This window comes from Corvus cornix, chromosome 4 (genome assembly GCF_000738735.6).
Source record: "Corvus cornix cornix isolate S_Up_H32 chromosome 4, ASM73873v5, whole genome shotgun sequence".
NCBI classification, from domain to species: Eukaryota; Metazoa; Chordata; class Aves; order Passeriformes; family Corvidae; genus Corvus; species Corvus cornix.
The window spans coordinates 26655952-26716899 of record NC_046334.1 but is presented as its reverse complement, the minus strand read 5'-3'; the positions used below and the strand labels follow the sequence as shown (position 1 = coordinate 26716899).

Genomic DNA, 60948 nt, shown 5'->3' with positions numbered 1-60948 from the left:
ATATCAAGCTGGCATGGGGGAAGGGGAGAAAGGGGAGAACGAGACTGACTCAAAAGCAGAAAAACCCGAAAAGGCTGTTCCTAGCACTGCAAGCAGGAGAAGAGTGAAGAGTAGTTCAGGAACACAGTGATTAGTGGGGAAACCTAAGAGCACAGAGAAAAGGGTCTGGGCTCCTCCCATCGCAGGGCTGCAGAGGCAATGGAAGCATTTGTGTTGGCAGGAAGGCAGCAGGAACAGGCAGCTCTTTCCTGTTTCGGGCAGCAGAATTCAATGTGGATGTATGCTCCTCCCTGCCAATGGCCACTTGCAGGAAGCTGGACCCGTGTCCAAATCGCCTCCCCAGCCCCATGGGTGCTTAAATAAGATGATGGCAAGATACACAGCCAACATTTTGTTCCACCTTTATTTTAACAATCAGATAAAAACAGAACCATATTTTTAAAAGAGTCATTACATGGCAATTATAAAGTGCATTTTCCACTTGAATGTTGTGTACAAAAATATCTTTTAAAAACAAACATGCAAAACATCCTACAAGGCACTTCCAGGCATAGAGCAAGGAGAGCAACCCCCTCACTTCTATGTTCACATTGGCAATGGAAAAAGGGAAAAGGGGAAAGGCCACAAGTAGTATTTTTAAACTGCTATTGGTCAAATAGTCAGTTCCCAACCTAGCTTTACTTATGGCACTGCTCTTCTAGCTTAGCTTCCACGTTCCTCCCTAAGCACACCCAATGCACAGCCTGAAAACAAGCCCATAAGGAGATCCCACCATCCACAGCACCCCAGACCCACATGCTTTGTTTCAGCTCACAAACAGCTCTCCATAGGCATAAGAAGGTGCCAGGAGAACATGACTTTTCTACAGTCAGTGTCTTACAGCATTAACACCATACACTAAATAAATAAAAAGTATCAGCATCACTCAAACTTGCCTTAAGTTTAAAACCAAGCCAAGCTAGGCAACAGTCCCTCCCGGAGAGACCAGATGCAGGCTCTAAGGGCTGACGTGGGAAGCTGTTAGAACAGAGAAACCAAGCCTGATGAGCTCTTGGCTAGCAAGTAGATTCACCACCTCGACTAAGTGATCAGGCACAGTGGAGACACGCATTGATTTCGTATTTTGAAAAAGCAGCAGTTGAGGGCCAGCTATTCTTCCTGCAAGCTCTTGTCCCTTTTTGATACCCAACAGTGATCCCAGTATCCCTTCTAGGTTAGAGTAAAACAGCTTGTAAGTATTTACACAGTAGTATCCAGAATTAAAAGCTATGTTAACAAAGTTAAGTAGTCTAGCCTGTTGCTTCTCTCCAGCACATCCACAGGCCACTACAGGCACCCAAAATTATATAAAGCTTATGCACTAGAAAAAGTAGTATTTCCTTGACCTCTATTTCTACAAACTGTTCAGCACTCTCCCTTTGAGCTGAGGGATTAAGTTATTCTGCTCAGTTAACACCCCAGAAACTTTAAGAGGCTGTATGGCACTGCCAAGCTCACCACCTCAAGCACACATCCAGAAGACAAGCCACCTCTTTAATCATAGGGATGGCTCACATCTGTGATTTGTCTCACATGCAGGGGTGCTGTCAGGATAACCCCACATCTCACTCTCCTCATGGCTAGTTCTTTGCATAGGTGGGGCAAGCCACTTTTTATGGTCAGAGATGCAAATCTGGGCATTTGCAGGTCAAACTGGCAGATACTGCTCCAACAGTGAGGGGAGCCCAGCACGCTCATCCAGGACAGCCACAGCACTCTCACATGTGAGCAGTGCCACACCTTTAGCTGCCAAGCAGTCCATGGCACAGAGTAACAAACCATTACCAGATCTTAAAAGCAACATCAGTTCCAAAGCCTGCTCATCCCAAAGTATTGCTGGGATCGCACATACCACCCCTTTCTCAGTCAAGGCACTTCCACCACAGTGGGTACACAACAGCCACCTTTGTATACAGGACACAGCCTAGACAGCCATGGGGTCTGTTGGTGTTTAGCTCCTGTAACAAACAAGCAGAGTCTCCTGCACAGGACCCTGGGCCCCAGCTGGGCAAAACTCTGGTTTACCACCCACAGGAGGAAGAAATGCGTTTTCAGGGTCCAGCACAGCCAACTTCAGATGTCCATCAGGGGAAAAAGCATCATTGATCACTTGTGGTTAAAGAAACAGGAAGGTTTTGAAGAAGGCAGTCAAGGATATCAACCACAGCTGTATTACAAGCACCACACAGCTACAGCTAATCTATTTTTGGTAACACCAATGGTATGAGAGATTTTCAAGATCATCTGATATAACAACTGGTGACTAAGCATATCAGATCCTCTCCCACAGGCACATCTCCTAATACGGCCAGCTGTAAGGCCACACTTCCTGTCATCACACTGCATTTTCACTTCCAAAACACACTTTCTGCCTCCAGTAGGAAGGGCCTCACTACAAGGATATGTGCAAAGAGAGGACTCCATTCCTGGCAATCCAACCACACTATTTCCTGACAGGCACGGGCTGGCTTTGCAAGGAGAGCCCTGCAGCTGTAGTACAGCCCACTAACAATATAATACTAGGACATATTTTGAAAGAGCCTTTTAATAATAGGCAGGCAATACAAAGCAGCCGCTACATAGCTTGGACAGGCAATATAAGCACTGTAGTGTTTCCCTGGACACAGCAACTTTACTGAAGAGGAAGAAGTGCTGAAGACACATGAGCAGTCCCTGGTCCTCTGATCATCTGGAAAGCCAGAATTGCTTCTCTGATTATAAGCCCCCTGCCAGCAGAGCACTGCACATCTGGTTTTGCTAGGAGGCTTATGCTAAGCTACACAGAGCCATACTTCTTCCACCCATTCATTCTTCTGTGTTCAGACCAGCCCCAAGGCCTGCAGACACACCAGCAACAGTTACTCAACCTGGGCTTTGTCCTTGGATCAATAGTAGGGCCCAAGCTTCTCGTAGCCTGAATAACTGGGCCACTCAGGAAAGAGGCCATAGGAGCACCGGGGGCTCCCAAACCGGTCAAATGCACTGCCAAAGTCAGGAGCCTGTGGGGGACGGACAGCTTCCTGGGCAGACTTCAGTTCTGACCGTATGATCCTGTAATTTGTGCCCCTATTGTTGTCCCAGTACACCTTCCCATTGCACTCAAAGGAAATGGCAAACTCGACTCTTTCGTGTGATTGAATTCCCTCGGGCAAGCTGATGTCAAAGGAAAATGTGTCCTGATCTGACCCTCCATACATATCCTTGACATACTGGCATGGGTGATCTACAAAGCTTTTCCAGGTGTCAAACGTCATCCGGATCTTCACAGTCTTTTCAAAAGCAAGGTTCTTAACCTTCACCGTTCCCACAATAGATTTCTCCTTTAGCACACAGTTTTCCAGACAGACACAGTCTGTCTGGAGGCGGTTTCTGAAGTCCAGGTAGTCTACAGAGGGCTGAACAAAATCCAGGACAAAGCTGTCCTTCTCTACTGTTGTCAGACCCACGATGTTGTCTATCAGCTCTGTGATGTTGAAAGGAATATCAAGTGGATCTTCAAACTCTGAGAACACCTTTACCATTGTCAGAGCGAAGCCTCTGCTATCTGCAAACGACACCCTCTTCTTCACTTTGTTGTGTGTGAAGGATTTTGCTGCCTCTCCTGGTCCGTTCAGTGCAGTCTTGCTGCTCAGCTGGATGCAGGGCCGCAGTGGCTTGCTTGGCTTTGGAGCAATTTTGCAGGCACACTTCTCTCTTCGCAAGGGTGGAGAGCACAGGTACAGCTGCATTGCTACATCCACAGCCATTGCTTGCTTGTGAGGGAAATAGTCTAATACTCTGGAAGATGAGAAGAAGGGTCAGTTGGTGCTAGAAAACCATTTTAATATGAATTTTGTCAGAAAATTGATATATCACTTCCCCCCCAGCCATCCCAAATAAGCTTGCTTCTTAATTAAAGGCAGGTACTTGCATGGTGTGATTTACAGACACTGTGAGAAACACACTGCAGCAGAAGTGGCAGGACCAGAACATTTCCAATCCAAAGCAAAGCCCATGGCTCAGTCCTGCCCATGCTCACAAAACCCACAGATTATCAAATTTCAATGCTACGTAAAGCAGTATTCCTGCTGCGCTTGCCTCCCTCCAGGAGACATTCTCCTCAGGGCTTCACAAGCTTGTGTAGGAGTAGGAACTCAGTTTGTCACAAGCTGCTGTACACAACTGACTTCACCTCTCATAAAACCCCAGATGTCAGCCAGTTCAGTTGAACTACACACTTTGCTCACCACTGTCCCCCAGAACTGCTCCATCCAAAGTGCCTGCAAGTAGTATTGTAAGGATAGCAACAGTCTGACACAGCAGGAGGGCACCAGCTTAGCCAGCACTGCTCTGGAGCTTTCTTCCCTCCACTCCGCTTTAAAACAAGTGTCAGCTCAGAAGGCACATCAGCCACTTCTATCTCCAGCAGAGTCTGCACCTCAAGCCTCCACAGTGTTTGTGCTAAGCCCCTGGAAAACATCCATACAGCCACAGGTCTCTGCCGAACACAACTCCCCTACCCGAGCTTCACTGAGGCTTTGGAAGCAAGTCCTTCTCCCAGAAGGCCGTGTGCCACTCCACTACAGCCTCTCCTCCAGCACCCAGCCTGTTCCTTCAGGGATGCAGCACCATCTCTCTCTATACATCCACCGTAGGGCACTTTACCAGATGTAGCTCCCAGAACACTGCATCTATCACTCCCTGCCCTTACACTGACATTCAGATGGATGCTTTTGGCAGACTCTTTTGCCTGGCTCTGGATAAACTACTGGATGCATTTATCACACACATCCCCCTTAAATTAACTGTACTGCAGGTGACTTTAAACACAGTATACCCTTAATAAGAATCCTGCTTGGCTGCAGGCCAGGCTTCAAAGCTGCTCCCACCACAGGGCAGGATGAGCCAGCAGCAGTAGCAGTGACCACTGGCCTTGTGATGCAGCAGAGTTCCGGCTGCCAAAGCCATGCACAGCCAGCTCTAGTACTTGACTGCTGCTCCCATGCCAAGAAAAAGCAAGAGCCACACTCTCCAATTCAGTGCTTTAACTCCCCACCCTGTAACACCAACACAGCAGCTCTGAGCAGGCTTTCATAGCATCCACTCAGCAAGGGTATCTGTTTATTCAGAGCACATGTGCCAAGGCTTGCATCCCAACACACCCACCAGCCAACTCCTTCTGCAGTGCCTCCTTTCAGCTCAAGGGCAGCTGCGCTAGACAGACACATCAGATCCACCTAACACTGTCTGCTAACGCTGTTCTGCTCATCTCTACCTGGTTTTACCAAGTTTTTGTTCATACACACTTTATATAGGTCATTTCCTCCTTTAAATTAATGCAGCCTCCAATGCATCTACTCTTACTTGGGTCAGTTCCATCTGCATTGCATCTTTTCCCAGGGAAATTTATTCAGCTGAATTCCTGTAACTTCTGAGAAGTCAGGTTTCATGGCAAGCCTTAGTTATTCACAGTTTTAGAATGAAGAGACCATAAAATACCCAGCCCAACTGCATTGCTTGGGAGCTTTTTTCCAAGCTAAAAACTATAGCAAGAGCTCTTCATAACCAACTATGAGTATGAGCTCTGTGCTTTTATGAACTGTCTTTCCAGCTCATTTGATATCCCAGAGAACTTCTTCTGCACTTGAGAGCCTGCTGATGCTCAGCTCTCAGCCAGAGGCAGGTTTCCCCTTTCGGGGCTGATGAGGATTGTCTTGAACTTCAGATTCTTTGAAGGTGGGAACAGGGATATAGTTTTGAGAGCTCATGCAGGAAAGAAAACTCCAGAAAGCAAACAGTGCAAGGCAGGGAGCCCTATGCAGGTACAGGTGCCAACTCCTTTCCCTTACCCCTCAAAAAGGGAACAAACTCGACTCTGCCTCCGGACTTCTTCCCATAACTTTACCCTCTCCTGAAAAGGATGTCTGTCGCCACTCACTCCTCCCTCCTGTCATTCTACGAAGGAGAATTAAGCCAGAGCCAAGGAATTACTTACACCTCCCTTACGAACCCCTTCGGCTGCCTCCGCTATGCTTCCCACTCTACCTGGGGACAGGCGACCCCTTGCACAGGACTGGGCGTGCAGCACTTGCCGAGCCAAAGTTCGCAGCCGGCTGAAGCAGCACTCGGACGCTCCGCACCCCCTCCTGCTCGCCGCCCCAGGGAAGGCCGGGCCGCCCCGCGGGCACAGCCCGCTTCCCGCAGGCATCTGCCCGGCGGTGTTAACTCGCGACAGCCCGCCCCCTCCGCAACACCAGACAAGCCGCGCCGCCCAGACCCGGGAGAGGCGGCGGAAGAGAGCCCCGCGGAGGGGCAGCCCCGCCGCCCCGGCTCCCGGCTCAGCCGGGGGCTGCAGGAGCCAAGTCGCAGGACCCCCTTTTCCCCCAGGAACAGCACCGCGGCGGGGAGCGCCAGAACCGCTCCCGCACAAGCGAGGGAGCTGCGACCCCGAGCAGGAGGGAGGCAGGGAAGGCAAAAAGGAAGAGGAGCAGCATTAGCGCCGGGGGCCGCGGCGCACCCGTACCTGGTGCAGTGCATGGGGCCGGTCCTGCAGCACCGCCGCGTGCCCCGCCAGCGCCGGGCCGGCCTCTTAAGGGCGCCCGGCCCCGCCCCAAGGAGCGGCAGCCAATCAGCGCGCTTCGAGCGAGGGCGCCCCGCACGCGAGGGGGCGGGGCGGGCCGGTGGGCGGGGCCGCGGTGTCCAGCGGGTGCTGAGGGGCCGGGGAGGGACGGCGGGTCCGCCCGGCGGGGGAGCTCCGGGGGCTGCGCCGCGGCTCCCGTGTGGGGGCACCTCGCCGAGCAGCCCCGCCGCTCCCCACCCCACGGAAGGGGAAGCTCATTGTGGTAGAAGTGACAAGCTCTGTGTCAGGCTTCAGCTGGCCGCAGCCCCTCACTATCCGTCGGCTCCTGCGCCAGGTTGCTGTCCCTATGTGTCCGGAATCACAGAATCAATTTGTTGGAAAAGACCTCTGAGATCATTGAGTCCAACCTATGACCGAACACCACCATGTCAACTAAACCACAGTACTAGGTGCCACATCCAGTCTTTCCTTAACGCCTCAGGGAGTGTGACCAACTCCCCGGGCAGCCCACTCCAATGTCTAACCACCTTTTCTGTGAAGAAGTTCCTTCTAATGTCCAACCTAAACCTCTCCTGCTGCAGCTTAAGACTGTGTCCTCTTGTCCTGTCAGGGATTACCTGGGAGAAGAGGCTCCTTTCAGGTACTTGCAGACAGTGATTAAGGTCTCCCCTGAGCCTTCTTTTCTCTGGACTAAACACCCCCAGCTCCCTCAGCCGCTCCTCAAGAGAACTTGTGTTCCAGACCCATCACTTGCCTTGTTGCACTTCTCTGGACCTGCTCCTGCACCTCAGTTTCTTTCCTGAATTGAGGGGCCAGAAGTGAGAACAGCAGAGGAGGCTTTCCAGACGCCACAAGTAAGCAGCCAAACCCATGAGAATCTGCTCTTGAGACAGGAAAGCCTTTTTGGGGCACCAATCTTCCTGTCTGAGCTGGCCCAGGGTGTTTGGGTGCTCAGGGCTGGGTGGGGAGGAGGGTAACTCTCACACTCATATCTTTAGCCACAGCCCCAGGCCTGTGCTGGCCCTGGGTGGAAATCTCCAGAGGATACTCAAAAATCTGCTTTCCAGACAATATTTACAATGTGCAGTGGAAAAAAATGCTTTTTTTTTTGTAGAGGTGGCTTCCCTCCCTGAGGAAAAAACACCAACAGGGCCTGTCTGGCAAAGAGATCAGCTCCATGGGAATCCCTATCTGGCACATGGGCAGAACTGGAAAGGTGTTTCCAAGATCCTGAAAACATCTGCCAGGTGAGTCGATGCTCTGTCATAGATCTCCACTGCTTTGCAGGGCCAGCTGGGCCAAGGGGTCTTCCCAGCTGTTCTCCTGCCTCCAGTTCCCATTTCTGCTCCTTGTGTCCATGTCAGCACAGAGCCCAATGTCCTCAATAATGTGGAAAGTGTGCATGGAGCTGGCCTCCCTGCCAGGGGAGTGGCTCTGTGGACAAACGCCACCTCCATGGGCAAGCAGCAGAAGCTGTAAAGCCTGCTGGAAGGTAGGAAGGTGCATTTACCTTCTCCCCATGGTAGTAGTGGGAATACTTTTTGTGCCACATCTAGCTTCTAACTGCACAGCTGCGAGCAATGCTGCTCTCTCTCACCTTCCTTACAGAGCAGAAAAGCAGGATTGAAGTGTCAACATTTGTTTTCCATTAACTTGTGGAAACACAGACAGCTATTGTTAAAGCTGGAGACTTCCTGCTGGAAGCTGACATTTAATAAACTTATTACTCTGCAAGGCAAAAGGATTCTGTTGGGGGGAAAAAAGCTGCACTTTTTTTGTTTTATAAACTCTTTTTTGGTAAAAGCAATGGTAATATTTAAAGTTGGGGAGAGAAAGCTGAAAGATGTACCCATTGCAGGAGTGTTGCAGACTTACAGTAATATTTCATGTGCTGAGGGTATGGTGGGATTTTAGCATGTGTTACTTAATGACAGGGTTTACAGCAGAAATGAGGAGACCCATGTTCAGATTTCCCCAGGAGCAACAGGCAGACATGGGATAAGGTGGTCATGGCCCGGATCCCCTCCAGTGCTGCCCCCCCTTCTCCAGGCAGAGCCACTGCCTCCTGGCTCAGTGGCACTGGTCCAGAGAAGTTCAGGTGGAAGCGGTGGACTTAATGGGATGAGTCCCAAAACTGGTGGAAGCCCTGATCTGACTCAAACTTGTCACTCTGGTCCGCCACAAGTTTCTCCTGCTCCTTGCTGGCAGCTCGGCACCACGGAGGTGCTGAGGGAGATGCTGGTTCCTCTGTGCTGTGCGGGCTGTGCCCAGCCAGCCCCAGCACCAGGCACGGAATGCACACGAGGTGGCTCAGGGTGCATGTCTGCCCCTGTTTGCCATGAGTGGGGCACGGTGTTTCACAACTGTGGCTCGGTGTTTGCCCCTGAAGCAAAGGTAGGTGGAAGCCTGGGCAGGGCATTGCGGCAGACTGTGGACACAGTCTGTTATCTCTGGGAAGCTGAGATAGCGGCTATATTTAGCTCCATGCTAGGCCCTTGTGCAGTGGTCTTTGTGATTTCCCCACAGCTTTCCACCCCTCCTGCCTTGCTGAGAGATGAGAAGAGCTTGTTCCCTGGCATGAGGAAGAGGCTGCACACTGCTTCTCTCTGGGGGAGTGTTGCAGAACTAGTCCCATCCACAAAAGACAGCTCTGGAAGGAGGGTCCCTCTCTCTCATCATGTCTCACCTGGGTTTCCTTCCTCATTCAATGAGTATTTACCCCAGCACATCCTGGTACAGGACATGGTGGCTCCTGCACCTCTTGGATGCAGCCCTGCTGGTTTGCTGCAGGGAGGATGAGCTTCTCTGCCCCTCCTGAGGGGCCCTCCTTCCCCTGCCATGCTCCCTCAAGAGCCATCTCTACCAGCAGGCTTGAGTCGGTCCTCAGGGACCCTTCCTGGTCCTGCCACCTCCTCAGTGCCCTGCTGGAGACATGGGTGGATGGAGCATCTTCTCCTTCTTGTTGGGAACCTGCAGGCTGCTGCGACAGCTCAGCTTCCCAGCAGCTGGCTAGTGGGCAGTCCCAGCAGGAAAGGGGAGAGGGGCCAACAGTGTTGTGCAATGTGTCCACACCACATCAGGCTGCAGGGCCAAGGCTCAAGGGCGAGGGCTGTAAACCAGTGGAGTGGCTGATGTAACAGGGAGCTGTGCAGGGCCTGCTGCCATGGGGCACCCCATCCCATACCTCATGCCCTCTGCCAAATCAGCAGCCACTTCCCACCCCTTTTAGGTTTCATGAGACTCAGCAGCTGATGGGGAGAGACCCAGTGAGCATCCTTGCTGAGCAAAAGCAGAGCAGGGCTTGGCTGCAGAGGCCAGCTGGCCAGTGGCCACTGGTCAATGTCTGTGCTTGCTGGCCAGCCAGCACTGACAGCTGCTTGGCCAGCTATGGCCAGTGTGACAGAAAGCTGTAGGAAACATGGACTCCCTCACCATCAACTTGGTAACTGCAGTCAGCTTGGTACCTCTCACCATCATCTGTAACTGTGTGCTGAAGCCTGATGTGTTGCTTGGGAGCTCCTTGTGCTCCCAGGCCCCAGTCCAGCTTCTCTAGTGTCACAGCAAACAGCTTCACCTAAGGAAAGACTTGAGAAGACCTGTTGGGTGATGGGATTCCCCTTTTTTTTCCATAGGTCTCAAACTCCTGTGTCTGTCCCAGGCAATTAAGCAAAGATCATTCGACGTGCCCCAGTATCAAAGGAAATCCCACTCTTGGCTAAGGCTCTTGACTGTGCCTTGGGGAGCTGTGCTCCAGGGCAGAGGCCCCTCTGCTTCTCCTGTCCAGAAATGAGAAGCTGCTTCAATATACTGGCTGCAGGCCTGAGGTGGGGTATTTATCTTGGCATGGCTCCCTTTGGATCTCGTGTGCACCCATGGTCAAACACCCTGTGGAATGTGTACTCTGCCCACTGAAGACCATGGCACCTTCCCTTCCAGCCCAACATGCACAGCGAAGATGGTGTTGGGCCAGATACAAAGCCTGGCCTGGTACTGTGTGCTGTAGAGAAAGACTGGGTATTACAAAACCATGCTTCTTAATATCAAAAATGCCCAACAAGAGAGACCTTGAAAATCCTTGCAAAAAAAAGAGGGAAATTATGGGGGAATGAATGAAGGTAAATTAGCTACAACAAATGCTTTAAGGAAAGCTGCTACTTAGAGAGAAAAAGGGGAATGGGCTTTCAGCAAAGGAAGAGCTCAAAGGTCAGCACAAGGAGACAAATGACAGTAGAGAAACCAAATGACAGACAGACAGGACCAACAAAGAGAGAAGTCCTTGGCCTGGAGTACAACGTGCTTGTTGAAAATGTTTTAGCAGTGCTAAAGTGAGGCTGGGTACCAAGCTGGAAAAATCTCTTCTCCAGAGACCGGGACCCAAGAGTGGGTGAGTCCCTGCAGGAAGAGAATGGTACGTCCTGCTTTTTCAACATATATAATGTTCTTTTCAGAGAGCTGCTCAAGGTCCTTGAGCAGGACTGCCTTCCTGCAGTCTACAGAATTCATTCCCATCAGTGAGGTTATGGAAAAATCGTAGCAGTAGAAAGGAGGTTGGTTGTCTGTCCCAAGATTGCATAAAGCAGTACAACAACTGTGTACCCATCCTTACTTCTTTTTTCTTGAGAGCATCCCTTCCTCTACTGAACATGCCCTGTGGGAATGTCTGGCTTGACCTCCCAGAAACTGTTCTTTGTTGTGTGTCCTGGGTTGCAGTGTATTCTATTACCATCCTCAGGAGCTGTTGAAATCAGGTGGGGCAGTGTTTCCTTGCCTCCTCCCCCCAGACTATCTTTCTGTTAATTGCCCATCATTGTCCTGCCACCTGACTCAGAGATAACTCCCTCCGGACTATCTTCTGTTAATGAGCTTAATCAACACTTGGCCTCATGACTCATCACCCCATTGTGAGATGCTCCACCCAGAGGGAGGAACCAAGCATCCCATCGTGGATATAATCTGGGACTCTGACCACCAGAGTCATCCCCCTTCCCACTGGATTTCCAGAGGACAGGAGCTACACAGCCACCATTGGACTTTCTGAGGAAGAGCAGACTGTTTTACTACAGGATCACTGCTTCAGAGGACTGCAGCCACCATTCTACCAGACTGCTACCACCACCCTGTCTAACAGGGTGTCAGGTTGTACCTTGACTCTGTCAGTTTGACAGTGTTTTCTTTTACTTTTTTCCCTTTTCTTTAAATTCTATTAAATTGTTATTCTGACTTGGTGCCTCCCACTGGTTTATTTTCAAACTAGTACATTGTGCTTCAGCAGTTGCAGAAAAACATGGTGGTTTTCTATCCCTTCTGATGTTTGTTTGAACCGAGGAGTACCTGGTTGTGCAGATACTATGTGTAAAAAAAAAAAAAAAATCTGTAAACAGGAAGGAAGAAAGGAGCATAAAGACACAGTTTGGATTAAAACCTCAGATCCTCCAAATTCCCCATGTGCTCCTGCAGGAGAGAGACAGCAAGGGCTGGGCTGGAGTGGCAAGAGTAAGAAAAGGAATTTGGGCTGTTTCAGTGGATGCACTAGTGTGATCGCAAATCCAGAGGGATGCTCAGCTCCTCTCAAGCAGGCTGAATCAGCCCAGCTGCATTGACAGCTTGCCTGTTTTATACCATACAGGTATCCAACTGGCTGAACTCGAACCTGCCCTAGATGCATAAATCATAGTGAAGCAATGTATGTTTTAACTTTGGTGCCCTACAAAGTCTGCAAACTTTATCTGGTGGGGCAGATGTCTTGGGAACTTGTGTGTATCCAGGCTGGGGACTCTGAGGGCTTATCTTTGCACAAGAGACTCTGCTTTGCCTGAAAGCCACTTGTAGGCTGATGAAGGCTGGGACAGAAAAAGCCAGACGGAGGAGTGCATGTAGTTCTTGAAGATAAATATGATCCTAAGCTCCTTTCAGGGGTTCATACCCTTTAGCTGAGCCTCTCTGAGTATCCAGGCTCTCTGCTGCAGCAGAGAATGGTCCATCCCTCCATGAAGCATTTTGTCTCATCTACAGATTAGTGTCAGTGAAAGATGAGATCTGTTGCTTTCTGGACCTGCTTATGTTTGTGCATTCGCTATAGAGAGAATCTGAAAATCAGCAGGAGCAAGATGCCTGACTTTTAAACAGTATCCTGAGCAAGTGCCAAAGGCAATGTCAGTGGTAAAGGCAAAAGCTCAGGGTGCTGAGGAAGGAGGTCAGCTGAAGCCACTCCAGTCATCAGCCTTTGCATTTTTTGAAAATGTTTTTCAAGTGTAACCTGGCCTTTTTATTTGGAAGTTTTAATTTAATCCCAGGTGGGCAGAAGTTATATTCAAGGATTTTTACCCAATTAACCAGAATCTTGAAGTTTCCTTCTTGCAGAAACTAACTGCTAGCAAAACTTACCCCTCTCTGGGGATCATGTACTTCTGAAGTTGCACAATAAATGCTACTAAGTAGGTCACTTGAGAGCCCAGCTTTGGAACATACAAATGCTTCCAGTGTCTGCAGGTACCTTGTCATTGCCTCATCTTCTGAGCGCTTAGGATCCTGCAGAGACATCTCTCTCCCTGCCTGATCTTACAAGATCCAGCTAATCTCATCTCCACCTCACAGGATTATGCACAGCGTCTTTGCACCGCATCAAGGACTTCTAAACTTGGATTGGATGAAGCACATTTAGGAAATGTGCCTGCAGACAAGAGGCACACCCAGGGCAGGAATAACTCTTAACGGGATCTGGAAAGCGGGCTAGCTATTCATAGGAAGGTTGCCTCTGTCTCTGGCTGGGGAGGAGGGAGTCAGGCCATCAAATGATACGGTAAGCAGTGTTCCAGTGCTGACAGCTGGGAATAGCTCATGTCCCGAGCCCACAGAGCCTGCGAGCATTTTTGTCTGTCTCTTTTAGCTCTCCTCCTCCTCTAGTCTTTGCTCATCTCATATTACTGATCTAATCAGCTTCCCTTCATCAGCAGCTACTGGGACCCTGCTGTGGCTGAAAACCAGAGTAAAGAAAATGCAACGTCCTCCCAAAACTAAGACAAACTGCTTGGTGTCTCTCAAGCTTCCCTAAATGCTACTGATTCCTGAGCAGAAGTTAAAGTGCTGTAAGGCAAGTCAAGATGGTGCAGACACAGCAGGTGGTGAAAGAGAAGGTCTTTGGCTTTGTAAATAAGAGACCAGCTTATAGTGATTTGAATCGAGTGGCACTAGCAAAACTGTAAAAAACAGCAATAGTCAGGGGCTGCAGGAAAATCACAAAGTTGAAATAAATATTATTATGGTTTTGAAAGTCACCACAAGTAGGCTGGGAATTCAATTTGCTGATTTATCTATTCCTTAAAAAGGAGAGACAAATCTAGAAGAGGTGAAATAGTATGTAGCAGGTGAACACCTTGGGGTTTGGTCTTTTTTCACCTTCAGGACTGCAGTGGTAACTCAGGTGCTTTTCCTGAAAGCCAAATGCCACAATAGGCCATCTTTCCTAATTTTTCAAAAATACTTTGACCCCCACTGCATTAGTCCAATTTTGCGCAGTACCACTCCATCAAAACTCATAGTGCAGTGGTGAAAAACTGCAGACAGTAGTACCAAATACTCTGCACTAATTATTTCCATTCATCTAAGGGTTACTTCAGAATACAAAGTCTTCAGGCTCCCAGGGAAGCAACAACCTGGAAAAGACCAAACACTGTTTTCTGAGGCTGGTTGCTGTAACCTTATCATCTGAGACTCTCAGAGCACTTTGGATCTCCTCAAGAGCATGTTCCAGAGACAGGAAGTTGCTGTCACATCCTGGAGATGGGCTGTATATCTAAGCTGGCTGCCCCACAGAGCGATGACCCACCTCAAACCCTGCCAACTTTCTCAGATCTCTGTGATTGCTTAGTCGTGAAATTGCTCAAGTCCAGTCTTCTGACTTTGCCTTCCTCAAGGTCTGGTTGGTTCCCCTCCCTCTGCTGGGTGGATCCTCCTTGGGAGTGTTTACAATGCATAATGCAGCTCAGGTTGTGGCTGATGTGAGCTGGTTATGAGCGGTTTGACAGCTTTGAGACAACCTTTAAAGCCCTTGGTCCCACAGCTTCTAGAGTTGTGCCTGTGGTAGAGTTTGCTCAAGTAAGGAATTTGCTTAGGTCCTCCATGAGGTAGGCAGAGTTAGCTCAATCAAATTAAATAACCAAGTACTGTTTGTTTAACAGCTTAACTCAAGCTGCTTGTGGCTTCCCTGGCAGCCAAGGCTGATCCAGCCTGTGCAACAGCACGACTGGGGCTTTGCACCATTCCTGTCCAGGGAACCACGTGCGGGACGGAGCTACCCTGGCACCCAACCTGCCTCCAAGATTTTTAAAGCCTCTGCTTAAACGTGAGTTAGAGCAGCTATAAATAGCAGACAGTGGCCCCTGGTTAACCCAAGGGCTTTGATTGTGGAACTGGCTCAGTGTGTGAATGATTGGCTGCTCACAACCTCAGCTCTCATATTGACTGGGGGCCAAGTTCATCAGTACTCCTGGTTTATTACTGCCTTGTAGTCTGGGTAATGGAGGGGTGGGAATATGTTTCATTTGACACATGCAAATATGAAAATACATATCTGTCTATTATATGGCAATAAAAATGCTTGTACTTAATTACAACATACAATTCATAATCAAAAATAATAAAGCATAAATTTCAAATTAAGACTTAAGTGCAAAGCAATCTGTAATTGCTAAAATTGAATAATATAATTACAATAAATCTCTTGATAAAGGGTTGGAAGCAGCTGCCTTGGGGAGGGGAGGATGCTTGACACCAACATTGCAAGGCAGGAAATGTCCCCATCTGGTATGGATGCTGCAGTGCATAGTCTGTCACGGATTTGACCACTGCCTACCACAGTGCTGCTGGCCCCCAGCATTTCTTATCTGCATGAGCACACATCCTATTTATTGAGCGGACTTCCTTTGTTTTGCAGCTCACTCTCCCTTATGAGTGTGTTATTGTCTTATGGTCAGACATTGTGGTTGTAATGCACAGCACTCCAGGTTTAATTGCTTTCTCAGTGTCATTCCGAAGTTTGAGTATCTTAAATCATTGTCAGGGCTGTGTTCGCTGCTGCCAGGCACTGCCAAGGCTGTTTGTGAAGCACTGTGCCCAGTCTGTGTCCCCAGTGTGAGACAAATGGTGACAGGCTTCAGCCCAGTGGCTGCCACCAGACTGGAGCATGTGGCATATAAGGAGAGACCAAGGGAGATGGCTTCTTCAACACAGTGGAGAAATCGCCAATAGAGCCCCAGGTGCCTCTTCCACTGTGTGAGAGGTAGACAGTGAATGCAGAGCCAAACCTTCTCAGAGATGCCCAGTGAAGGGACAAGAGCCAACAGGCACTTCTGCAACACAGGGACCTCTGATGAGACAGGTGGAAACCACTGCTCCAGAACAATGGGATGGCAGTACATGGCCCAGAGAGGTGGTGGCACCTCATCCGTGGGGACCAATGAAGTCTTGCCTTGGCCCAAACATCCTGAGCTGACTGTGAGAGTGTCCCTCACACAAGGAGTGAGGATGGGACAGACACCTCCAGAGCACCATTCCACACGTATCCATCCATGATTGTATGATTATATTTCCCCATTTGAAACTGTTGCCCGCTGAAAGCATTGATGGCTACGGAGTCCCCTGATGTGGTCTGTGGGAGTTCACAGACCCATCTCAGTGGACCAACGCTCTCACAGGAGCAGGCGAAAACCCACAGTGCTTAAAATTAAGAGTATGTGCTACAGTGAGCAAATACAGAATGATGAGAGGCAGACAAGACATGGAGAAATCAGTTATCAGTGTGGCATGGAATCCAGCAAGATATCCTAGTCTAAGGTAAACACATGCGTCCCTTGCTAATACAGAGATATCTTCTTATTCTGCATAAAGCAATTAAGCCTCTCTGCAGGTTGTGCACAAGTGAAGTGGCCCACAGACCTTTGCCCACAGTGCACGATGTGGCTCTTGCACCTCTAAAGATTCCTGCCTGCCTTTGCTCCCACTGCAGACCAGATGGCATCCTGCTGGGTACCACTTTTCCCCACAATATGCTCAGCTGCCATCTGCACTGCTGTCTTAAGTAAGTTTGGCTGGTTTGTTTCACTACTCGCTCTGGTCTAAGACTTTCTATGTGAATGAAGATCATATCAGGGATCCTGTCAACCCATCAGCTGCTAGCAAGAGACCACTCTTATTTTTTCCACTTGTAAAGGAGGTGTATGTAAAATATGCCACTCCCTGTCACAGGACCTTGTGGATGCTAAAAACTGATGTAAGTTCAAAAAGGGACCAGGTATATTCACAGAATCAAAAATGCCACTGTTGCCTGCAAAGACACTCCCACCTTTCCAGGAAATCTTTCATCTGCGAATCAACCTGCCTGGGAAAGTAATCAGAAGTGAAATCACAACAGGCTTGCCAGCATTTCTCTTCCTCTGCCATAGCTCTCTCCCAGACAAGGTGAGGGGAAAGATGGACAACACTTGAGCTTAAGGTTTCACAGAAAATCTTACTCAGTGTCACAGGTATATTGGAATTTCTCCCTAGAAGTCTTCACAGAAGGCAAAATTCTATGGGGAGAGAGGGATAGATGCAGAGCAAAGAGCAAGACAGCCCAGCTCTTCCTCCCTACCTGAGGGCTTCTGTGTAGAAACACAGAATTGCTGAGGTTGGAAAAGATCTTTAAGATCATCAAGTCCAACCCTTAAGCCAGCACTACCAAGTTCACCACTACACCATGTCCCTAAGCACCACATCTACATGTCTTTTAACATCATCTAGATGTTACACTCAGCAGGTGAAAGCCATATTCTCTGATTTTGGTGGTCAGACAATCACAAACAAGATCATTTGGTGTTAAAAGTACCAAGGCTGCCACTGAGCCAATAAATTAGCAGCACCATTCTATGGTAAGTTTGGCCATACGCTGAACTGGCAGTCTTTCAGTGAACCCTTGGGATTTTCAAATAGCTTGAAATCACCTGTGGAGACAAATAGTGACAGGCATCCTCATGCTCCCCCACCTACATGCTTCATCTGGAGAACCCAGGAAGCACTGGTAACTCCAACCCCCCTGTACTGGGAAAGCTGGGACCAGTAGCAAGGGCAGTGGTGAGCATCACTGGCATAAAACTTGAAGATGCCTGCCCTGTGGCAGGTGAAATGAGTCTCTGCTTGATAGTGCACAGGGCCATGAGAAGTAACAGCCTAAGTAAGAGTCTGATTTCTGTGATCCTCTAAGCCAAATTATCATCCAAAAGCTGTCCTTTTGTCAACACTGGCACCCCAACTTCTGTGCAGCTGGCTCAGTGCCTGGACAGGGAAGGGCCCAGATGTGGGCTAGTGGCATTTGAGCTCGAGGGCTCACATGTCTAGAAAAAGCCTGATAAGAGCCAGGAATGCAAGTGGTCCTGAAATAGGGTAAGGGCAGCTGGGGAGTGCCTCATATGGATACATGGGCTGGGGCATTGGGGCTTGGTATGCAAGGAGATGACACCTGCCCCACACAGTGTCACATTTCACTCCCGAGATGACTCACATGGGGTGAGTGACATGTGCTGTGTCTCAAAGGCACTGTGGAGACTGCCCTTGGCCTGTCCTACACAGAGCTGCAGGAGGAGGGGGGTCATTTTCCCCAGTAGTTCCCAGAGCTTGAACAAGCCTCCATGGAACTTTGAGTGATGAAGAGTGGCCCTGACTGCCAAGCCATGCACAACAGACAGCCCTTCGAATTGTGTGGCATGTGCCCCATGTGTCAAATGCAAAAACCTTGCTGTCCATGTCATCTAAGAGGTCCCCAAGCTTGGCCACCATGGTAGGGCCCCAGAAGGTGCACAGCCCTCCCTGGCCTCCCTCTGGGATGTCCCAGGACTATGATGAGGAACAGCTCTCCCTGCTGCCCTTCCAAGTTCTCCAGCCTCAGTCTTTGCCTCCTTGGGTGAGGTTTTGGAGATACAGCCAGCCACAGCATTCTCATAATGAGTTGCTATTCTGTTGGCCTAGTTTGGGGAACGTTGTAGGGAAAGAGGACAAGATGGTTTTCCTAAGTTTCCGTCTCTCACAGGTGGTGTTTATAATCATCCTGTCCACAGGCAATCTGGAGTTTGGGCTGAAGCGTCTGACCCAAAGCCAGTCCAGACATTGCCATCAGAGCAAGGTGTAGATTCAGGGGCAGATCAAAGTCAGGTTTCAGCTCCAAAGAGTGGAGCAGTGCCTGGAGGCTCCTTCATGGTTTGTCTTTCCCATGCTGGATGGGTTTTGCTTTTACCAGAGGCTGTGACCCAGTTTGTCTTTCAGTGACCAGGTCTGACAGTGACCGAAGATCATCCAAAAGAAGCCCCTGAGCTTTCCTGAGCTCTTTTACTGGGTTGTCTGAGATATCTTGATCCATGGGTCCCAGCACAAGATAAGGCAAACTCCTTTCTGGGGCAAGCTAGAGACTGCAAGAGACAGGCATGGGCTGGCATCTGGGAGAAGCATGCTAGATAAGCCCAGCACCAAACAACGTGGCAGCCAGCTACTGTGTGCCATGTGAGTATTGGAGATTATTATTTAACCTATAAGTAAATGTCCTCCTATCTTGCTCTTCCTTTCGTCTTGTGAAAAAGGATTTTCAAGCTCTCTCTAATTTGTTTTAGTTGTCTAATGCCTTTCAGTCTCCCCCTGGAGTCAGCTTGGAGGAAAAAGCAAGTGGGCGCTCATGTTGAGCAGTTGTAGCCAACAAAGACATGTGCTCCATGGGCATTGTTGCCAAGTGCCCTGTGCTGGTTGTGGGTGCTCTTTGGGGTGCACAGCGCTAATGTCTGATTAGTTCAGTCTTAGCTCCAGGCTTCAAACAAACATGGTGAGCAAACGCCTCCCAGAAGATGCCTCCAGCAAGCAGCACTGTGGCTTTCCCTCTCATCCCTCTGGGGACTGCAAGATTTCCTTTTCCCTTGCTGTCTGGACTTCCTGGGAGGTCGTTGCTGATCCACCTCAGGCACAAGAAGCTATACCTTAAGCAAGTGCCTCTGTGCAGCCCTTTCCTCAGGGTCTCTGTCACCGCAGAGTTTAGTCTAACTCAGACTTTCCCTCTAGGCAGGCCTGGAGGATGGCAGCAGAAACCCGTAGTTCCCTTCTTGCAGACGCAAGAGGAACGTGGGAGCCTCAGCTCAGCAGAGGCTGAAAGACTGGCACAGTCCATTGAGTAAAGTGCCTGTTTCATATCCAGTGGAGATGCAATATAACATGCCAAAAGTTCTCTGCCAGCAATCCTATCCACAAACTCAAATTTTTGGGAAACCAACTGCAAACAGTATCCCAGCATTCACCTTCTTTCTGCTCCTGGCTCACTTTGCTTCCATTCTCTCTTCCCCATGTAGTGGGGCAAGAGCAAAGTGAAACAAGGGCTGAATGAAGCAGTAGAAAGTTTTGCTACATCCACAGAAGTGCAGGAAACTGAGTGTGGCCAAAAGCCAGAAATGGGGCATCAAGGAATTTCAGACTAAATCACCTTAACTCTGCCCAGTGCTGAGCCAATGGGAGAAGTCCCTCTGCTTTGCCCAATGGCAGGATTGAGACGGTGAAACAGGGGATCTGCAGAAAGGTCTTGAAACTCCCCTGTGGTAGGTGGTACAGGACCCAGTGGGGCCTTTCCCTGCCTAGTTTGGAGCATCCCCTTCCCTCATTGCATGGGGAGCAGAAAGTCTGTGCTTGCTGCTGATCACATGGAGATGGTGAGTGTGTGACTGTGCTCTTTAGCAGATCTGGCCCCATGTGACTGGTATTTCTTTCCAGAATTTACTATTCTCTTGTATTCTATAATGTTCAATGATAATTTTCACTTGATTTTGAAGTATTGAATTGTTAGGCAGTACATTAAACATTCAATAAATGTCACTAATTGCAACACCCGCAGAAATATCATATATTACAATGTTTTAATCCAATCTGTAATGCTCTGATGACAGAAGTTATTTGCCAATATTTTGAAGTCAGGCAGAGTGATTGGGAAGAGCGTCTACAGCTTCCAAGTTTATATCTAGGCCTCAGATGGAAACAAGTACCAGGTTTATGCTGAGCAGGGCTGCTGAATAGTGTGGTGAGCTCTGTACCTGTGCCTGCGCAGCCCTGGAGCACAAAGCGAGCACAGACCCCTGCCTGACCTTCAGCTGCAGCTGGAGAGAGGAGCCACCAGGCACCAGACTCCCATCTGTGAAGAAACTTCTCCCTGGCATCCTGCTGGGATGCAGCCAGGCCTTGGCAGGTGCTTAATTGTCTCTCAGGTATCCTCAGGATGAAATATTTGTGCCCTGCCGGGCTGGTATGGCTCAGCAGCAGCTACATAACAGCAAACCCTGGGTGTCTGCACTGAGACTGAGCATCTTACTTCATCCCTTCATCCAGAGATGGGCAGGTGCACTCGAGGAAACATCTGGCAGCTGGTTTCACAGTAGTCCTGCAAGACCAAAGTCTCACTCCTGCTGTTTTACTTTTTGCTGCCATGCTGGGGCTGTTTTGATAAGCCACAATTATTTACCATGGCCTCTGGAAGTCCTGCTGAGCTGTGCTGTGCTGTGCTCTGCCCTGGAAGCTGCCTGGATTTGGGCCTCTCACTGAGGCTGGGAGATGCTGGCAGGCTCAGACAGACTGAGCTCCTGAGTGTGTAACCCCAGGGTTATCTCTGAACGACCAAAGAGCCTGGCAGGTTGTATGCAAGTGCAGCTAATAGGGGGGGAGGTTTCACAGCCCTTGAGCTTTTCCCAATTACTTTCTGCCTTTTTTATTGCTTTTATCATCTCCCCAAAGGGCCTGGGACTGCCTTAATTGGAGATGGGGGCCCTGATGGTGGGTTAAATATGTGCTTTTTCTTCATGAATAAGGCAATCTATATCCTGGCATAGAATCATAGTCATAGAATATACTGAGTTGGAAGGCAGTGACAAGGATTCTCCAGTCCATCTCCTTGCCCCGCACAGGACAGCCCCAAGAATCACACCATGTGCCTGAGAGCATTGTCCAAACGCTTCATGAACTCTGTCAGGCTTGGTGCTGTGACCACTTCCCTGGGGAGCCTGTCCCTGTGCCCAGCCACCTGAGTGAAGAACCTTTTCCTGATATCCAACCTAAACCTCCCCTGACACAACTTCATGCTGTTCCCTCAGGTTCTGTCCACAGGTCACCACAGAGAGGAGATCAGTGTGAGCTTCTTCCCCACGCGAGGAAGCTGTAGACTGTGGTGAGGCATGCATTAGATATGTGGACAGCTCACACATGCTGAAATTTTGGGCTGCCCTTCTTTACCCTGATATCTCCATAAGACACAGCCTGCTCAGGACAGATTCTCACCCCAATCATGAGGGATGCAATGACAATCACACCCAGCATCTCCTGTATGACAACATCCCATGAGCTATCTCCCTCCTAACAAGCTTAGGCAGTGCTGTTTGCTCGTGGTGGTGTCATCAGCCCCTTGGTACTTCCCAAAAAGCCACAAGGCTACAGGGAACGTATTTGGCTGGATCAGCACAGCTACACCCCTGTGAAGCTAGAGCCCATCCAATAGTCATAGTCCCAAGGCTCACACATCTTTGTTTCCCGGAAAAAAAAACGTAGCTGGGCCATGTATTTGTGCTAGATGCTGCAATCTGTGGCTGCCCAGAGCTCTAGTTTGCTGTAGATACATTGCTATAGCCAGCCACAGGGCTTTCCAAAGGGACTGGCAGCATCCACTCACTGCAGGAGAGGCGTGCTGAAGGTCACAAGCCTACTGTTCCCTGCAAAGCTCTTCCTTTGCAATGGCAAGAGCACATCCCAAGGGTGCCCAGGGCAAGAGAAAAGCTAGTGGTTCCCTGGAAAGCAGAGCCAGCAACCCATTGCCTTGATGCTCCATGTCTTTGTTTGATAGCACTGCAGAGATGAGGTGAGGTCCTGCCAGGAGCTCTGCTGCTTCTGCTGGGCTTGATCTTCCTGGAACCAGGATATTTTGGAGACCCTGTGCTTGGGTCTAATGCTGGCTTATGGCTGGCTGTTGACCTGTGGGTTTAAAAGGTTTTGAGAAGGGGATTCACAGAGTGGCTGACCAGTAGGCTTGTAGGAAAAGGGGTTAAACCAGAGCACTGGGCAGAATGAAAGAGGGTGCCACCCTGAAAGGAGAAAGTGAGTGCAATTCTTTATGTCCCAGGATTTACTGGCACAGTCCCTCCAAGGAACAACCAAATGTTCGATGCTGACACTCCTACATTGCTCTGAAGGAAAAATTCAGAGACAGACCACTGCCAGAAAGGTGGCTGTGCCCTGGAGGGCGGATGTCAGCATTTCCCCATGCATTGGGCACCTCCTGGGAGACTGCCAGTCTCTGAGAAAAGCCTGGCACACCTTAAAAATCAGGACCTTGGTAGCTTCTGGGCATCCCGCTGGAACAGACAGGCCAGATTACAGGAGATTTAAAAATCTTCCCTCAGGTTTTCCAGGGAGAGCTTGTAGGGCATCTTACCAACAGCCGCCCGAGACAAGGTTAAGTTACAATGAAGAGTAGTGTAGGCAACATCTTTTGCATTTATTCATTTAAAGTTGATTAAATTAAAATTCTGGCAGTTAAATGAAAGAAAGACTGCATCTTGGAAATTAAAACCCTGCCCTGGGATGGGGAATTAGCCTCCAAAGCAGAAAGCCCATTTGAATACTTCTTATGAGAAAACTGAGGCAGTGTCAGAGTCATGGCTACAGGGCTCTCTCCTCCAGTTGTTTTCCAGTCTCATCCTAGTGAGTTTGACATGGCAGCAGCAGAGTTGTCCCAGATGTTAAGCTCTGGAGACTATAGGATTGTTTTAAATAACGTGGGCTGCTTGATTAGCTGAACCAACCTCTCTGCCAACACACTTGCTATGTATGGCAAACGCACAAACATTTTTGGCTTCAAGCACAATTTCCATGTCATCAATGCAAAAAATTAAGTGGGCATAGTATGTCATAAAGGTAAGAAGACAATCCAAACCTCGTACCTCACCAAAACACAAAAGAAGTCCCTTATTTACTTACCATTTCAGGAAAGAAACAATTTAATCTACCAGCCACAAATATAACACTAATTTAACTTGGTTGCTGTGAGCACTAGGAACTTGATACAGCAAGCTCCTCTGTGAGAAGGCAATTGTTTCTATTTTTGTAGGGACTGGTATTCATGAGATTAAGCAAGATGCTCTGGATGCAGCCCCAGCTCCCTGGGTGCCTGTTTTTGGGCAGTACTGCAGCAGCAGTGTTTTTCATGGGGCTAAAAGCCCAGTCAGTGTGAAGCTGTGTGCAGTGCAGTTTGATCTGGCAGAGAGCAAAAGCTGCCATGAATCATGAAATAAAGCCAAAATGCCCATCCTGCATGAGACTTTTGCAATCTTGTTCAAAGGATTTAGGCAATGTTTTTCCAGGGAGGAATACAAACCCTGACTATTTATGTCTCTTGCTCCCATCAAATTTTCATGGAGTGCTCCTCCCCTTTGCTTGAGCATTGGAATTTCTCTGCCGGTTCCAGGCTCAAGGCAAACAGACACTCAGCAGTAAAGACTAAATGCAGCACATAGCAAAGCCCGTCACAAAATGTCGACTCTACAATAGCAAATAGCTGCAGTTGCCTGAACTGCTGCCCTTCTTGCTCCCACTGCCCACCTTCCTGGCATCTGCTGGGTAAGAGGAACAGCTGCTGGTGATTGACTTTGGAAGCAGGGGCTGCATGGTGATGCCAGACTGCCAGGGGCTGACCCCATCTTGATGCTTTTCATCTCTTAATCCTAAAGTCCCGAGGGCTAGCAGGAGAGGGGAAAGTGACAGAAGTCCCCAAGCAAAACTGTGCTTGGGAAGTGACCAGATTTGTACCAAGTCCAGCCAGCATGATCACTACTGTTGGGCCTCCCAGGCTAATCAGCTGAAGGTGATCTGTGGCCAGCCTGATGTCAGCATGACATTCCTGGAACCCCACACTCATCCTTGTCTTCTAAGCTCCTGTGGTATGAGAAGCAGACAGCAAGGCACATTTCCCAGTGCAGCTGATATCATTTCCAACACTGCCAATCAAAAAGGAAGACACGAATGGGCTGTGAAGAACAAAAGCACATGTGCGTATATTTTAAAACCGTTTGGGTCTGCAGCACTGGCCATTCTCTCCCCAGGAGTGCACTGTGCCACGTGCTCCAGTACGTGCAAGTGCTGATGCGGAAGAGCAGCATCCTGCAAGGCAATGGGAGAGCTTTCACGTTCAGCACGAACCTGCTCCTGTCATCCTTTTCTGTGTCTGCCAGAGGTAACTTGGTTGTTTAACACAATGTGTTCTTGGTTGCCCCAAAGAGCTTTTGGAGAAGAATTAGCCTGGAAATATGTGACAATTCACTGTGTGGTAGAGATAGGGATGCAAGGAGTACTCCTATGCATGAAATCCTACATCTGGGATTTACACTGGGCTTGGGCTCAGACCCAAGCTGATGGTGCAAGGTGAGAAGCACCACTTCTGGCTGAAGAATGAGGGTGGGCCACACCATGTCCCAGCAGGATGTCAACAGAAAGCTGTGCAAGTACATGCCAGCTGCAGCAGGGATGCCCTATCTCACAGGCACCTGGCTGCCAGCTGCAGCTCTCAGGATATCAATGCATGGATTAACCCCTATCCTGTCTGAGACAGGCCTTTGGAATGTCCAGGAAAGGAACAAAATGGAAATTCTGCAGTTCATCTGCAGCCAAGATGTGCCCATGTCTCAGACACTCTGCCCAACAATGGTCTCCCCAGTGCCAAAGAGCACCAAGGATTTTTAAAGGTCTGGGGTGGTTTCGACACCATGGACAGGGTAGGTATATTCAACCTTGAGAGGGCAGATGCAAGTGGGCAAGGAGGAACTGTCTTTCACCCTGTTAAGCTCTCAGGTGTCCTGTTAGAAGGAAGCAAGTGGAGCTGGTTTCTTTCCACAGTACAGAACTGAGAGGAGGAAGTCTCCATTGTTTTGATATTGAGGTTTGTAAGAGTTCAAAAAGGAATACCTTGAAGAAAAAGCCATCAAGGGCTATTAGAAGGAGACACAATGTCTGGCTCAAGAAATGCTGATCACTGAAACCGGGATGAGGTTGCAGGGAGAACTGCACATTTTCCCAGTTCTCTCTTCCTTAAGCATAATTTCTTCTTCATTGTGGCTTTTTTTTCCCCCCCTTAATTTTGTTCAAAGCTCCTCGGGGAATAAGAAAGGGGATAATATGTGGAGCACAGGCTGTCCCAGGGTTATAATGCTTTACTGCTCACTGGCAGTAGGTAAGATCAGCTGTGATAGCCTGAGAGGAGGGCAGATTGGCCTGTTTTATAGCCTCCTTTGTCTCCCTGCAGCTCTCAGTACTGCTCAGTCATTAAAGAAGTGACCCTGAAAAGCATTGGCAGAGGATGAGGTCTGCTGTTGTTTCCTGCACGAGTGGCTTCACCATGTGCTTCGCATCACAGTGGGCTGCACTGTCACCCCAGGCCTGGAGCAATCAAAGCAGGTGAGGCTTTAATGCAGCACTGAGAGCAGGAATCAGTGGCTCCAGGGTGACATCATGAGACAAGGGGGGCATCCTGGTCCAGGACACCAACTGTGCTCCTGGGAGTGAGGACCAAGTGCACCTAGATCCCAACCTGCACCATGGTGTTCACGGAGGGAACACGCATGAGTGGGTTGGATGAGAAGCCGTGATATACCTGCTACCTGCTCCAGCTGAGCCTCGCGTCAGTAGCCAAGTGCAGATGCAGCCTTCAGTATGTAAAGAACGAGAAAAAATCTGCAGGCAGTTGGAAATCAGAAAGCCAAACTCCCTTCTATAAAAACCCCAAAGAAATCTGGTCAAAGGTGGGTGGGGAGGAACTGTTCTGGAGGCATGTTAAAACCAGGCTAGTTTTCCAAGCAATGGTGAATCAGATGTTTTCCTGTGAAGTTATATGCATCTAGAGAGAGATGACAAAGACAATTATTTTTCTTGGTGTGCCTTACTAAGCAGCTAAAAGCAGTGATGTGAAGCTAACTGGGATCTGTGATGGCAAAGCAATGTTGGATTGGCTGCTTCTGGTAGAGGAGGACCTTTTCTCATTATTTGAGTTTTTACTCTGTTAGATAATGAGGTCAGCCAGGGAATACAGTGAGAAAGCATCTTTACCTGGGCTGTTCACTCTTGTGTTGAAGGGATGTGTGTGGAACCAGAGATGGAGTATGGACAAGGAAGAATTTGGAGTTATTAAATAGAGGACGGAAAACAGAACAGAAAGGGAAAATGCTGTGTGGGGTGGGTTGGGTTTTTTTGTTTTGTTGGGTTGTTTGTTTTGGGGGTTTGGGGGTTTGTTTTTTGTTGTTGTTGTTTGTTGTTGTTGTTTTTGTTTTGTTTGTTTGGGGTGGTTTTTTTTGTTTTTTGTTTTCTGGGGGGCGTTTTGTGAAGAGTTTTACTTTCTTTGGAGAAGAGCAAGGTGTGGCCAGATGTTTTTTTGTTTTTTTTCTGTGGTAAAGAGTTTCCAAGTTTCCTTGGAAAAAGGAAGAAACTTCCAGATCCTGGTCACAAAAGTTAGAAACTTTTAGAAAAGTTAGTCGGTGCAAGGTAGCATCTTGCCTGAAAGCAGGACTGGCTGGAGGGGTGAGCAAGAAGTGGGTGTGACAGTGTGGCTGCTTTCAAGAGTGGAGGCACTGTGCCAGAAAGCATGGTGGGACACAGAGATGAGGCCAGAGGAGACAGTGAAGGGTCAGCCACTGCTCATGACAGCTGGCAAGGCATCCATAATGATGAATTCAATCCCAGTCACTATAAGCAGCAGTGAATTCTGCCCTTTTTCCAGCCACAGGCTCAATCTTCGCAGGCAATCTCCCCCATCTGTGCAGGAGATGCGCAACTGCTCAGGGATGGGCTGCTCACCTTCCCACTCTCTTGGCCATGCCCTGCAGCAATGGGGAACAGCAGCACTTCACACTGCTCTAAATATCATGTCCAGGATACACTGACCTCATGGACCTGCCTGGCAGGAGACACCTCAGTGAAGCAGGGTATCAAAGGACTGGAAACAGTCCTTCAGCATCCATATAGGTGTGTGTGAATCTGTATATGCATCTGTCTATATATGTGTGTGTGTATACACAGAGATGAATGTGTGCCACCAAGTGGCAGGCCCCTCGTGTCCTCCTAGCAGAGCTACCTCAGAGAGCCCTGTATGCCTGCAGTCCTGGGGAGATGCTTCTGCCTTGTTGGTGCAGGCTGGCAGTGATTTTTCCTTCCTGCTCCCAGTGTGGAAGGATCAGAACCCCCGAGCCAAGTCAGAGCTACCCAGGCGAGGAGGCTTGTCCCCACCATCCTGTCCTGGGCTAAACCTGGGCTTGGCCTTCTCACAGCAACTGTATCACCTTGTCCCGCCTCCCAAGGCGAGACAAGGTGCAAGGGTGCAGGGAAGCTTTGAGCAGGGTGTGGTGACAAGCTGTGAGGCTGAAAGTTGGGGTGTGCGACAGGGCTGCTGTTAGGCTGAGCATGGCAGCTGCAGGTGGACATCCTGATTTCCTTCTCTGTTCCCTCCAGGATATCCTCATGGATAACTCACCGAGCCTGGGAGAGCAGAACAAAGCAGGACCTTCCTGCAGTCTTCTGCTGCTCCCCAGTGGCGGCGTGGAGAGGCACCACAGGCGGATCCTGATGGGTGAAGCCCGGACGGGAGACGGTGAGGGAACTACGGCATCTCTAAGTGGAGGTCGTGATTTCCTTCTCCATCTTCCCCAGATCTCACAGTTAATTCTCAGCGGGCTGGGGAACAGTAGGGTGACGAGGATGTGGGGGAGACATAATCACAAGCCTAGAGTTTTTTTGAAAAGAAGCAAACATTTTTGGAACCTTTCAGGGCAGTAGACAGTACCTTGTGGGTTTATTTCCCCAAATCAATGAAAGCTCAAAACGGTCTCAATTTCCTTATCCTGATAATTCACTTGCTTCTTAAAAACATCTTCCTCCCCAGTTGTGTTCTGAAATAAAACCATGAAGGCAAACACATCAAGTTTCCAACCTGCCTAGGGTGTTGAAAGCATGTAGCTCTTTTAACTGCTGAGAACAAGAAATTGTTTCCTTACTGTATTCATAAAATTAGTCCTCCAAATGGCCTGAACGTTGTTCCTTTCAAACCCCTTTTAATTAAGGGAAATAATACTGTGGTAAACAACGCTGTTTCTTTAAGCATCTTGCCAGGCTGTATCACAGCAGGTCCTAATATTTCCCAGTTCTCCCCAGTAGTGCCTTAGGTTTGTAAGCTTTTATTTTTCAAAGCTGTTTGGCCTTTGGGACATGGGAGGATATCCCAACCAAAAGTCTCAGTGTTGGTGCTCCCCCTGCCTGTGCTGAGGCTCTTGGAGGCTGGAGGTGCCACTTGTGAGACCACTCTGTTCCTCATTAAAATACCCCCCGAGGCAGGTGCTGCCACCATCCCTGTTTGCTTTTGCTGGGCACTGAGCTGGCCGTAAGGGTGTAGGTTGGAGGGACATTTAAGCAAAAGAGAGACAATGCTGCTAAGACAGCAAAGTAGAAAAATGACAAATGAAAGACAATGTCTCCCACCATTTCCTATCCCTCTGGCATGGCATCTGTCACCCACTTTGCCAGGCTGTCCCAGGACAGAGTTACTGAGATTACCTGATATGTCAGGGAGTCTGGGCACCAGACCAGGGCACCACTCTGCAAGTCTCATGGGAGTGTTGCTGTCAGTGTGGCTGTGGGCCAGACCCTGAAACAGGAGTTGTAGTTCTTGAGAGCACAGGATTGAAAAAGGGTTTTTGTTACCTGGAAGAAGCTTCGGTTTCTGAAAGGTAGTTTGTAATGCTATCTCTTTTTATTTTATTTTATTTTATTTTATTTTAAGCATTGAATAAGATGATTTCCTAGGAAGAAATAGGTATCTCATGAAATCCAGTTTTCCCACTGGCATAAATTTTAGTCAACAGATTGCAGGCAGTTTAATTTTGAGTATAGTCAGGCCACACAGCACAGAGGCAAGTAGAGCTGTCCTTTCTTTACGGAAACAAGATTGCAGAAGTTTGATAACTGATGGGAGGCCGAGTGTCCCACAGATTTTTTTGTTTTTGTTTTTTTTTTAACAGCATGATGTCCCTTATCTTTAGGAAAAGGCTGCTTAGAAGTTACTGAAAAGGAACAGGAATATGCCAATAACAAAAAGAGAATGGGATCAATCACATAGCAGAAAGGATACCTGTAATTTTCTATGAACAATATAAAATCAATCACACTATTTAATGTGAAACTGCCTCTGGATATTTGAAAAAAAACTGGTTTTGCTGTATTCAGAATAGTTAAAGGTGTTAATGGGACATGGTGCTAAACTTTTTAATAGCATTTTTCATGCTGCTGTTCACATGAGCACAGATTTGTTCCCTCTCATTTTGGTGCCAGCCTTCTCCTATCATCAAGCCCCCCTTAGATTTTGGAGGCAGAGAAGGGAGAATCTAAATGTCAGTGAGAAAAGAAGACTTCCCCACTGATGGAACTGTTAAGAAAAAACAGAAAATATCAAAAAAATCTCTTCAGAAGTCCAGAAAAAAACAACCAGTACCTCACAGAGCAGAAGTCATTGTAGGTATGTATGAATATAATTATGTACGTTGGGCTATTGTTTATACATACATGTACCTGTATGTTCTTTTATCTATACACATGTGTGTAAAATATTTTGACTTTAAATCATGCTTCAAAAAAAATCTCCTGCATTTTAAGGGGCTGGACACACCAGGTCTCCTCTCCCTCACTGCTGCCCCAGATTCCCAAGCTAAGGCTCAGGTGCACTGGGCATTTCCACCACACCCACTAACTTCTGGACCCTTTTTCACAGTCCCTCTGCTGCCACTTGCCCTTCCCAGCCAACCAGTGTGAGGAGTTATGGCTTTGGTGGTGTGGGTACACTGTGGGGTGGCAGACCTGGGGTACAGGGCACATCCCCAGGGACCTAACACAAATCTCAGCATTGGCCTACAAATGTGAGGAGGGCATGGGAGCTTTCTGGATAGTCTTGGGGTTGCCTGGATACTGCTCTGTCCTTTCTACTCTCTTCCCCGACCACTAGGACCACTTTGCCTGAAGTTCCTGCCACAAGGGTGCTCATCATCCCAGGGATCTGCACACTTGTGTTTCCTGGGGAGTGCCTGAGGAAGTCAACTGCCCAGAGCTACTGGGATGCTGCCCAGAGAGAGTGGACAGCTGGGTGTGGACACCACACCTTGGAACAAATATCTCCTGACCCAGAGCTGTGCAACACCCTGGTCTTTCCATCTGCCTGGGGGTGTCTCTGCTCTGAGCTTCCAGCTGACTTGGCTGTGTCAGAGCCCTACCTGTGCCAGCCTTGTGGCTGGTACCATCTTTTCTGTGGCATGCAGGAGATCATCCTGGAGCTTTCCCTTTCTGAGCAAGCCGGAAAACATGTACATGCCAGAACGTCTCACAGAAAGACAGTGGTGCTAGTAAGTGTGCACCCACTGCAGCAACTTTCCAGACTCAGCTCTCATGCAGGGCAGTTTGATGGGAAGGTTGGAGAGGATGAGTGCACAGCACCCACAGGCCAGGGATGTGCTTGGAGTACAGACTAGTCTTGGGGGTGGATAGACACTCACGCCACCACACGCAGCTGGCCGGGAGACAAGCCAAAAGGGATGGAGGGGCAGCACACCGGCAGTTTCCCCCGGGTGTGTAGCGAGAGGTCTGCAAACTCCCGTGCCCCGGGGCCATCTCCGCGGCTTGGGCGATTCCCCCGCTTTGCCTGCTCCTTTCCCAGGCAGTGGCAGGTGCCTTATCCTCTCGCCGGGCTGTTTTCCTCCCTCGGCCGCTGCTCTCCCTCTCCTTGTTGTGCTCCAGCGGCTCTTTCACAGCGCTCAAGGTCGAGGCCGGCCGGCCGGGGGGTGCGCGCAGCCCCGTGTTTTCGGGGGTGCCCCCGCGTTCAAGGCTGCCGCTGCCTTCCCACGCCCGGCGCAGGTGCTGCGGGCCCGGTTCTCACGGCCGGCTCTCACAACAACCCCCGCCCGGCCAGGCGGGGCGGGGGCCAGGGGTCCCTCCGCACCCCTCGGCTCTTGGCGAGCGGCGGGTCCCGAGAGCGCCCGGCCCGGGACCGCAGCTGGCCCGCCCGAGGCCGGCGACCCCCGCGTCCCGGCCGGGGGGCTCTCCGGGGCAGCGTGGCGCAGCTCCCGCGGCGGCGGGGCGGGCGGGGGTCTCTGCGGGCGGCGGGCGGTACCCGCGGTGCCCAATGGCCGCCCGCGCCCGGACATAAAGGCAGCGGCCGCGGCTCCGTGCTCCCTCCGCCGGCCGGGCCCCCCGGAGCCGCCCCTCCCCGCCGTCGCCGCCGCCATGGGCCGCCCCCCGCCGCCGCTCCGCCGGGTCCTCGTCTTCCTCAGCATCCTCCTGCCGCCGCTGCTGCCGCTGGCCGGGAGCGCCGCTGGCGCCGGGACACGCCGCGCCCGTGAGCCAGGACCAAGGGGGCGGGCCTGTGGGGAGGGAAATTCCTGCCTCATCCCAAGGGGCTGCGGTGGGCGCCCGCCGCATCAGGGCAGCTTCCTCATCCCCCCACGATGGGCAATGGGGGGGTCCCTGTCACCGAGGATGTCCCCGTTCTATTCATCCCCCGGTGATGTGCTCCTGCCCCCCGTGGCATACTTGTCAGCCAGACAGCATGGGGACCCCTGCGCCCCGAGGGACCCCGTACCGCTGCCTAGCGGCTTGGGGGGTCCCTGCCTTCCCTGAGCGGGGACGAGAGGTGCAGCTCTCACCTGTAGCCCCAGAGGAGATCCAGAGGTGGCCCTGGAAGGGACCGGTCCCTCCCCGCGCTGGGCTATGCCGGGACCCCCAGGCTGCAGGGGGGCTGTGCAGGTGGATGCCCGGTGCGGCCGCCCTGCCTGATCCCGGGCCCGTCTCCCTCTTGCCCGCAGCGGCCGCCAGCCCCACGTGTGCAGCCTCACGCCAGGCCGCCTGCGCTGCCGGCTGCATCCCCGTTCCCTGGCTCTGCGATGGCGAGCAGCAGTGTCCTGACGGCACGGACGAGCAGTGCGGTGAGTGGGGGAACACTGGCACCCATCCACTGTCGTGGGGTGGCCTGGGGGCTGTGCTGCATGGGCATCAAGGGGCCCTGGTGCTCTGGGGAGTGGCGGGGCAGGACAAGCCGGAGGCACCTCAGTCTTTGCTAGCTCTGCCTGTGTGGCATCCTGCAAGGACCTACGTGCCCCAGAGATCCTGGGGAATATCTGTGGCATGAGAACACACCCTGGAATCTATGTTCCTTGGGCTCTGCCAGCACCTGTCCCGTGCCAGGATGAAGTGGACCCTTGTTGTTCTGCCACAGCAGTAGGTCCCAGTGACTGTGTGTTGTCCCTGCAGATGTTGCCTGTGGTGGGGACCCCCATGTCTGGCAGTGTGACGATGGCCGGTGTGTTTCTAGCAGCTGGCGTTGCGATGGTGCCGCTGACTGCCTGGATGGCTCTGATGAGCAGGACTGTGGTAGGTACTCTCTGCTGGGGGCTCTGAGGGGGGGTGGTTCGGGATGCAGGGCAGGCTGGTGAGTGCTGCGCTGTTTCCTCAGTGTGTGGGACAAAGAAGGTGCAGTGTCCTGGCACCCACCACTGTATCCCGCACTGGGAGCTGTGCGATCGGCACCAAGACTGTGAGGATGGCTGGGACGAGGAGGGGTGTCCCCAGCAGCCCTGTCTGCCTGGGCAGTGGCAGTGCAGGAACAGGGTGTGCATCATGGCTGAGTGGAAGTGCAATGGGATTGATGACTGTGGTGATTCCTCGGATGAAGATGTCTGCGGTAAGCAAGAACACTGGATGCCCCTCAGTAGGGTGAGACCTGTCTGGGCCATGTGTGAATTAGGGAGTACTTTGTTTTCCTGGGCTCCAACTTCCCTTGGGATGGTGACAAGCTTCCCAGGAAGCTGTTGACGCTTTGCAGGGCCTTCCCAAGAGTCTGGGACCCATGGTTTCCCCTGTGCCCAGGGTATTGGCCTGCCCTGCTGACATGAGCTGTGTGTGCCATAGCCCCCTGTACACCTGGCATGGTGCGGTGCGATGAGGGCAAGTGTATCCTGGAGTCCCTGATGTGTGATGACAAGGATGACTGCCTGGATGGCACTGATGAGCCCAGCACATGTGGTGAGTTACATGCAGCTGCTGGCTGCTGCCCATCTGGGTGGGGCCAGGGGGAGGGGATTCACGGAGCTGTCCTGCCTCCTGTCACTCTTTTCTGTGTCCCCACAGGTCGGAGCTGCTTTGTACGCAACGGGGGCTGTGCAGAGACGTGTGCCGACACACACTGGGGAGTGCAGTGCTCCTGCGGGGCTGGCTGGGTGCTGCAGGCAGATGGGCAAAGCTGTGCTGGTAAGGGGAGGTCAGGGTGCATGTGCTTCGGTCAAAATGTGGCCTTGGCCACTGACAGCAGTCTCCATGGAGCCCATGCTTCTGGGGGAACACCTGCCTCTGCCCTGCTCCTGCCTGTGCATCACACACGGTCCCATAAAGATTGTGTCTAGATCATGTCCGAGCAGCAGCTGGTGCATTTTGGGGCTGAGGCCCATGTTCTGGTATCTAGAGAGCCTGCCTGTAGTCCCAGGGGAGCTAGCGGCAATACTGTCTGGGGCAGGTCCATGGCAGGCTGCTGATCTCACCTATCCGTGCAGATGTGGACGAGTGCTCCCTGGAGTACAGCCCCTGCAGCCAGCTGTGCAGCAACACCCCGGGCACTTTCAGCTGCGCCTGTCTCCAGGGCTACACCCTGCGGCATGGCACTGCCTGCGAAGTGGCAGGTAGGGAGAGGAGGGGAGCCCAGGCTGGCCGAGGGGCCAGGCAGTGCCCCTAGCTGGCCATGTCCCTGGTCAATGAGTGACTTGCCTCTCACCCTGGCAGACAATGCAACACAGATCTTGGTGGCCGTGGGGCAGGACCTGGCCCTTCTGGATGTACGGACCCAAGCTTACCGTCCCCTGCTCTCCACTGAGACCGAACCCCGTGCCCTGGTGTATGACCTGCTCCGAGAAACCTACTACTGGCTGACAGAGGACGGAGAGCTCCGTGTTCACCACCCAGGGAAAGGCACAAAGCCTCTCTATGCAGGTGAGGAGGACCAAGCCTGCTGGGTGCTGTAGCAGGGCTGAGATGGATGCTGAGAGCTGGCCTGCCACCCCAGTACTGCTTTTCCTGTATAGAGGAAGGGGCAACCTGGGTTTGCCTCACTGCCTGGAGCAGGTGTGCCTTAAAACTGCTCTGTCTCTACAGATGCCAGAGAGGTAAACAGCATTTCCGTGGACTGGTTCACAGGGCAGCTGTACTGGGCAAGCAGCCATCCTCCAGCCATCTGTGCTGGGCTGGGCGATGGCCGGGGTTATGTGACAGTGCTGGGGAAGGACATTGCACCAGAGCAGCTGACAGTACATCCAGCTGCAAGGTGAGCAGTGAACGACCCAGGGTTGGCCCAGGCTCCTGGGATCACGATACTGGTGCTGACCGTGTCATGCCTGCTGCGGGTCTATGGCAGCACTGGTATTATGCTGTGAAGTGGGTGCTTAGTGCCTGCCCCCAGGTCCCTGTACTGGGTCAACCGTGGACAGAGGGGCAGGGCAGTCATTGCTGCAGCCGGCATGGATGGCTCAAACCGGCGGGAGCTCACAGTTGTGTCCATGGAGGAGCCTGTGGGGCTGAGCCTGGACCATGTGGCTGGCAGGCTGTACTGGATCAGCGAGTACAAGGAGGTAGGGATGAGGGCGCTCTCTTCCACCCAGAGAGATGATAAGGTGGGAGTTGGGAGGGTGGCCCTGGTTCCCCTGTGTCCATGGCCAAAGCATGGGAGGGAGCAGGGAGTGGTGCCTAGGTCTGGCATACATTCCTGGGCTGGGAGGAGAAGCATCAGGGTCTGGGGATGCCACATGGGCACTGTGCCTTGCCTTGTCCCCAGTCCATCGAGACACTGCGGGTGGATGGCAGCGGGCGCCACTCCTTCCACGCTGTTTTGCGGAGCCATACGGAGCCTCTGGGCCTGGCCGTGTTTGAGAGCCGGTTCTTCTGGACCGATGGCACAGAGCTGGTGTCAGCAACCTGGGCCTCTCCCCAGGAGCACGCAGTGCTGCTCCGTGCCTCTATCTCAGCTTTCACTGTGCTGCATGCACTGCAGCAGCCTCCCCGTGAGTACCTTGTAGGTGCTGCACTGCTGCAGGGCTGGCAGCATGGCAGCAACCCCCACTACATCCCTGGGTGCTAGGAAAGGCTCACAGGGTCCTGAAGCTCACCAGGTCGTGCCCAATGGTTTGCCTGATCCTGTGACAAGGGGTTGTGAGGTTGGTTCAGAGGGGACCTATAAAACTGTAGGAAAGCTGCCAAGGCCTATGGCTTTGGGTAGACCTGAGCCCTCATGAGACATCATTACCCTGCCTCCAGCCCTTATCCAGACCCAGGACAGTCTGTGGTATTTGGGGATAAGGAGAGATATTGGGGTCATGACTGCTTGAGCTTTTAACATCCTCTTGCTCCCAGGGGACACTGCTGCATGTGCTCCGGGCCTGTGCAGTCACCTTTGCCTTCTGTCCCCTGTGCACCCTCGGGGCTACAAATGTGCGTGTCCAGAGGGCCTCTTCCTCCTGCCCTCGGGGAAGTGTGCAGGTGAGCAGGGTCTGGCTCTCTGGGGTGGTTTACATCCATGTGGGAGTTGGAGGAGGGCCATAAGGGGCTGTGGGTTTGCTGGGATGAGGTTCCCGGCACACACCAGTGCTGTGACATTTCTGTCTTGGTTCATGCTGGTGACCCCATCCAGTGTCCCTGGGGCTGTGCTCACACACTGCCCTTATGCCCTGCAGAGCTGTCCATTGTGTATGCATCAGGAAAGGCCATCTCCCTGGTGCATGTAGGCCCTGGAGCACACACCAAGCAGGTGCAGGAGTGGCAGGAGCCCTTCCATCTGCAAGATGTGGACTGGCAGAGGTCAGTACTCTATGGGACAGATGACCGTGGGACTCTGCTGCGTGTTGTGGGCCACCCTGGCAGGAGAGAGGCCATTGTGACTGGGCTGCCAGGTGAGACCCTATGGGGTGATAGAGGGCACCGTCCCCTTCCTGATGCTCCCTGAGGCCTGAGGATCTCCTGGGTGCAGAGCACAGTGGGCTGGTGGTGCCCACAGTGAGGCCATGTCAAGGCAGTGGGCAGCTGTGCCCTGGGTTTAGGGTCTAGGGGCACCCAGGCAGAGGTGCAGGGTCATGGGGCAGCCTCGTAACTGCTTGCATGCCTGCTCTTGCCAAGTGTGCTCTGCCCGTGTGGACATCCGCTCGGGGGACCTGTACTGGCTCGCATGTAACCGGAGGGACATCGGGGTGATCCAGACATCTGACATGTCCCCGCGCATCCTGCACCGGGCTCACAGCAGCATCCAACACCTCTTCTTGGACTGGCGGCGTGGTGCTCTCTACTGGCTGGCTCGCGGGCAGCCCCTGCAGCAGCTGAGCCTGGCGGGGGGTGCTCCGTGGGATGCCTGGAATGAGACGTGGCCTGGAGACCTGCCTGCAGCCATGGATAGCAGAGCCTTCAGCGTGCTCTGGAGCTCAGCCCTGGGTGAGCCCTAGTGGTATCTGGAGCAGGAAGTGGAGGTAGTAGACGTAGGCAGGAGTGATCAGCCATGTCCTAAATGCAGTATGTCCCTGCCTGAGCAGTAGGATACTCATGGGGCAGACTGTGTCCTGTGGCTGAGTCCCTGGCCTCAGCCATGAGGTCCCTGCCATAGCTGTGGGTTGTGCAGCACAGGGGGGGCCATGAGGGGTGCGGGCAGGCTCCAGGTCCTACCATGCCTCTGCCCCACAGGCCTGCGGGCGCTGAGTCTGACCAAGCGGCAAGCAGTCACCCTGGCACCCAGCTGGCCCCATGGCCTCATGGCCGCCTTTGAGCCATACCTGGTGTCGGCAAATGGGACAGCTCTGCTGCTGTGGGACCGGAGGACGCTGGCCCTCGTGCTGTCCATGCCGGCAGCAGGTGTGCAGGGAGCGGTGGCCTTCGTGGGCTCAGAGCTGCAGGCTGGTAAGAGCGGCTGTGGTTTTTTGCCTGGCACTGCTGCTGTACCTGATGTACCTGTACAGGCTGGGTGGCCTGTGCTGCTCTGAGCTAGGGCAGGGTGCCTGGCTACTGGTGGCCATGTGGGGTGCTCTGGGAGGTACCTGGAGTGTGGGGAGGGCACAGCCCCAACAAGTCCCAAATCCTCTGCCAGTGCCACCAAGCAAAGAGACTGCCGTGCCACTCCCTCCACCTGTGACAACCACTATGAGGACACCCACAAGCACCACTGCTACTGCTACCACCTCCACAACACCGCTGCCAAGCCAGACCACCATGGCACTCACCACTACTCCTGCACCAACCAGCAAAGCTACCACATCACAACCCACCAGACAGTCCACATCAAAGAAGACCACCCCAGCACCAACCACTGCCCGGACCACACCAACCACTGCCCGGACCACACCAACCACTGCCCGGACCACACCAACCAAGCCTACCACTGTGCAGGCAGCCAGCACCAGCACCACAGCCACTCGGTCTTTTACAACTAAGATCAGTTCCCCACAGCCAACCACTACCACCCCACACTCAAGCAGTTCTGCACGGGTAGTGACACCTACCCCATCCCTCCGGTCCAGCCCGGCACACCCCTTGACCTCAGTTCTCCATCTGTCCTGTTCTCGCACGCATGTGCTCTGCCGTGATGGCACTGGGTGCGTGGCCCAGGAGTACCTGTGTGATGGGGAGAACGACTGTGCAGACGGCTCTGATGAGGATGGGTGCGCCCAGCTCTGCAACACCCCAGGTAGGAGCCATTCTTCTGTCCCCTGTGCAGCTGTGTCACCCTGTGCCAGGGCTTGTGGCTGCTTCCTGGTGGGGTTTTTGGGACAGGGTCCTGGTAAAGTCTGTGTCCTGGGATCTGATGCTTGTGATGTGACATATTGGTTCCTTCTGAGCTTGGCACTGGGTTCAAGGTGCTGTTGGAAAAGGACAGAGTTGGTCTCTCTGCCCATAGTGACGTAGATGTGGCTGAGTTGAGACTGCCACAATCACCTTGCTCAGGACCTAGGCTGCTAGAGATTCACTGTCTAGGAGGGACCCAGCTCTGTCACTTGTGGGGCCTTTCTAGGTCACTGGAGGGCTAGCACAGGGTGTGGGCACCCTGGCGGCCTTCTGCAGGCAGTGCAAAGCCCCTTGTCTCCCCAGGGGCCTTCCACTGTGCGAGAGGAGCTGTGTGCGTCAGGGCGGGAGAGCGCTGCGATGGGGTGCCACAGTGCCCCGATGGCTCGGATGAGACAGGCTGCTGGACCCCCACGCAGGAGTGTGCCCTGCGCTGCGATGCTGCCACCCGCTGCATCCCCAAGAGCTGGCTCTGTGATGGCCATGCCGACTGCCTGGACCACACTGATGAGCAGGGCTGTGGTGAGACCCTGGGGCTGGATGGGACGGGCTTCTGGGATTGCATGCCCCACAGGTGGATGCACCAGGTTTCTTGTGGGTCCAGGAGCAGACACTGCCCAGGGCAACCTGCGGAGAGGATGGGGACAGTGCCCCCGCTCAGCCCTGGCCTTTGCCCACAGTGCTGAAGGAGTGTGGTCTGACTGAGTTTGCCTGTCGGAGTGGGCAGTGTGTGGCCCTGGCCCTGCACTGTGATGGTGACCACGACTGCCAGGACGGCTCAGATGAGGAGGGCTGTGCTGTGCCCCGGCCGCTGCTCTGCCGTGAGGGTGAGGTGACCTGTTCCCACAGCGGGGAGTGTGTGCCGGAGGCCTGGCGCTGTGATGGTGATGCTGACTGCAGGGATGGCTCAGATGAGCAGGTGAATGGAGCAGTGGTGACACAGCCTGTCCCCACTCATGCCCAGGAGGGCTGGTAGCCTTTCTCACCCTCTGCCTTGCAGGGCTGTCCTTGGGAGGAAGGGCTGTGTGGGGACCGGCAGTGGGGCTGCTCCCGTGGCCTTGAGTGCATCCCTGATGTCTGGCGCTGTGATGGAGAGACTGACTGCACAGATAGCAGTGATGAGGCTGGCTGTGAGCAACACCCTGATTTTCTCCCCTCTGTTTCACCCAGGGGTGGCTGGTGGGTACCCAGCACAGAGGGAGATGGGTATGTGTCTGTGCTGAGGTGAAGGGCCCTGTATGCTGGCTGCCTATTCCCAGCATCTGTGTTGGCTCCAGGTCCTGAGTAGCTCTTCTCCCTCTAGGGGCCAGTGGCCTTTGGGTTAATATAGCCTGAAGCCAGGCTACTGGCACAGCTCTGGATGTGGCTGCAGTGAGCTCTGGGCAGCCTCTGGGAGCGGCTAAATCTACCCCAGATGAGCAAAAGGAGCTGGTGGATGAGGCTCAGGGCAGCCTTCCCCACATGTCCCTGCAGGCCAGCCTGCTCCCTGCCAGAGTCACGAGTACCCCTGCGGGCTGGGGTCCTGCCTGAATGCATCCCTGGTGTGCAACGGCCGGCAGGACTGCGCGGATGGCTCAGACGAGGGGGGGAACTGCTCTGTGCCCTGCCAGCGGTCCTGCGCTCATCTTTGCTACCCCTCGCCCCAGGGCCCTGTGAGTGCCAGCAGCCCTGGGACAGGGGCTTGCCATGCCATGATGCCCTGGCCCAGCTGCAGAATGGAGCCTTGTGTCCCCAGGGTGGGCAGCTGATGGTCCCTTTCCCCACAGCGGTGCTGGTGTGGCCCAGGCTATCAGCTTGCTGAGGATGGTCTGTCCTGCATGGACATAGATGAGTGCACGGAGTGGGGCAAGGGAGCCTGCAGCCAGACATGCCTCAATGCCCCAGGGTCCTACAGCTGTGGCTGTCTCCCTGGCTACCTGCTGGAGCCCGATGGCCATGTCTGCAAACTCACTGGTAAGTCCTGGGGTGGCCTAGCAGCACTGAGCATCCTTGGCCCTCTAAGGTATGCCAGGGGCTGGTGGATACTTGTCCCCCTATGTCTGCTGCCCATGGGGAACCTTGTAGTCCTGTGAATGGCCCTGTCCCCCCTGCCATGTTGCCTCCCAGGCCCCATTCAGCTGTGAGCTGCTGTTTGCCAGCCCATGGCTGGTCCGAAAATCCATCTGCACTATCTGAGAACATCCCGTGTGGTAGGGCTGAGTTCCAGCTCCAGTGCCTGTGAGTGCTGTGTGCCTTGCCTGCATGTGCTGGGACCACTAGTGCTGAGCAGGGTCTGTGTTGCCCCAGGACCAGAGCCCAAGCTGCTGGTGGCTGTGCAGTCTGAGGTGTTGTCCTATGGCCTGCGGAGTGGGCATGAGGAGGTGGTGCTGGCCACTGACAAGGATCGTGTTGTCTTCTCACTTGACTATGACTTGGTGGAGAGGAAAGTCTTCTGGATGGACCTGGCCACAGAGAGCATCCACTGGCAGGATCTCAACTCGGGAAAGAGAGGCACACTGGTGAAAGGTGGGCTGTGACAACACGGGGTTATCAAGGCTGGCTTCTGTCCCTGTGCAGTCTCCAGGCTGCAGTGGGGTGCCAAGCTGTGATCCCTTACGTGGAGGAGTGCTAGTGGGAGCAAGGTTGGGAGGAGCCAGAGCTCCTGGGATGGAAGGGACCTGGGCTGGGAGCACTTTGCCAAAGGGCCATGCAGCTGTCATCCCACACAGGTTCTGCCTCTTGGATGCCTTTCAGGTGTGAGATCAGACTGTATAGCAGTGGACTGGCTTGGGAGAAACCTGTACTGGACAGATGGGGCAGCAGGGCAGGTGCTCGCCACTCGCTTGGGGGCTGCCTGGCGAGGGATACCAGAGTACACTGTGGTGATGGATGGAGACCTGGACCAGCCCCACTCTCTGGTGCTCCAGCCTCTGGCAGGGTAAGTCTGGGACAATGGGGCGTGGGGACCTCCTTGCCATCCTTGCCCTGCCCCATTTTCTTCCATGGAGGCAGGTGAGAGGCTGGGGAAGAGGTGGGATGGCCTCACCTTGGTGCTGTCAGGACTGTGTAACAGAAGAGCCCAGACACCTGCCCTGCCCTGCATGGAGCTCTCAATATATCTGTGATGGGATAGGAAGCTCAAGGCTGCTTTTCTGGGCTGCCTTGGTGCTGGGATGATGCTGTGTCAGGGCCATAGGCCTGCACCTCTCTTCCCACTAGGCTGATGTACTGGTCAGAGGTGGGGAGCCATGCACGACTGATGGAGGCCAGTATGGATGGGAGTCGGCGGCACGTGCTGCTGGCCCAGGGACTGGGCTGGCCCACAGCACTGGCCCTTGACCTCCCCACCCAGAGGATCTTCTGGCTGGATGAGAAGCTGGGCAGTGTTGGTTCTGCACATCTGGACGGCAGCAGTGTGAAGGTGTGGTGGGGCACTGGTGACAGGGCCCTGATGGGGACGGGGGTGGGCACTGACAGCCTCTCTGACAGGTCCTGAAGCTGCGCTGGGTCCGGAGCCCCTTTGCAGCAGCTGTGTGCGAGGGGCAGCTCTACTGGTCGGAGAGGAAGACATGGTCCGTGCAGCAGGTGGACAAGGCCAGTGGCAAGAACAGGACCGTGCTGCTCAAACGGCAGGGGCAGCCCCACGGCCTCCAGGTACCTATTTGGAGAGCCCCAAACCATGCTGTGCCAGCACTGCTGATCTCCCATCCTGCACAGCCCTTTGTCCTCTGAGTGCGGAGGCACTGGGAGCTGTACCCCCATCCCAGTGGTCCTTGGGCAGCAGTCTCTGTGGCCAGGTGTCTCTGGTCCTGTTGGAGCATGTCTGCCTCACCATCCTGCCCCGAGCTGGGCTGCGTGTGGGCCTTGGGAGCATGGTGTGGTGTCAGCGGTGCTCAGTTCTGCCGGCAGGTGCTGATGGAGCTGAGCCTGAGCCTGCTGTCCTGCAGGTGATGCATCCGGCCCTGCGCCCCACAGCCCCCAACCCGTGTGAGACGCGTGGCTGCTCCCACCTGTGCCTGCTGAGCGCCAGGCACACTGGGCAGTGCCGCTGCCCTGCCAGGCTGATGCTGGCCGCCAACGAGACCACCTGCCTGCCCGTCCGCGATTCAGCCTTTGCCCTCCTGGTGTCACCGGCAGCTGTGGCACAGGTAGCATCCTCTGGAGCCAGCCCTGTGGGCTGCTGTTCTCACTGCTGTCAAGGAAGAGGGGTCCCCATCTTAGTGCTGCCTTCTTCCTCTAGGTCTACCTGAAGGACCTGCCTGCAACAGCTGGATCCCAAGGGCTTCCCCCACACCGGGCCTTGCCCTTGGCCAAGGTGAGCCGCCTGACAGCCGTTGACTATGCAGTGAAAGACAAGAGTTTGTACTTTGCAGAGGTGGGAAGCAATTCCATTGGACTGCTGCGCCTGAAGGACTGGGGGCGGCTGTCCTGGAAGAAGGCAGTAGCTGTGGAGGGCACGGTGACATCCCTGGCCTTGGACTGGCTGAGTGGGAACCTTTACTGGATCGGGGGGCAGCCGCCCAGCATCCATGTGGCAGCTCCCAGGGGGCGGTGGGCCCTGGCACTACTCAGCGAGGGGCTGCAGGGTGCTGCCTGGCTGGCACTGTGCCCTCGTGCTTCCACCATGTGCTTTGTCACAGCAGCTGGCAGCCACAGGCATGGTGCCGTGGTGGAGTGTGCGGCCATGGACGGCACTGGCCGCAGAGCAGTCTGGAGGAGAGCCCGGGCTCCCACTGGCCTTGCCTTTGGGGGTGCTGGCTCCAGGCTGTACTGGGCAGACCATGGTGAGTGAGGGCTGAGGCAGGGCACTGCTGGGGATAGCAGTGGTGCAGGCACTACCTCCACAAAGCACAGCCTGGCGCAGCCCTGAGGGGCAGCCTGAAGCCCTCTCTGTCTCCACACTGAAGCCTCTCCATCTGTGCCCTGCAGAGAGAGGTACTATCAGCAGTGTTGAGCTGGATGGATCCCGCTTCCGGGTGGTGCGGGAAGGGCTGCATGGTCTTTCACTCTTTGCCATAGGAGAAGGCTTTCTGCTCTGGAGCACGACCTCTACCAATGGTAGGTCTGTTTGCTGTGCTTTAGGACACTAAAGCACTACTACTGCACTAGGACACGGGGTTCTGCCAGTCCTTCTGGGGTGCAGGCTTGGCCCTCTGTGGGGTGAAGGGCAAGCTAGGGGACCCCCACCTCCCATCTCAGGCACCCCTGTGGGAGGAGGTGGAGCAGTGCTGACCCCATGTGTCTTCAGGCTCCAGCAAGATCTGGCACAGCCGGCTGGAGCAGGCTGACAACTGGTGGTTCCCGATGGAGCAGGAGTTGGTAGCCATGAGGATTTACAGCCAGTTCTCACAGGAAGGTGGGTCTGGGACTGCCCCAGCCCAGGACATCTGTGGGGTTCAGCTGTGCCTTGTGGTGGCCAGGCTAACCGGCGCTGTTTTGGCAGGCGCCAATGGCTGTGCAAGGAGCAATGGGGGCTGTGCCCAGCTCTGCCTGCCCAACCCTGCCGGGCGGCAGTGCCGCTGCTCTGCCGGATACCACCTGGTGCATGGGGCAGCGTGTGCGCTGGCACCACCTTGCCCGGCCCCACTCCAGGCCTGCCCCGACCTCCAGAGCTGCATTTCCAGAGAGCAGGTCTGTGACGGGCGCTCCGACTGTGCCGACGGCTCCGATGAGTCTGACTGTGAGTGCCTGCCCACAGCCAGGGTGTGCTGGGGTCCTTGGCACAGGGAAGCCTGCCCAGTCTCCCCCAGTTTGGGAACGGGGTCTTACCTGCGTCTCTGCTGATCTGTGCCCATCCCTCCAGGCGCCTCAGTGAAGGTGGGGATGCAGGTGCCTGCAGTGGCACCATCAGGAATGTCCCACATAGAGGAAGAGAAACCAGTCTCATCCATAGCTGCACCCCAGCCTCAGCAGCCCAGCCCCAGCCTGTCGGCAGCTGCTGGCCCCCAGGAGCATGGAGAGCCCTTCGTGGTACCCCCCAGCACAGAGGAGGTGCTGGGGGCTGTGCCCTGCAGCAGCGAGACATGCAACCTGCGCGGGGACTGCGCCATCGAGGCTGGCCGAGTGACATGCCACTGTGCCCTGGGCTACCGTGGCGACTACTGCGAGGAGGCCGAGGTGCAGCCCCTCGCAGGACCCATTGTCCTGGGGGTGGCTGTGCTCCTGCTGCTCGCTGCTGCTGCTGTGGGGGCCCTGGCCTACATGAGGAGGCGGGACAGGCGGAGGAGGTGAGCTCTGGGGCTGGGCTGGGCCAGGTACAACTGGGAATAGAGAGGGACAGGGACACTGTGGAGTCCTGATGGGCTATGTGGAAAGCTCCAGTCACCCCAGCAGGCTATTACCAGGGGTTGTGGCAGGACCTTGGGATCTGCCCCATCTCTAGGAGATGGCCATGCCATTCTCAGTGTACATTTTTCCCTCTTCAGGACCTCAAGCACTGCTTCAACTCGGGTGCTGACCTTGTACCACCGTGAAAGTGATCCTGAGGAAGAGGATGAGGAGGAGGAGGAAGAGCTTCCCCCCAAGAGTGATACATTTGTGAATGAAGCTTATGAAGGGAAAGAAGTGAGTAGCATCTGGAGCAGGCCCTGCTAGGGACTCCTCTGCCACCCTGCAGTGCCCCAGGGCCCAGTGCTGGCATGGTCCCCACTCCTGAGGCAAGCTCTGCCCTCCTGCTGAGGGAGAGGGGAAAGACCTGGGGCGCCTAGAGTCTGACAGGGCTGTCCCACTCTGCATGTGGCTGGAGCCCCTGTGCTAAGGTGTGGGGTGGGCTTAGAGAGACTGGGTCAGACTCACCCCTGACACAGCCGTCTGTGATTTCTGCAGGAGCTGCCAGCCCTGCTGAGGAAAGGACCATCTCACATCAACACCGTATTCTCATAAAGGAACAATGTGCCGCATCTCTTGTGCCACTGTGGTTTGTGTGCGGGCCGGGGAGGGGAGGTTTTGCTCTTTCTAGATGTCTAAGACCTAGGGAACATAAGAATCCAGACAAAAAACATTTGGGAGGTTTATCAGGAAGTCTCCAATCCCAACACACTCTCTGAGACTGTCCCTTGAGCTACTATCCCTCTACAGCAAGGCTTAGCTTGCTGACCAGGGTGATTTGGGCTTGCCTGGTATAAAAATTTGGCCAAGTAACTCTGCAAGGAAGCTGGCTTGGCTTTTACCTTGTTATGCAGGGGGCTGAGAAGGATTTTATAGTGCAGTTCTGACCTCCTGAGTGTCCCCTACAAACCAGTGAGACCAGTTTTACCACCTCACACCAAGCTAATTTTGAAAGGGGAAATATATGCTATTTTTTTCTCTGTGATCTTCCTTCCCCCCCCCACCCCCCGCCCCACCCTGAAGTGTGCTCAAGGAAGGAGAAATCTCTTCTAGAGCTGATTTTGACCACGGGGTTAAAGTCCTTTGGGAAAATGTATAAAAGCTAGCTATGCCCTTTTACAGACCTTTCCTTCCTGCTTCAGGCAAAGCACAGGGAAGTTGGGTGAGCTGTGCCCACTGGCTCTCAGCCCAACCTGCCTGGCAGAAAGCCCATAACCATCCCACAGCACAAACCCATTGCTTTGCATTTATTTTTCTGTTCACACAGTCCTGAGCTGAGCAGAGACATGAGGCAGGTGCTCCCCTCCCCTATTGCCAGCTCTGAAGGTTACACACTTCTGATCTGTATGTTGCTTACATGGGAACACCGAAGCTGCCTCTGCCCAAGCTGCTGTGCATGGTACAGGAAGATGAGGTAAAAGTGGCATGGAGGGACTGGAGCCACCTCTCATCCTCAATCCAGCGTGGCTTTGGCACAGTTGTAGATCCTAGAGAACAGCAGGCTTTTGAGGAAGTTGCAAATATTCAAATCAGGTCCTTGGTCTTGTTTTTGGCCTGCTCAGAGGTGCCCCGGGAGAAGGGCATGGCTTGTAGGGGTAGGAGCCAGCACTGCTCTTGATGCCAGGGAGGTGACTGCTGTCCCAGTGCTGGGGCTACAAGTCAGAGTCACAAGGTGGGCTGCTCCTCCAGTGCTGTCCATCTCGCTCATCCTCCAGCACGTCCCAGGGATTGCTGTAAGCTCTACTGGAGCACGGCCCAGCCTCTATCACAGGGCTGGGGGGCAATTTGGGGGCTCTGCACTCCTTGCAGTAGTGATGGAAGCTGAGGGCGAGAGCCAGCCCCCCCAAGATCTCCAGACAGCTTCCCAAGTAGCTCAGTACCAAGCTGTAGCCTACGCTCAGCGTGCTGCCAGGCGCTGCAGGCAGTGCCCACAGCTCCTGGGTGTACCAGGAGCTGGGCACTAGGCTCATCAGCCCAGAGAGGAGCAGCACTAGCCCTGCCACGCCGGCCACCAGGTGCCGGGGCTCCGGCTGCCAGCAGCGAACACCCAGGGCAGCCACCACCAAGCCCACCAGGGTGAGCACCAGGGAGGAGGGCATCAGCCCTTGGGCCACCCGCACGGGCACCCGCTCAAAGTAGCCCAGCTCGTCAGCCTGCCCGCAGAGGCGGTCATGGGTGCTCTGCCGCTCCCTGCATATGTCCCAGATGCCCTGCTCCCAGACGACGTCCATGGGCTGGTCAGGTACGTGGCTCACCTGCCTCCACTTGGGTGAAAGCGTGCCCGTGAGTGTCAGCAGGAGCCCGCAGGGGCACAGTACCAGCCCCACGATCATCGCCGCCGGCGTCCGCATGCTGGCGAAGCGGGTGAAGCGGGCTCCGGGGGGCTCCCGCTTGCCCGAGGTCGGCGGGAGCTCCGGGGCTCGCTGGACAGGAGCTGTGGCACCGGGGCAGGCAGCGTGGGCGGTCCCGCGGCGGTCCCGGAGCCCTCACGGCGGTCCTGGAGCCCCTCAGGCGGGCAGCCCGCGGAGCCGGCTGTGCCCGGGCCGCGGGGAGGTGCGGGCAGGAGGCGGTGCTGGCAGGCGGAGCCCGGGCCGGGCAGGGCTGGCCGGCACCTGCTGCGGGGACAGCGCCTTCCAGGGCCGCGGGAGCCCGCGGGGAGCGCCGGAGCTGCGGCCCCCGCTGTCTCCTCGCAGGTGGCGGGATGGGGGTCGTGCCCGGGCTGCTGGGGTGGCACAGGACCCTGCTACAGCTCCTTTCATTAACTGCATGCGAGCTTATTTTAATTTTAATTTAATTATTTTAATTAATGAAAATAATTCAGATGAAATGCTGGCAGATTTCACAGTTGGTAACTGGCCCAAGAGACCTCCGCATTTCTCTGTCCTTCAGGGACGGCTCCTGAGCTTGGCCGTGCTCCTCCCCTCCCAGGCTGCCTCAGAGGGCACCAGCAGACGCAGCAGCCTGGCTCTCGGCGGGAAGAGTCCCTGGGATGTCCACTGAGATAGGTATGGGGAATCACCACATTTGACAGCCCCGATGTAGGATTTTGAGCCCCAAAAAGCACTCGGCTTGGGCCTCACCTAATTTCCCTGAATTTCTGCCAGCTACACTGAGCCCAGGAGAGGGCAGCATTCTCTGTGGAGCAATTTGGGATGAGTAACGCCGGCTGAGCAGGAAGGCTGGCTGCCTGTGTGCCCCACGGCATCTTTGCACTGCTGCTTTCTTGTCCTTCGCCGTCTGGAGGGCTGGGTGGGTCTGTGCTGGACCAGCTGCTCCCGGCTCCCTTCCCCACTCCTCCGTCCCACAGCTATTCCCCGAAGCCCTGAAGCCCTTCAGTTCTGTGGGTGCCAGATCATTTTGGGGACGGATTGTGAAGCTGTTGAACACTGGATCTTAGTCCATCTGGAAGGCAGGGGTGGGTTGGACTCAGCCAAAGGCTCATGTCCCCAGCCACGTCTGCAGAGCAGCCAGATGAGCGTAGCTCCACAGCGGGAGCACCTGGCTTACTTGTACACAAGTACAAGTAAGCTTGCTCAAACTTGGTACTCCTCATCTGGGAAACTAAGCTAGGACTTGCTGATTCCTTTCCTGTCCAATTGACTTCTGTAACTTTTACCCCACTCCAGCCACTGACTCTGTGCCAACACACTCACTACTGCCCTGGGAGCTGTGGGCCCAACCAACACACAGCTGCCAGCCTGATGTGTTGCCCAAGCCTGCCTTCTGCCATGGGATCCCCTCACATGAACAGGTGCTGCAAGCCTGAAATCTTATAGTCCTGACTCTCTCGTGAGGTTGTATCTGGACACCTTTCTGTCTGGACACCAAGTGGAGGTTTCTGTGAGATGTAGTACTCTTGAGGAAGAGGGGGGCAGAGGTAGCTGGTAGCAAACTGGGTGGCACAGAGCCATGGATAAAGGCCTATCGGTGCCATTTGCCTCTTCCCAGCTCAGGAGGCTTTTACTAAGGTGACAAATCACAGCTTGGTGGCAGTGTTGTCAGGTGTAGCAGTGGTCACCCATGGACCAGCCAAGCCAAGCTGTGAGCAGGTGACAGCAAGCCCTGAGTCCTGCATGGCTGGCCAGGGCTTTTCTCTCCGTCCCGAATGTGTGGGTAGGGCATGTCCCAACCGTGATGGAAAGGGAGAAATTCTGCATTTTGTTGGATTTGCCCACATTTTACCCAGAAAGGCTAAGAAACCTCGAGGGTAATGCCCACCTTGGGCTTTGCAGTGCCTGCCCTAGGATCCCTCTCTCTGCAGCACCTCCCTTTTTCTCTCATCTGTTTCTCCAGCAGTGCTGTGCCCCTCTTGCCCTTGCTCACACAGGCTTGGATCTGGGAAGTGGCCACTCCTTGGATCTGCTGCTGCAGTAGAAGCTTGTTGCCACGAGTATCACAATTATGCACTGGGGCAGGTATAAAAACCTGGGCCTTTCCAATTTAATAATAATGCCCAGGAGGATGTATCTGCCCTTTGGGCTGGTGCCCAGGCTCCTGGCTGTGGGACAATGATAAGAAGATTAGGTGATGTGGCCCTGATGCTGGATGACCTGCCCTGATTAAGCTTGGGGAAGGAAATGGGATTAACAGAGCTGTTTCCCGTTGCCTCAAAGTTATAGATTGTTCATTTCTTCCCTTTTACTTTCTAATGAGGTGGTATGAAAAGCAATTCAAAGCAGTGCCTGGCCCTTTCCAAGCTCTGGGGAAGCATTTAAAGCCATCTGGCCTGAGAGATAAAATGGTCTGGCTGAAACTGCCTGCCTTCCCACATTGCCCTAGCTATTGAGTGGGGAAAGCCACCTTATTTGGTGTTTCCTACTTCTACAAGGCTGTGACTTAGTTTTTCCTACATTGTCATAGTCATCTCTTTAAGAATGTGAAGGAAACTTTATCCAGGCCTGGTCGAGTTGGCTTGCATTTTATTACTATTTTTTAACACCCCATTGTAAATTGGAGGAGCAGCAGAAGGCCTTGAGCTAATTGGATCTGGAAAAGATCCAGGGCAGGATAGTCAGAACTTGAGACTGATTCCAAGGAAGAAATTAAAAAAAAAAAATCTCCATGATGAGCTATTTAGTGTTGAGTTGCTTCTTCCAGCCTCAGACACCCTCCATCACTGAAGGCTGGGAATGGATTTGGGGCAATATTCCTGTGTTCGACCTGTTCCCTGCCTCTCTACCTGTCTGCTTCCAGCCACTGGTGGTGATGGCACCCTAGACTGGACAAGTACTAGTGTCTCTTAGGTGACAGTGTGGGGTCAGTGTGGATAAGACTAGTAGCTTTTGGGTTACCCCATTATCACACCAACTGAGCAGAGTTTGCCTGATGCCAGCAATGACCACAGAACACATGCACATGACAATCTCCACAGCTTCCTATGTGATCCATTGTCTGATCAGACCCCCAGGCCCAGCTGAGCTTTCAAAATGTGGCTCTGGAGAGAAGAGCTTCCCTGTACAAACGTAGCTCTGCCCCTACGTTGTTGGCTGAGATCACAGCATTGAGACTTGGCAGCAGGGGGATCCTTTTCAAGGCTTTTCACAGCTGCAGGAGCAGAATCCTCAGCAGCAGCAGGATCTCTCAGCATCCTGTTTGCCGTGTGGGGAACAGTTGGGGCCAGGGCTGTTTAGCAGGAGCCTGCAGCTGGTAATTCCTGTTTACATCTCACTGACCCTGGGGCTTTGCCTCTGTCACATATGGCAAGATGCCCCCATACCACCATAGTGCCTGTGTGTCCTGCAAGTTATACTGTACCTTATCCCTTCTCGGGTCCAATGTGGGCTCATGCACATGCTGGACACCAAACCACAAGGCTGCCAGGTCTCTGGACATGCCAGATGGCAGCACATGTGCTGTGCCACCCTGGGTTGCCCTATGACTGGCAGGTAGCCAGCAGGCACAACACTTGATCCAGGCTGTGTATCATTCATCCTCTCTCTCACCTGAGGAGAATTTGCTTTGCAGTGTGGCAGTCCCCTATATCTTGCCTGATGTAGGAGATGGGAACTGGCTGGGAACAGTGCCCGTGCAGGCAGCACCTGCACTTAGGGGCCTGCAATTTCCTTGGGTCTGGACACTTATGTAGCTCCACTATCCATCTGTGTTTGCCTTTCAGTTGAAACCCTAAATTCCTGCAGGCTGGGAGCAAAGCATGATGGCTCAAACATCCCATGCTGGGCTTTTTAGCATTAGACCTGGTTGTCTAAGCCTCTCCTCAGTCTCCATCCCAAAGGAAAACTTCCTTAGCCAGGTGTCCAGGTTGAAGGATTTTGTTCTGGCCATTCCATTTTGCTGCTTTTTCTTCTAGCATTTTGCATGGGGCAATTTCTAAGAGTGCAGACTGAGGGTTCTCCTTGCTCTCAAGCCATGGCCCCCACAGTATGTGAGTGCAACTGGGACATGCTCTACATTGTGCAAACAGCTGCAGTTGCAATGGGCTTCTCCCAGTCCAGCTCCCAGCTTCCTCCCTGGACACACACACTGCTGTCTTTGTGCCTGCCAGGAGGCCAAGGATGAGCCCCAGGCAGGACAGGGTCTATGACCCCCTGGCTGGCTGAATGTGGAAGAGGGATCTGTGTGTCCTCCCCAGAGTGCAGACGGCAGTGGTCAACACCCAGCAGGCAGCTCCATGCCCCAGATATCCAGCCTTTGTGGAGGCACTCCCACTTGCCCATTGACCTTCCTCCCTTCCATCTGACCATGATGGCAACAGCAGCCCTGAGGATGCACTCTAGAGGGGTTATCAGAGAACAGGGATGTGTTGGGCATTAAAGGGCTTGCAAGCACCCATACTGACAGGTCTCACTCCATGGCTGTCACCCAGCAGTGGCTTAACATACCCAGGCCTGTGGCCATTAGAGTTTTGGCTGTTCCCAAATTCAGTGTGAGGGAGCTGAAATTCGGGGTCTGCATCTTGTAATGCCTGCAGGGAACAGTAAATCCATCAGTGAGCACTGAGGCTGTTCCTGCTCTCTTTCTGCAGCCCAGCTGTGAGTCTGAACACTATTCAGACTGGATCTGGGAATGAGTTGTTGAAAGCCTTATTAGATGCCCCCCAGGTATTCACTCATCCATTAAACTTCCTCACTTTCTAAACTGCGGCACTTGGACTTGCCAGATTGCCCAGTGCTGCATTCAGTTCAGAGAATTATACAAAAAGCATTTTTGCAGCTATATCTATTTTTGTCTGACTCAGTCCTGACATGGTTGAGAGTAGTTTGGACATGAAGCTCTTGCTCTGGGTTTTGGAGGTGCAGCCCATTTCAGACAGGAATAAGAGAGCAGTTAAAGCTGTGTCTGGCTGTGGAAACTGCATGTTTGTCCAGTTCCTGGGCCACAGATCTTGCAAGCTAAAGGGCAAAGCTAATGCTCGTGGGTGCACAGCATGTTGCAACTGGCAAGGCAAAAGCAGTGCTCCATGATGGAGGTTCATCTCGTTATGCTGTAAACGTGACTCATCTGCATGGACTTTGATCTACCATTGGGCTGAAACGCCTGAAACCAAAGCATAGATGGCTTATGAATGTGCCTTTATGTATTTACTGGGAGTTTGGTCAGCTTTGCAGGCCAAACCACTGGACATATGGCCAAGGCCACAGTAGAAAAGACCTGCATAAACCTTCCCCTTTAGAAAGCCCTGGGTGGGAGACAGCTGTGCCCCATGCCTGTTCTGGAGGCTGAGAAATTGTGAAACTTCTAGTCTATGGGAATTTATTCTAATAGTTGTGGATGGAAAGATAGCTGCATCTTGCTCCCATGTTGTTTCATTGAGTTACAGAATGTTTTGGGTTGGAAGAAACCTTAAAGATCATCTACTTTCAATCTCCCCCACCGTGGGCAGGGACCTTTTACACTAGACTTGGTTGCCCAAAACCCCATCCAATCTAGCCTTCAATATTTTCAGGGATGAGGCATTCACAAATTCTCTGGGCAAACTGCTCCAGTGACTCGCCACCCTTGCAGTATAGAATCACAAAATACCCTGAGCTGAAAGGCAACCACAAGGATTATCCAGTGCAGCTACTGCCCCTGCACAGAACCCCAAGAATCCCACCATGTGCCTGAGAGCATTGTCCCATCACTTCTTGAACTCTGGCAGGCTTGGTGCTGTGACCCTTTCCCTGTAAAGAATTTCTTCCTAATATCTAATCTAAACCTACACTCTTTCAGTGTAAAGTCATTAACCCTTGTTCTACCACTGTATTCTCTTTTAAAATGTTCCTCTGCAGCTCTCTTGTAGGACCCTTTAGATACTGGAAGCTGCTGTAAAGTCTCCCCAGAGTCTTCTCTTCTCCAGGCTGAGCAACCCCAGCTTTCTCAACCTGTCTTCATAAAAGAGATGCTCCACCTCTCTGATCATCTTTGTGACCCTCCTCTGGACTTGCTCCAACAGGTCCATGTCCCTCTTACGCTGGAGGTCCCAGAGCTGGATCAGCACTCCAGGTAGGGTCTCACCAAAGCAGATCAGAGGCACAGAATCCCCTCCCTTGCCCTGCTGCCCACACTTCTTTGAATGCAGCCTAGGACAAGTTGGCTTTCTGGGCTGCAAGGGCACATTGATGGGTCATGTTCAGCTTTTTGTCCACCAAAACCCCCAACTCTTTCTCCTCAGGGCTGCTCTCAATCCATTCTCTGCCCAGCCTGTATTTGTGGTTGGGATTGCCCCAACCCAACTGCAGGATCTTGCACTTAGCCTTGTTGAGCATCTCAGGCCTGTCCAGATTGCTCTGGATGGCATCCCTGCCCTCCAGCATATTGACCACACCACACAGCTTGTTGTCATCTGTGGACTTGCTGAGAATGCACCTGATCCCACTGTCCCTGTCACTGACAAAGATATCAAACAGCTCCAGTCCCAATAGCAACCCCTGAACACCACTCGTCACTGGTCTCCACCTGGACATTGAACTGTTAACCACAGCTCTTTTAGTGCCACCATCCAGCCAATTCCTTGTCCACTGAGTTGTCCATCTGCCAAATCCATGTCTCTCCAGTTTAGAGACAGTGATGTCTTGTGGGACAGTGTCAAATGCTTTGCACAAGTCTGAGTAGACAATGTCAGTTACTCTTCCCTTAGCCACCAACACTGTAACTCTCATAGAAGGCCACCAAATTCGTCAGGCACAATTTGCCCTTACTGAAGCCATGTTGACTGTCACCAATTACCTAATTATTTTCCATGTGCCTTAGCATAGTTTCCAGGAGGACCCACTTCATGAGCTTGCCAGGCACCAAGGTGACACTGAGAGGCTTGTAGTTGCCTGTGTCTTTCTTATTTCCCTTTTTAAGAAATGCTTCCACATTCCCAGTCAGTGGGTTCTTCACCAGACTGCCATGACTTCTCAAATATGATGGATAGAGGCTTAGCCACTTCTTCTGCCAGTTCCTTCTGGACCTACAGATGTATCTCATCAGGTCCCGTGGACTTGTGCAACTTCAGGTTTCTGAGATAGTCTCAAAATGTTTCTCCTACAGCATGTAGTTCCTCATTCTCCCAGTCGCTGCCTTTGCTTTTTGCCAGTTGGTTGGTGTGTCTGGATCACTTGGCAGTGAAGAATGAGGCAAAAAAGTCATTGAGTACCTCAACCTTCTTTATGTCCTGGATAATCAAGTCTTCCATTCTCCCTTTTATTACTGATGTACTATACAAGTTCTTCTTGTTGCCCTTGATGCCCTGGTCAGGTTTAATTCTGTCAGGGTGCGCAGTTCCTAACCTGATCCCTGGTTGCAATTTATTCGTATTCCTCCCAGGCTACCTGGCCTTGCTGCCACCCTTTGTAGCCTCCCTACAGGAGGGTTTGAATTTGAGTTTGTCCAGGAGCTCCTTGTTCATTCATGTGGGCTTCCTGGCATTTTTGCCAGTCTTCCTCTTCATTAGGATGCATTGCTCTGGAGCTTGTAGGAGGTGATCCTTGAATAGTAGCCAGCTTTCTGCCCCTCTTCCCTCCAGGCCTCTACGAAGCAGATCCCTGAAGAGGCCAAAATCTGTTGTGGCCGACGTGTAGGACCCAGTATTTGGCCTTGGCATACTTCAGCCCCTCGATCCAGAACCTTCCTACCAGCAGATCCCACCTCTCTCCTTGGGGTGGATTGATAGAATTTCAAAGTGTTTTATACCTGACTTGAATTGAATTTCATCTGGATGATGTCAAATCCTGTCTTTGCCAGGCCTTTAAGGTCACCTGATGAATCTACTTTCTGGCATTCCTCTGGTCTTGTTTTCTTTAACATTATCCAGAATATTTCTAAGACAGTGTACCGTGACTTCTAACCCACAGTATGGAAGCAGTGAATAGTATGAAAGCCAGGACCATTTTCCTGCTGTTCCTTTCTGTATATGTCTTTCTAGTCTGACTGTAAGCCATGAATAGCTCTTGTCACCAGATCAAGGTGCTTTATTTGTTCTAATTTTACATCCATCTTTCATCTAGATGGTATTTCCCTTTCTGACAAGAAGTCTGAATGGGATAACAAAAAGTCCTTTATGGAGGTCAAAATTTTCACATCTGCTGCTTCCCCTTTATCTGCCAGATCTTTGAGAGAGAAAATTTAAATGGTTTGGTATAAAACAGTTCTTAAGAAATCACAGTTGTTTGCTTCATGTTCCCCATATTAGCCCCTTGGTGCCTCTGAATTAATCCTTTGCACAGGTCGATTTTCTAGACACTGAATTATGGATCTATAACTTGACTTCAAGCCTTTTAAACAGGATGCTGTGCTCATTCTGTGCCATTTCCTTGGTTCCACTCCAGCAGTTCTTGGAGAGCGTGGCTTGGGAACTGGAGACAGCGCCTCGTCTGATAATGAGAGTTGCTGTAGCTCATATATGCTTCACCTGGCTGAAAGTTCGTGAACCTCTTCTTTCACAATCCTGGCTCATTTCCTGACCCTTTTCTGTTCATCATTAAGGCTGAATGCTGGGGCAAGAGTTTGGTTGTAGGTGCCTAAGAGAGAGACTGCAGTGTCAGCTAGTTATCTTTCTATCTTGGTGCTTTGTGGAGAGTAATGGATCTCTTCAGTGAAATATTTACCTCTAGATTCAACTTTTATGTGGAAGCTAAATGCACAAAAGGCAGCAGAGCCATCAGTTTCTTCCATGTGCTTTCCTCAAATGAATAGGAGCAATGTTCTTATCCACCTCTTGGTCCTTCCTCTTCACTCTCCCAGTGTTCCTTCTCATGTCCATCACTATCTTTCCAGCACATAAGCTGTCTCCTCACTGGAAGCCATCACTGGCAAGGCAAACACTGGGTACAGAGCTAACTGCAAACGTTTGAGCTTTGCTAATTCTCAGATCTTTCCTCTGCTCTGATTTTCCTCTCTCCCTCCCTTTGACAAAAAGCTGGTTGCAAGGAATTACTGCTGCAGCACAGGGATTTTAGGAAAAAAATCTCCCCTAAGAGGAGAGGCAGCCCTGGTACAGCTCCTCAGAGCAGAGAGGGCTTGTCACCCTTGGAGGCTGGGTAGTGTTGGATAGACAAAACCACCTGGCTTGCACTAGCGTTGGCAACAGTCTTGCTCCAAGGGGAACATTGGACCAGAGACAGTGGAGGCTCTTCCAAACAATGCTGCCATAGGTCTGCAAAAGAAAATATTCAGTACATACCAAAGCCAGGTTATTCTATCACATCAGGAGCACATCTGCACTGCACTTGGACACAGCAGCCCTCTCTTTTTGCAAGGTGGCCCCATGTTACTCATAGGTACAATGGCAATGCAGTGCATGGAGAGCTGACCTTGCATTGCTCCCTCAGGCCTGTCACTGCATTTGGAATAGCCTTACTGAAATGTCTGAACTTGCAAGCTTGTTGCTGAGCTTCCTGAGCACCAGAATTTGGGATTTAATAGTAGGGCTGGGAATGCTTCCATCTTTTCCCATGGCCTGGACCGCCTGCATGCCCTGGGAGCTGGTGCCTGTTCCATTGTTTTACTGTCTTTGCTACTGCAGCAGTAATTAGGATAAGGTATAATTACAAAGTTTGCTCTGGGACATATGCAAGGCCTCTGAGCTGCATTGCAAAGTCCTCTGTTTTTTCTGCTCCTTTAGTTCTGTGACAAATGCAGACTCTTTGGTTTAAAGTGGGAAGGTAGTGGAGTGGTGATGTAGGTATGAGCTGTCACTAAGTTCCATGCTCCCTTCTTCATCCTACAGACCCTTCATCTGTCCTCTCCAAAGTAACCTGTGGGTACCCAAGATGTCAAACATGGCAACTGTAGATGCAAACAAATTATTGTAGCTTAGGTGCTTGATGGAGAAATCACGGCCAAAAAATCTGGAGATGTGTCCTGGAGGCCAGCAGGAGATGAAAGAAAAGGTACTCCCATCTTTCGGAGACACCCAGGATCATCCAGGCAGCACCAGTGATACCTGGCACAGAGGACTCACTGGACATGTCTTTGGAGGGTGGGCAGAAGGTATCATACAAAGATGGTTCAGCTTGGCTCTTCTAGCCTTTCACACCAGTGCCTGCCTTTGGAGGATGGAGTAATGGACTTGCTCTTGAGGCACACCCCAAATCTGGCAGCAAAGAAGACCCATTTTTTTTCCAGGAAGTTCATTGCAGACCTTGGAAAATATGGCAGTTTACAGCTTGGTCCCTGAATAAGCCTGTGCATGTTTTTGCTAACTACCACCAGTACTCTTCCCTCAGCCCTCTGATTCACCCAGACCTACCTTGTTTTCACATACCAGCAATGCCTCAGGAGCTGGACAGTTATCAGAAGACAATGAATCACCTAAAACATCCGCTAACTCATTCTGTAGGAGCTCGTCTTACTCATAGCACAAATTCCAACTCTCAGCTGCTCTGAAAATTTTTTACCCACAATATATGCAGCCGCTCCCGGTCACATTTTTGCCATCTCTGTGAGGGACACAGGCCCACATAGCTAGAAGACTAGGTCAGCAGCTGCAAACCTCACAGAGGGACCAAGGATTTTCCCTTCCACTCAGGAAGAGACTGATGCTTGTTTTTAGAAATTCTTTTTTTTTTTTTCAATGGTAGGGTTTCCCTTTGGTTCTGAGTTTTTCTGCTATAACACCAGACAGAGAATTCCACTTGGTGGCTGGTGACTCTAGCCCAATAACATGCCAGCAGGCTTGTCTTAACAGGGCTGACCTTTCAGAGAGATGTTCAACTTGATGTCAGCTACATCTGCAAAGGCAAACAGGATCCAGTTCTGATCCTGCTTTTTTTTTACCTTGGCTGGATTGGTTCCTAGACTGCTCCATAAATCATTGTCCAGTGATAAAATACCAAGGGGGGCTGGGTTTGTCTGATGCTAATCTTGAGAAGTCAGATTTTATCTCAGTAGAAACAGCCCCTGGGACTTGATGATCTTAAAGGTCTCTTTCAACCTAAACAATCCTATGATTCTATGGTCTTTGTGCACCTTGGGTGTTCTTAGGTAGGAATGTTATTGTGGGCCCTGGATGAGGCACCAGTACTATCAAATGGTTCTGTTCCAAGAAATAGGAAGATTTCATCATCTTGGGTTTGTGGCATAAACATTTAGGAATCCTGTGTGGATTTCAGGGGGAAGATCTGTTCGGTATTGCTGTGCCTTCTTGTACCTCTATATTCCCTTGGACTGTATCCTTAGCCATCACACCCTCTGTGCCAGAAAGCCTGTAAGGTGTTAAGAGACCTCAGGTCTCAAGTGGCTTTTTTGTAGGTGGACTACAACATTCAACCAGTTCACTCTGCCACCTCATGTGGGGTACTGTCCCTCCCCTTTGTGGCTGTCCAGCAGCATCAACTGGCTCAGGACAGTCCTGTGGCATAAGTGTGTCCTCCTGCAAGGGGTTATTGCTTCACTCCCTCATAGAATGGCTGGGGTTGGAAGGGACCTCTGGAGGTCATCTAGTCCAATTACCTTTGTAAAGCACAGCCACTTAGAGTAGGCTGTCCAGGGCAATGTCCAGTCAGCTTTGGAATATCTTCAAGGATGGAGATGCCACAGCCTCTCTGGACAACTGTGCCAGTGTTCAGTCACCTTATAACAAAGCTGCCTTCCAGATGGTCAGCCTCTGCCATGTATGAGAATTTAGATGGAGACTGTGCAACTTCTCTGGGCAATCCGTGCCGGTAACCAGTCATTCTCACATTAAAAAAGTATTTCCTGATGTTCAGACGGAACCTCCTCAGTTTGTGCCCATTGCCTCCAGTCCTGTCACTGGGCACCACTAAAAGGAGCTTGGCTTCACCTTCTTTGTCCCCTCCCTTCAGGTATGTATATACATGAATAAGATCCCTTCTGAGTCTTCCCTTCTCCAGTCTGAACAACCCCATCTCTCACAGCCTTTCCTCACAGGGAAGATGTTCCAGTCCCTTCATCATCTTCATGCCCATGTCTCTCTTGTACTGTGGAGCCCAAAGCAGACACAGTACACCCAGAGTGGCCTCACCAGTGCTGAGCAGAGGGAAGGATTACCTCCCTCCACCTGCTGGCAGCATTTCTCCCAGTGCAGCCCAGGACACTGTTAGCCTTTTCTGCAAGGGTGCACTGCTGGCTCATGTTCAACTTGGTGTCCACCAGGTCCCTGAGGTCCTCTTCTGACAAGCTGCTTTCCAAATGGGTGGTCCACAGGATGTACTGATGCCTGGCATTGTTTCCCTCCAGGAGCATTTACTTTCCACTTCTCTGTTGAACTTCATGAAGTCATTGAAGTTCATTTGCTGTCAGCCCACTTCCCCATCCTGTCCCTCTGAACAGCAGCCACTCCTCCCAGTTCTGTGTCATCAGTAAACCTGCAGAGGACACAGTCTGCCCCGTCATCCGTATCATAGACGAAGATACTGGACAGGATTGGACCCGGTCTTGACACTGGGGTACACCACTAGTCAATGGCATCCAACAAGACTTCTGACCCTCGAGTGACACCTTCTTGGTCAGGCCATTCATCCTGTTTTCAGTCCACCTCGCCCTCTGGAGTTAGGAAAGCTAAAGTCCAACTGGAATTGAATTGTTCAGACAATATTTCTGTATTCCCCCTGAGGTTTCCACCCTCTGTGGGCTCCCTTTCTGTGTCTGGGTTTGGCCAGAAGCTCCTTATTCATCCACATAGGCCTCCTGGAAATTTTACGTGGCTATACATTTGTTGAAATGGAGGTCTCATGAACTTGGACTATTAACCAGATTTTTTGCCTGCCCTTCCCCTCACCTCCCCACCTTTTCCGTCCAGGGCCTTATCTCATGGGACTCATGCAAGCAGATCTTGGAAGAGGCCAAAGTCTGTTCTCCTGAAGCTTGCTTCTCACCCTCCTCCCCCTCGCCCCGGGATCCTCAACTCCACCATCTCATGGTCACTGAAGCGAAGGCTGCTTTTGAACTTCACTTCTGAGCCCCTCCTTGTTGATGAGTAGGAAGTCCAGCACTGCAACTCTCCTTGTGGCTCCTTTGTCACTTGGAAGAGGAATTCTGTGAACCTCGTGGATTGCTCATGTCCTGGTGTGTTGTCCCTCCAGCATATATCAGGGTGGTTGAAGTCCTCCATAAGGACACCAGGACCTGTGAACATGACATTCCATTCTGTAGAGGGCCTCATCCAGTTGTTCCTCCTGGTCAGGTGGCCCCTAGCAGACACCCACTGTGATAACATCACCTTTGCCTGTTCTTCCTATAGTCCTAGTCCATAGAGCTGGCCCCTTATCCGTCCCCAGGCAGAGCTCCATGCATTCCAGCTGCTCACGCACATAAAGAGCAACTCCCCCTCCTCATCTGTCCATTCTGTCCTTCCTAAAAGCCTGTATCCCTCTGTTGCCACACTCTAGTCATGGGATTTATCCTACCACAAGACTGCAGCCCTGCAGCTGCACACAGATTTCTGATTCTCCATACTGCATGCATTAGTGTACAGATATGTTAGAGAGTTCCTGGAGAGGCTTTGGGGGATTTCTCCACAGTGGTGCCACAGTTCCTTGCTTAAGCCCAATTGGTGCTTTTGCGATCCCCTCCTGTCGCAGCACCCTTTGCTCAGCCACCCCATGTGCCACTCCCTCACAGGACTGCTGACTACTTTATCTCCCCCCGTTGTTCCTAGTTCAGACGGTGGCTTTGAGCACACAGAAGCTCTGACGTATCCTTGCAGCCGTGCCCATGCTCATGGGTGTGTCAGCCGACACTCAGTGTGTCCATTA

General features: G+C 52.4%; 3 protein-coding genes across 3 annotated transcripts; 1 reads left to right on the top strand and 2 right to left on the bottom strand.

Moving 5' to 3' along the window:
- Nucleotides 1–376: 376 nt before the first annotated feature.
- PPP1R3B (protein phosphatase 1 regulatory subunit 3B) lies at nucleotides 377–6617 on the bottom strand. The gene is made up of 2 exons (XM_039551413.1): nucleotides 6542–6617; nucleotides 377–3816 (listed from the first exon to the last, which is right to left on the bottom strand). Exons 1-2 carry the CDS (start codon nucleotides 6553–6555, stop codon nucleotides 2925–2927), a joined length of 906 nt encoding a protein of 301 aa, XP_039407347.1. The 5' UTR covers nucleotides 6556–6617; the 3' UTR covers nucleotides 377–2924.
- Nucleotides 6618–25392: 18775 nt separating this feature from the next.
- On the top strand, nucleotides 25393–45381 carry LOC104697308 (low-density lipoprotein receptor-related protein 2-like). The gene is made up of 35 exons (XM_039551574.1): nucleotides 25393–25401; nucleotides 28124–28262; nucleotides 31368–32045; nucleotides 32512–32631; nucleotides 32957–33076; nucleotides 33159–33386; nucleotides 33614–33727; nucleotides 33833–33952; nucleotides 34252–34377; nucleotides 34478–34684; nucleotides 34847–35015; nucleotides 35151–35319; nucleotides 35523–35748; nucleotides 36098–36223; nucleotides 36418–36633; nucleotides 36857–37165; nucleotides 37412–37624; nucleotides 37812–38408; nucleotides 38810–39025; nucleotides 39184–39422; nucleotides 39504–39633; nucleotides 39977–40155; nucleotides 40270–40456; nucleotides 40790–41008; nucleotides 41237–41420; nucleotides 41702–41903; nucleotides 41972–42136; nucleotides 42430–42630; nucleotides 42723–43266; nucleotides 43412–43540; nucleotides 43731–43838; nucleotides 43926–44162; nucleotides 44286–44709; nucleotides 44908–45046; nucleotides 45308–45381. The coding sequence occupies exons 1-35, from the start codon at nucleotides 25393–25395 to the stop codon at nucleotides 45362–45364; spliced, it is 7446 nt and encodes a 2481-aa protein (XP_039407508.1). The 3' UTR covers nucleotides 45365–45381.
- Nucleotides 45382–46041: 660 nt separating this feature from the next.
- On the bottom strand, nucleotides 46042–47346 carry CLDN23 (claudin 23). Its single transcript, XM_039551194.1, has one exon. The coding sequence runs from the start codon at nucleotides 47158–47160 to the stop codon at nucleotides 46462–46464; it is 699 nt and encodes a 232-aa protein (XP_039407128.1). The 5' UTR covers nucleotides 47161–47346; the 3' UTR covers nucleotides 46042–46461.
- Between the last annotated feature and the right edge of the window lie 13602 nt (nucleotides 47347–60948).

Excerpts from the sequence above, each read along its gene's own strand:
- CLDN23 (XM_039551194.1), bottom strand. The coding sequence starts at position 47,160 with ATGCGGACGCCGGCGGCGATGATCGTGGGGCTGGTACTGTGCCCCTGC.
- LOC104697308 (XM_039551574.1), top strand. Across the intron at positions 41,009-41,236 it reads GAGAGGCACACTGGTGAAAG|GTGTGAGATCAGACTGTATA; the intron begins GTGGGCTGTGAC and ends GATGCCTTTCAG. Across the intron at positions 41,904-41,971 it reads TGGACGGCAGCAGTGTGAAG|GTCCTGAAGCTGCGCTGGGT; the intron begins GTGTGGTGGGGC and ends CCTCTCTGACAG.